The sequence below is a fragment of the Oncorhynchus tshawytscha genome, linkage group LG15 (assembly GCF_018296145.1).
Source record: "Oncorhynchus tshawytscha isolate Ot180627B linkage group LG15, Otsh_v2.0, whole genome shotgun sequence".
NCBI classification, from domain to species: Eukaryota; Metazoa; Chordata; class Actinopteri; order Salmoniformes; family Salmonidae; genus Oncorhynchus; species Oncorhynchus tshawytscha.
Genome location: NC_056443.1, coordinates 11,045,603 through 11,117,691, shown reverse-complemented (window position 1 = coordinate 11,117,691; position 72,089 = coordinate 11,045,603). Strand labels below are relative to the sequence as shown.

The window sequence follows — 72,089 nt, the reverse complement described above, 5'->3', positions numbered from 1 at the left end:
ATAATACAAGAAGGCACAATTTATAATTCAATATTTACTCGTGTTTTGGGGAAGGGGAATTGGGGAGCAAGTGTTTAAATTGTGCACTATTTAGCCATCATAAAAAAATCAGGTAGCAGCAGTTATGATGTGTGTGTGTCACATGACTATACAAAACATTAAGAACACCTGTTCTTTCCAATTGAGACATGAACTGTGTATGTGTGCCCTTCAGTGGAGGAATGTGCAAGACAAAATAGTTGTGCCTTTGAACGGGGTATGGTAGTAGGTGCTAGGCACACTGATTTGTGTCAGGAACTGCAATGCTGCAGGGTTTTTCATGCTCAACAGTTTCCTGTGTGTATCAGGAATGGTCAACCACCCAAAGGACATCCAGCCAACTTGACACAACTGTGGGAAGCATTGGAGTCAACATACACCAGTTCCCTGTGGAACGCTTTCGACACCTGTAGAGTCCATGCCCCGAAGAATTGAGGCTGTTCTGAGGGCAAAAGGGGAGGGTGCAACTCAATACTAGGAAGGTGTTCCTAACATTTGGTATACTCTGTGTGTGTGTGTGTGTGTGTGTGTGTGTGTGTGTGTGTGTACACGTACGCACACGTGCGCTAAGGTGCAGAGAGTCAGTGCAGGTGATCAGTTCAAGGTTTCAGCAGACTGATGGTTTGTAAATAGAATCTGTATCTGAGTCTTCGGGCTGCCATCCCCGCCACAGTCAGGGTAATTTCGTTACGAAAAACAAAATACTTAATTCTACCACAACAAAAATCATAACCTTAATCATGCCTTCTTGCCACCAAGAAATAGAAAACCGAAAGAAAGCTACTGTCACAGTGGAGGAGTTTCTGGTCGCCGTAGGAGAGAAGGTAGGATACGAGAATGTTGCTTATGCATCCCGGATGAATAAAGAGGTAGTGGTATTTCTTAAAGAAGAGCACATTGTAGATCGTATGGTTGAGCATGGCGTACTTCTTAAAGGAATGTTTATTCAAGATACCCCGCTTTTTTCTTCATCAACAAGGGTAACGATTTCAAATGTACCACCGTTTATTCCAAATGAGCTATTGGAGCGCGAGTTATTGCGCTTTGGGAAGTTCGCCAGTTCAATTAAGGTTGTCCCGTTGGGTTGCAAACACCCGACGTTGACAGGTGTTTATGTTTTTGGACTCACCGGAGCAGACTTTAGAGTTATCGTTTAAAATCAAGTATGACAATAGACTGTATATGGCTTAATGCTAGTACGGGTAGTCAACGGTGTTTTGAGTGTGGGGATGTTGGTCATAAGCGACATGCTTGCCCGAAAAGGGAGAAGGCCGAGGGAGGGGCGCAGGTGGTCATCGTAACGCCTGGGCCCACTGATGTAGGGAGAGGTGGGCCGACAGCGGTAGAGCAGCCACAAGCACCTGTTGCTGAGGAACAAGTTATCCGTGTTGAGGGCACGGAGTTGCAACTTGTATTAGAGGGAAATGTTATGCAGCAGAAAAATATTGTTGTAGAAGGTAAGGATGTATCTGAAGAGCCAGTTCCTCAGACTGGTGAGCAGGTGCCCAGTAGGAGTGCTGGGGTAAAGGAGGAGGTTCATGTGGAGCTAGCCTCCCAGGTAGTGGAGATGCCCACTATGAGTAACGGGGTACAGGAGGTGGTTCATGTGGAGCTAGGCTCCCAGGTAGTGGAGGAGGTGCCCACTACGACTCAAATTACGATCTAGAGGAGGTAAATGGGTTTCTGGATCAGACTTTTGGGAAATCTGTCAAATTGGCAGATTATTTTGATGTTGATAAGTTTGTGAGGTCAGCTGTGATGTTACAGAAGACGGTGGGGTTAGACCAATTGAGTGAGAAGAAGCGGTTTCGCTTGAGGAAATGTGTTACTGCTGTTGCAGCAGCAAAAGGTGGTGGGAAACGTGGTCAGGTTAAGAGAAGATTAAAACAATGATGATGATCAGGCTTCATAGGGTGTCTTTTTTCTCTTTGGTTTCTCTATGGTTTCTTCTACTTTTCTTTTCTCTTTTCTATATGGAGGTACTAAGGGTAGGTTCTCTCAAAATTAATGGGGGAAGGGACAGGAATAAGAGGGCTTGTGTATTAGAAGTAATAAAAAACAGAAAAGGCTTAATGTAGTTTTCCTACAGGAGACACATAGTGATGAGAAAATGAGGTTGACTGGGGTATGTGGTGGGAGGGGCAGCATGTACTCAGTCATGGTACTAATTTCAGTGCTGGGGTGGCAATCTTGTTTTCCTCAGGTTTAGAGGTGACTGTGGTATCTACAACAGAGATTGTCAAGGGTCGGGTTTTATTGGTCAAGGTGGATGATATGTTTTTTTAATATATATTTTTTAATGTTTATGCTCCTATTGAGGGTACAGAGTGTATTGCTGTATTTAAGACAGTGTGACCAAGAGGGGTATATGGTTTTAGGGGGTGACTGGAACTGTACAGTGGATTTTACTGTTGATCGCACCGCTGAAGAACCTCACCTGCGGTCAGCCACTTGCCTGTCTGGCCTATTAACTGAGTTTGAGCTTTCGGATGTGTGGAGAGTAAGGAATGCGAAAGTTAGGCAGTACACATGACTAAAAGTTCATGAAGGTCGTGTCAGTGCAGCAAGGTTAGACAGGCTGTATGTACTGTATCTGAGCAATACTGTAGTAGGGTTGGAAGGTGTGCCATTACTCCTGTGGGTTTCTCTAATCATCATATTGATACTGTTGATATTCACTTGTCCTGTCCATGAAGGTCATCACCTTACTGGTATTTTAATGTTAAATTGTTACATGATGTCATGTTTTTTGAAAGGTTTTTGTTGTTTTGGGAAAAATGGAGGGTTACAAAAGGGAATTTTGAGTCCTTGAGACAATGGTGGGAGGGAAGGGTTGGGAAGGCCCAAATACAATTATTTTGTCAACAGTATACTGCTCTGTCTCAAATTGAAGTTAGAGAGACTATCAAGGCCCTTGAACAGGACATCAAGTCTATTGAATTGAAGCTGCTCACTCAGAACGACCCTGGACTCGTCATGAACTTACAGGACAAGAGACATGAACTGAGGTCGTTTCTGGATGAAAGAGTGAAGGGTGCCTTGATTAGGTCTCGTTTCGCTTCCTTCAAGGATATGGATGCTCCTAGTGCTTTTAAAAAAACCAAGGACAGTTGACATTGCAACGTAAACAGATGGTCTGCCTTGGTCTCCCTGGTGGGAAGGTGACCACGGATGACAGTGAAATGCGTCAACATGCCGTGGATTTCTACTCGGCCCTCTATAAGGCGGAGGATTGTGACTCTCTGTCACAACTCACAACTCTCTGTCACAACTCTCTGTTGTTACACGGTCAATTGGGACCTGAGCAGAGAGTCGCATTGGACTCTGACATTACATTGGACTCTGACATCCCTCAATTGGGACCTGAGCAGAGAGTCGCATTGGACTCTGACATTACACTGCAAGAGCTGTCCACAGCAGTTATGCAGCTCTCAACAGGCCGAGCCCCTGGCATCGATAGTTTACCATCTGAGTTTTATAAGCACTTTTGGGGGTGTATTGGTGAGGATTTTTATGAAGTGGTGTGTGAATCTTTTCATGAGGGTTCTCTTCCTGTATCCTGTCAACGTGCGGTGTTTTCACTGTTGCCAAAAAAGGGGGATTTGGCTCTCATAAAAAATTGGAGACCTGTTGCTTTGCTGTATGCTGAATACAAAATTGTTTCTAAATGTCTCTCAAACAGGTTGAAAGAGTATCTGGGATTGTTGGTCCACAAGGACCAGTCCTACTGTGTACCTGATCGCTCTATTGTTGACAACTTGATTCTGATAAGAGATGTTTTAGACATTTGTAAACTGTCTAATGTAAATGTGGGTTTACTTTCTTTGGATCAGGAGAAGGCTTTTGATCGTGTGGACCACCAGTACTTGTTTTTTTGTCTTGGATGAATTTACTGTATGCTGGGGCCTCGTATATGGTGACGGTGGGGGGTGGTTTGAGTTGCCCCATCCCTGTCCAAAGGGGCATCAGGCCTGGATGCCCAATTTCAGGGCAGTTATATAGTTTGGCGATTGAACCAATGCTTTGTTTTTTAAGAGCGAAGCTTACTGGTTTCTCTGTGCCAGGTGTAATGAAGGGTCCCACGATAGCACTGTCTGCGTATGCAGATGATGTGACAGTTTTTATTATAGGGGGTGAGGATGTTAAGGTTCTCTCAAACGCTTTAAAGGTATATGAGGGGGCCTCCTCAGCTAGAGTCAATTGGGGAAAGAGTGAAGTACTGTGGGCAGGTCAGCTTCAAACGGGGTCCACTCCACAGTTACCAGGGGCGCTTCAGTGGGGCAGAGATGGGATGAAGACTTTGTTTTTTTTTCTAGGCTCCGATGTCTTTCAGAAAAATAACTGGGAGGGTGTATTGGAGAAAGTGTGTGCCAGACTGTCAAGATGGAAATGGGTGCTGCCCCAGCTGTCTTATAGGGGAAGGGTCCTGTTAGCTAATAATCTTGCTGCCTCTACCCTGTGGCACAGACTAATGATTTTGCAGCCACCAAAGGGTCTGATACAAGAGCTTCAGAGGACCCTTGTCAATTTCTTCTGGTCTGTACAACACTGGATTTAAACTGCAGCCCTGTACCTGCCACTGCATGAGGGTGGGCAAGGCCTGGTGGACATTTCCTCTAGAATCATGGCTTTCCGGCTTCAAGCAGCCCAGAGACGTACAGAGACGGTTCTAGCTGGGTCGAAACAGCCTACACATTGATGAGGAGAGCGGGCTGTTTGGGCTTTCCTCTTAAAGCTGGAGGGGGGTGATTTGCCTGCCTGACTACATTTTATGAGTCTGTTATGCAGGCTTGGAGAGTCCATGTGGCTTTTTGAAGAACCTCTTTTTCACAACACTGCCATTCAGTCCCGTGTTCTGTGTTCAGCTAGCCTACGTTCATGCCTGTTAGGCGTGGGGCGTACCAAGCTGGGTCATCTGATGCGGAGCAGATCGTTGGAGGAGCTGGGAGAATGAGCGGGGATCCGATCATCTCGCCTACTGAGGAAGGTCGTCGCTGAGGTCTGCGACTCCTTGTCAGTGCTTCATCTGCAGTGTGTGACTGACACTTCCAATTGTGATCGGTGGAAGGAGGGTCTGGATTATGTGTTCCCTGCACTGATTGTTAGTGCTGCGATGGGGGTATTCGAGGAGGACGTAGGGATGCTGCTTTCCTTCGATACCCCGGAGCTGGGGGAGTTCAAGGAGGTGGGAAAGAAGGCCATGTACAGAATATGTGTAAAGGTGTCCCATGCCTCTTCCCTGGAAGGGGTAAAATCGACGAGGTGGGCGGGTGTGCTTGGTCCAGGTGCCTCTCCAAAAGGCTGTTGGCAATCATTATACAAACTGCCTATTGATAAGAGGACAGCTGACCAGCTGCTTAATTTTGTGTTAGGGGCAGCAAAATTAGCGATATGGAAGACCCGAAAGAACAGTATTCGGGGACAGGGGTCTGTGGATGTGGTGGGAATGCTGGAGGGAATGTTGGCAGCGAGACTAAGGGTTGAGTTTGCCTATTATAAACTTGTCAACAATATTGATCTGTTTTTGAGTATATGGAGTATTCAGAGGCTGTTGTGTTTAGCTACTGTGGAGGAGGAATTGGAGTTGTGTTTTTAATTGATGTGTAACTGTGGTTTTGTATGAGTATTTATTGTGTGGTGGGCCCCCAGACCCAATAAAGATGATTTAAAACTTTTTTTGTATCTCTCTCTCTCTCTCTCCCTCGCTCTCTCTCTCTCTCTCGCTCGCATCTCTTTCCCTCTGTTTTGCCTTTCCTCTCTCCCTGTATGTGCCCATTTCTCTATCACTCTATCAGTCTGTATGTCTGTGTATCTCTCTCTCTCTCTAGAAAATTATCTATATCCCACCTCTGCACTCTTTAGTTACTTGTTCTCTATCTCGTTCTCCCTCCTCCTGTTTAAGGGCCAATATCTCAAATTGACCTGATTCTACACCCGGTGACCGTTCTGCTATTGTTCTCATCCATTTACCTTTCTCAGGCTCAGGGCTAGATGTCACGACAATTAAACAGAGCTTCTGTGCCAGCAGCAGTCTGGAATATGTTAATGAATCTCTAGTCTCCTTTAGCTTCCCTACATTTATCACAAGAGCCTGACATAAAAACCCATGAAGTTATTGTCCAAGGTGCGCTAAGGCTGCATTTATTGGGGTCTGATTTCGTGTTCCCTCCCGCTGAGTTGGCCACTAGTGTGGAGGTGTAAATTACCTCGTGTTATTATGCATTAACACCTTCTGTTGGGAATGAAGGGGAGTTATATTGTGAATAGAGCAGGAGAGGTGTTGAAGAACATGCGATTGATGTCATGTACATTCTGAGAGTGTCTATTTTAGATGCTAATGAAACACACATCTATTTCCCACAGAATAGATCATTAGTGGTATGTGTGTGTATGAGAGAGAGCGAGAGAGGGACAGACAGACAGACAGACAGACAGACAGACAGACAGACAGACAGACAGACAGACAGACAGACAGACAGACAGACAGACAGACAGACAGACAGACAGACAGACAGACAGACAGACAGACAGACAGACAGACAGACAGACAGAGAGAAGGGGGGAAAGAGGGACAGACAGACAGAGCGAGAGAGAGAGGGTAATGTGATGTGTGTATCCTTAGCAAGTGAGCTCCTTTCCTGTTTTGAAAATTTTGCCACTTACTCATCTCTCTCACTCACTTGCTCTCTCACTCCCCCTCTCTCCCTTTATTTCCCTCCCTCTCTCTCTCTCTTCTCCCCTGTTTTATCTATCCTCTGACACTTTGTGTCTGTCGGATTAGCACCTTTAGGTTCTCAGCAAAGCAGGTGGGGAACATCATTAGAGCTCCACAAATAGTCTTGGCAAGCTCACCAGTGGAAGAGAGGTGTCACTTTAAAAAACACAATGTTGTACATTGGAGTCATGCCATGGTTACGTCATACACTGCTACCCCGAGGCCCAGGCGGAAACATTTTCTCAGCCAGAGAGATTTAGAGAGAGAGAGAAATTAGTATGGAAACTAGGCTCATATCTGCATTGGGATCCTATTTCAATCATAATTAACGGGCTGTTTTTGTTTTCAAACCAGTCATTTTACTTTCTCTCAAGAGTAGTGATTGCTGAATGATATATTGTTGTGTAGCACTAGTAGGGTGATATTTTTTGTACCATCAATCATCGGAATGAAAGCTGCCGTCAAGGCTCCACTTGATAAAACGCAGCGCAACAGTCTGACGGGAGATCAGTCTTCATACACAGCAATTTGAAATCCAAGCAGAGGCAGCATTTTTGTTTTTACAGCGCTCCTCAGATCAGACTCTCATTTTAGTCTTGATTCAAACCAAGGGTGCAACTTTGGTTTGAGAAGTGGGGGTGGCATTATTAATATTATTGTTGTTATTTTTGTTTATCCAGTCAGATCAACACTCCAAACAGCCTACCCGACCACTCGGAGACAACCACATGGTCCTAAAGCACACCGTTGCCTCGTTTTGTACCGCGCCCCCCGTCCCCCCGTCCCCTGTCCCCAGTGAAAGTTGCGCCCCTGATTCAGACACCTCAGCCATGTGCATGTTTCAAGATGATGCTCAGTGTGAAATCTCATCACGTAGGCTTTTATTCACTGTCAGCTCAGTCAACTGTTGGATCAATCTTTCATTATTTTTCACCTCAGGGGTCGAATAATAACTTGAGATATTATGCACTTGTAACTCAAACTTTCCCGATAATCATGTATTGATATCAGTGTAGGATTAGCAGGAGTATTGGAGATGCACATGTTGTTCAGAAGTTCTGATTTGGCCTGATAAAACTTTTAACCCTCGGGCCCCTTGATGAATTCACGAAGCTTATGTTTCTCTGCCTTGTTTAGGGTTCAACTTTGACTTTGACACATTGTTTCAAAGACTATTGAATACTTTTGTTTGAGTGTGGACAGCATCCCTTAGTAGAATAACATTTTTTTGTTAAATCTCTTCAATTCCTCACAGCTTCTGATCTGCTCACTGATGTCTGTTTTTTCAGGTAGTATACAGACATTCAGTGTATCACTAAAAGTGTCACTTTGTTTAAGGGTGTTTTGTATGTTTTCTCTGTCTAGCTATTAAATATTATGGCCATAAGCCTCTACTGTTTTATGAATGCATTCTGTTTACCTGACCTTCATCTTCCTAAGTAAACTTAAGAAGGCTTTGATAACAATGTTCTTTACTTTCGGGGGAAAAATGCACTCTAATGAGATCCGTTGAAGTCAGAAGAAAATAAGTTTTTCCTGCAGTATACTTTGCAAGTTCGATACTTTTTTCATGAAATATGTGTCACTGCTACTACACTCCCCTCCGTATTTATTTGGACAGTGAAGCTAAAATGTTTACATTTGGCTCTATGCTTCGGCATTTTGGATTTGAGATAAAAAAAAATGTTTCATATGAGGCAACAGTACAGAATGTCACCTTTTATTTGTATTGTCATACATATTTGTTTTACCATTTAGAAATTAAAGCAATTTCTGTATTTACTCCTCCCTTTGGAAGAAGTCATAAGTATTTTGACAACTTCAGTAATACAATAGTCAAAAGTTTAGTATTTGGTCCCATATTCACTGCACACATGATTACATCAAGCTTGTGACCTTAGTGAGAGTTGAGAGTAAAACGTTTCATTACAATTTTTTATCAAAACTTTCAGAACTACCTTTTAACAAAAATCTGTGTGCTTAGGCAGAAAAGGAGAGACGAGGGATTAAACACGATTTCTCGCTGAGAGGAAAATACAGTCAGTCTTGCATTAATTATAATGCTGCAGGGATGGGAGGAGCTATGGCCAAACAAAAGGTCACATCAGTGTCTCTGCATGATAATTTGCTCTCCTAGATCTGATGTGGACCTGTAATATCTATTGTACTCTCTAACAGAGAAGGTATGGTCAAGAATCTCGTCGATGACCCTGTTCATCCTCCTCCTCTACATATATCAGGTTTTTGGTGGTTGTCTTGGCCATGGTGGAGAGTTTGGAATCTGATTGATTGCTTCTGTGGACAGGTGTCTTTTATACAGGTAACAAACTGAGATTAGGAGCACTCCTTTTAAGAGTGTGCTCCTAATCTCAGCTCGTTACCTGTATAAAATACACCTGGGAGCCAGAAATCTTTCTGATTGAGAGGGGGTCAAATACTTACTTCCCTCATTAAAATGCAAATCAATTTATAACATTTTTGACATGCGTTTTTCTGGATTTTTTTGTTGTTATTCTGTCTCTCACTGTTCAAATAAACCTACCATTAAAATTATAGACTGATCATTTCTTTGTCAGTGGGCAAACGTACAAAATCAAATTTCCCCCTCAATGTATATACTGTAACCTAGCAACAAACTAAAGTTTCCCCCAACTTTAATCATAGGACCTTGCCAGTGTCTGCCTGCAGTTGTGGCTTCAAATACCAAGCTGATAACAACTCGAGGGCTCCTTCCTCCTCCCATAGTTATAGTGTTCCACATATTTTCAGAGCTTCTTCTTGAAGGCCCCAGGCTCGAAACTCAAGGGCCCTGTCTGATACGTAAAAACGGTGTCCTTACATGATCCTGTCTTTACAATTTTGTGTTGTATGAAATTCTGTTGGACAATAAAGCATATGGAATTGAATCTCAGGTAAACATGTTTTGATTGGTGAGAAAAAGGTGCGTGGAAGAGCCTGTGATGATGTTAGGTCTACAGTGGCTTGCGAAAGTATTCACCCCCCCCCTTGACATTTTTTCTATTTTGTTGCCTTACAACCTGGAATTAAAATAGATTTTTTTAGGGGGGTTTGTAATCATTTGATTTACATAACATGCCTACCACTTCGAAGATGCTGAATATTTTTTCTTGTGAAACAAACAAGAAATAAGACAAAAAAATATTACAACTTGAGAGTGTATAACTATTCACACCCCCAAAGCCAATACTTTGTAGATCCACCTTTTGCAGCAATTACAGCTGCAAGTCTTTTGTGGTATGTCTCTATAAGCTTGGCACATCTAGCCACTGGGATTTTTGCCCATTCTTCAAGGCAAAACTGCTCCAGCTCCTTCAAGTTGGATGGGTTCCACTGATGTACAGCAATCTTTAAGTCATACCACAGATTCTCAATTGTTTTGAGGTCTGGGCTTTGACTGGGCCATTCCAAGACATTTAAATGTTTCCCCTTAAACCACTCAAGTGTTGCTTTAGCAGTATGCTTAGGGTCATTGTCCTGCTGAAGGTAAACATCCATCCCAGTTTCAAATCTCTGGAAGACTGAAACAGGTTTCCCTCAAGAATTTCCCTGTATTTAGCGCCATCGTTCCTCAATACTGACCGGTTTCCCAGTCCCTGCCGATGGAAAAACTCTGGGGATGGTGTTGGTTTTGTTTAAAGTTTCTGATCTTTTTTTTATAACCCAACCCTGATCTGTACTTCTCCACAACTTTGTCCCTGACCTGTTTGGAGAGCTCCTTGGTCTTCATGGTGCCCCTTGCTTAGTAGTGTTGCAGACTCTGGGGCCTTTCAGAACATGCTGTTTATAGATTTTTCTACTGTACTCTGTGTTGTTGTATGTGTCGAACTGCTTTGCTTTATCTTGGCCAGGTTGTAAATGAGAACTTGTTCTCAACTAGCCTACCTGGTTAAATAAAGGTGAAATAAATACATAAAGTAAATATATACTGAGATCATGTGACAGATCATGTGACAGATCATGTGACACTTAGATTGCAAACAGGTGGATTTTATTTAACAAATGATGTGACTTCTGACGGTAATTGGTTGCACCGGATCTTATTTAGGGGCTTCATAGCAAAGGGGGTGAATACATATGCACGTACCATTTTTTACATTTTTTAAAACAAGTTATTGTTTTAATTTCACATCACCATTTTGGACAATTTTGTGTATGTCCATTACATGAAATCCAAATAAAAATCCATTTAAATTACAGGTTTTTATGCAACAAAAAAACGCCAAAGGGGGATGAATACTTTTGCAAGGCACTGTATGTTTAATAACGAGTTCCTAGGGACACTGATTGATTGGTGGTGAGGTACAGTACAGTAGACTATAATCAGTTGCATAACGAGCCCCCCTGCGGTGGGGTTGTGTTCTGCTCAATATGCCTCGCAGCTGTTGTTTGTCCATTCAGTCGATAGGGAGATTGTTAGATAATGCAGATGTAATCACTGACTGACTGTAGTTCTCAGTGGACCATCACCATGGCGCCAATAAGAGTTGTGATGTTGATGATGCTGTGCGTTCGAACGTACTGATCAATTTGTGTAGTTTGATTAAAAGTAAAAGTACCTGTATAACTTGATTTGGGGAAAAATAATGAATCAGTCATGTACAACTTGATCTAGGGAAAATAAATTATTTTGCAATGAAATAGGTGTGTTTTGTTAAACTGATGGATTGCGTTTGATTGAGAAAAACAGGAGTAGGGAGGGAGTTAAGATAGAGGGGTGCTTGACAGATCATATGACTCACCCCCTTTGCTCCTCACAGATTCTAAGAGAGCTTAGGCAACGCTCCACCATCCTCGCAAATCTATTTCAGGAGGAGTGGAGTGCGAATGAAAGAGCGAGAAATACGTTGGATTGTCTTTCTAACAAAGCCGGGGATAAGGAGGAGCATGAATCAATGGGAAAACCAGAAAACAGCTGCATATCTCTCCCTCTTTAACCCACTTTAACCCACTCAGCAGTGGTCGCAAAGCCTCACTGTGTTAACAGACCCTGTAGTGAGAACGTAGCGTCCTCTCCTTTAGCCCTGGCCCCGGTCCAGCCAGGACAGGCACAGAGATAATGGATATTAAATGAAACCTGAACGTAAAGCATTCCAATGGATTTAGGTTTCACCACCATAGCTGGGACATCTTGTAAATTGCTTCTACTGCTGTAGATTGATTCAAAAGTCCTTCAAGTATACTTTTTTTGATAACACTCAAAGTTGTTGAGCTGGTTGCAATATCTGTTTCTGCTTCACAGTGAGAAACTGGCAAGCCGCTTTGCTATGAGTTTGAAACGAGTTAGCAGACACTCGAGTCCAATGTTAACGTACCCAGGTATTAAATCAGCCTTCCTCGAGTTAACTATGAAAATCATTCATCCACATGTTTCAGAACAACATGTGCAATTACTTCTCAATTAATTTCAAGTAAAAAGTCACAACATCTTGGTTGATTTCCAGAAAAGGATTTCATTTTGCTTCGCATTTTAACTAATGACAATAACCATTTGGAGACTAATTTAAACGGTCTGTTTCACCTTCCATTCATGCATCCCTGTTGATTTAAGTGTGGACGAATGCTAATGTTTTAGGCCCAGCTGTGAGTTGAGAGAATACTTCATTAAAGAAGTGAATTGCTAAATATTCTGATTGTTTTCAAGTTTGAAAAAGAAATGACCTTTTTAACTTAGAGAAGGGAGACGGGAAGACAGACACAAAGAATGACAGACAGATGGACGGACATACAGAAACCAGACAGACAGACAGGACATTGAGCTTTTGAGAAAATCCATACATACTGTATGTTATTACTTTACCTTTTTCACATTTCTCCACAACAAAACACGGCCTCCTCTACCTGTCGCCCCCCCCCCCTTCTCCTCCTTCTCCATTTATCACATATCAGCCCAGTTTGTTTGACATATAAATCGATACAGTTGGAATTCTTGTATCCTTGTATCCTTGATCATACTTTGATTCCATTTTTACTTTCGGCTTTGTACATTGAACATCCAATCCATGAAATTACAAATGTATACTGTCGGGTGAATTATTTCTGTCATTAGATGCTGAGGGCCGGGGTTTTGATTTATAACAGCTGTGAGGCCTTCCGACTCTCCCGTTATATCTTCTCTGTATGTGTGCAACCATTCTGGACTTCAATCTGCTGAACTTCAATCCCTCTGACTGCCTAACTGTACATGCTTTGCCCTGTTAACTTTGCTTTTATTAACTTCTCCTGGTGTGCTCTGACAGCATCATATATCATTTCACTCTGTTACTGATGGTCTATATGGGTTCGGAATAGGGAGTGAAATTAGATTCCTTTTAAGAGAATATTGAAGAACCTCTTTGGAAAGAAATTGCCTTTCAAAATGTTCCTCATATTGAAGATATGATTTGGGGTAATAGGACATAACTTTTTGTGTGAATGAAATGGATGGATCTAAGTAAGGTGAAAATGGGCATCACCAAATCCTTGAAAGGAAAGGAGACTGAAAGGTAAAGCTCTCCAAAACGCAGTATTAATGGGCATAAAGAGGGTTTGGAGAGAAGGAGATTAAATAGTTCGGAATAGATTTTCTCACCCATTTTCTCCATTCAATACTCTGTCTTATTTAGTCCGTGAAAAAGACAGCAGATGGAAGAGATTATCTCCGCGATGCACAATGCATCAACAATGAAAACGATGGAAGAAATAGGATTCCTTCCTTGATTTTATTCAGTATTTATCAATGCCATCTTCAAAGGATAAATACTGTATTTAAAAGCTCCTCTGTCCGTTTTTAAAAAGGCCATAAACCGAAACCCATTGGTTCTACTTTTAACGATTAAAGAAGCCTTTTTATTTAATTCCATTGTTTTCCAAAGTTGCTGAATATCCTCTGTACCTCAGTCTGCTCCTCTATTCATGCACCTTGGTTGGAAAGGCAGGTAGCGGCAGTGATCCCTTCCATTTATGGGTGTTTTTGTGTGATAACGCTCTAGAAAACCCCTGGTGTCCGACAACAGAGTTGTGGGCCATTTTCCCCTCAGACTGCCTTTGCCTTTATGGTTTAAGAAGAGTCACATTTCCTTGTGTCAGGTCATCATAGCATGGCCAGAGATTGAAACATCCAACTGTGATTTTATCACTCTTGGCGCTCTGCCTTGGCTTTCAGGCATGCTGTGGGGACGATTGCTAGTGTGGTCAGTGGCTGGCTGTGGATCAGATCTACATAGATTGTTTCCATACATGGTGGCTGGTCACTAAGTATGGCTCATTGGTCCACATCTCAGCTCTCTATATCTGGGTGTACGTGTTCCTCTAGCTGGGTGAGAGCTGCGTCCGCCAGCCACAGCAAAGACGGCTCATTAAGCTCAGCGCTCAGGCCTTTACGCTTGAGGTGAAATTGCAAGATTGCGTTTTTCTCTCCCCCTTGTAGATAACACGATAAGCCTCCCTGGCAACATATGTCTTGCGGACAAGGATCATTTCACGTGTAATGATAATTTCCTGTGGGTGTAATACGGCAGTGTCTTCGGTGGCTTTTGTTGACATGAGGGGATCGACCAACATTCCGTATCGCTCTCAGTGACATGGAAAAATAGATCGTATCTCTGTCATTTCAAATGATTTCATTCTGATTGTGACGAGTGTTCTCGATTTCTTACATAGGGGAAATACGGCATTCATATTATGTGGAACACGTTTTATTACTTTTCGATCAACGACAAAGAGAATTGTTTACATTTGTCACATTCACCTCAGTTAATTCACAGCACTTTTGTAAGCACTTGATCAAAATAGGTCAAAGTAGAACTTTACGAATGATATCATCTTAAATAGTTCTTTCCACAATGTTGGCACCGAAGTCTGTAATTTGTCACTTCTTGTGGCGTAAATGTTCATGATATTTATCTACAGGCAATGTCCGTAATCCACAAGATAGAATATGTAATGTTTGTTGTATAATGTAAGTTCCTCTTGAGCCACACTACGTCCCTTAAGTCTCCCACGTCCTCGGGATAAAAGGAGACAAAGTATATTATAAAGAAAATACCATGACATTTCACAGAAAACCTGCACATTATTAAATCAAAACAGAGAACCATACATAGCATTAACATTTCATTCTGAGAGAAATCAAAACTCACATATCAAATAGTTACGTGTTCTTAAATGTGCACATTGTTCACATATTTTATGCCTTTGGGCTATGATATTAACAGTATTCACCACCTTCTTTATCCAAGCAATATTTTACAGGATGAAAAACCGTCGCACAGTATCAACTTCAATGTAGAAACATCAGATACAGTGAGCCACTGTCTTTCAGTTCACAATATGTCAACTAAGGCATCAGTCGAATTCTGTCAGATTGTCCCCTGTTATGGTTCATCCATTTTGACAACCTCACCTTCTGCCAGCACTTAGATCCAGGAAAACCCCTTTGGGTAAGGAAGTCACTCTCACATCCATCAACCGAGGAGTTTTGTGAAAGATAATTTAATACGGGTCTCATGGCCGAGTGCAACATTCTAGAATTCAGGTCTCAGATTGAACCTTAAAGAAAGTTGTTCTTCTATCTCAATGTAATAGTTGGTCAAAGAGGTTCCAGAACTCAGGCCTCATGCTCGACAGCAGAAAAGTTTGTGAAAGACATTTCGGAACTCTGCGTTGAAGGCAGTGTAGATGATGGGGTTGACAGCACTGTTGACGTAGCCCAGCCACGTTACCACGGAGATCAGAGTGGGGCTGATTTTGCAGGACACGCACAGCACGTTGGTCACATGTACCACAAAGAAAGGCGTCCAACAGGCTAGGAACACACCTGGTATAGGTGTGAGGAGGGGAGGAGGAGAAGAAGAGGGAGGATGGGTGGGGAGGAGGAAAAGGGGGAGGAAGAGGGGAAAGGTGACGCAGTCAGTCTTTTCAATAAATTAATGCATGGCAAGGTATACATAACTACAGTATATTACTGTCATGACGTTGGCCTGGGGATAGGTTTATGACAGTCATAAATACCTCTTCCCCCCTTTTTCCTCTCTCTACCCTACTGATGTTAGAGAGAGATTCTGGGAACATAAGAAGGTAAGGGGGAAATGAACTATATTCTGGTAATCCGACCAATTGAACATGTGCGGTGGTACTTAATGAATATGATGTCAGTTTGGTTGTCATCTGAGACATTCTCATCAATGATAAGATGACATACAGTGGAAAGTCTACACATCAGAGTTATCGGATTCACATGGAATTGTTGTTCAATTTAAATGTTTGAATATGAAATTATTCGTGATGGGATGAAATGTGATTTTAGCTTCTAAAATGTGAGATTTGGCGTTTTCATAAGGTTAGGGCTATGCTCAATCAGTGGCCCGCCCCTGTGAAGGGACATGGGCTATAAAACTTTTCAAAGACGCCCTCCTCTCCCTTCCTATATAAAGCCTTGACGACAATGTAATCTCCTGTTCCGAGGATGCAAGGACGGCGGTCCGATGTCAGAATGGTTCAGATAATAACTACAGAACGAAGCCAACATCAGCGTGAGCTTTGGTTGCGAATGGTATGAACTCTTATTCACTACAGAAGTGATACCTCCTAGCCGTTGAGTTAGCAAACGCAGGTTAGGAAGGAACAGACAGAGTATTCTGTCTACCACACAACGACGTTAGTACAACGTATCCAATTTACCAGCAGAGGACAAAGGACAAAGGACTTGGTTGGGCAACACGGCCTTCCATATACCACCAACCTACCGAAGCGCAGCTCAGAGTAAATATTTATTGCATTTTCCTTTTCCAAATGAGCGGTAATTTAGAATGCATAAGATACTGTATTTACGATAGCACAGCTTCGCCCTTTTTTCCTCTGTCTTCCCGCTCTTTCACTCAAACCCAGCCCCTTTTCTTTTGTGTAACCAGCTGTCATATCTGTTCCGCATGCTAGGGACGTTTTCCTTAATGACGTAATTTGTAATCAAGTTATGATTAATTATGTGTATATGTCATTCTTAGTGATTAGTTAGGTATTTAGTAAATAAATAATTAAACCCAATTTTGTATTGCAGATTCAAATTGTTAGCCAGGGTTCGTGCAGATAACCAAGAATTTACAGCTTTCAGATGAGACTGAATTAAGGTGACGATTAATATTGACTGCTATTGATGTAAAATATTACTAGGTCTTTAAGAGTTTATTCGGAAGATAACAGCTCTATACATATTCTTTCATGGTGCCCCGACTCTCTAGTTAATTACATTTACATGATTAGCTCAATCAGGTAATATTAATTACGGAGAAATTATTTTATAGAATAGCATGTCATATCACTTAATCCGGCATAGCCAAAGACACGACAATTACTATAAATTGAGATGGTAAACATCAATGTGATATGACATTGAGGAAAAGGTGTTTATGACAGTATCTGCATATAGAGTTACTGGTTTTGTATAATACGAGTATATTGGTATAATGTGAGATGGTAAATATCATGTGGTGTCCCATTGAGGAAAAGCTGTCTTTGACAGGCAGACTGTAGCTCACTGCATATAGAGTTACTGGTTTTGTGCGATCTCTTTGTGGGTGTGTAGACTAAATGCATGTGGCACGAAAAAGTGTTTGCACAGATCATGTGAACCATGGTAGAAGATGGCAATCTAGTGGCTGTTTCCTCCTCTACTTGTACTGCAGGCTGCATTACCATTACCAGGCTGCATTACCTTGCAGACACTTACACCATGTGTTAACTCTATATTTGGTCGCTAGCTAATTAGCTGGTAACACTTTATCACCTTTCCAGCAAACGTGCCATGATAACGTTGTCACACTGAGTAAAGTTAGTCAGCTCTGCGTGTACACCTGGCCTGCGCCAGTTTCGGCGTGAATGACTCTCTCAGAGTAGACCTGCATAGATGTACGTAGACAATGGGGGTGCGTATGTCATGTTTTCCTTCCGTTCATTCAGCACGCGCCAACACTCACACCTGTGCACACACGCACACATATGGTATGATATAGTTTAGATCCACAGCACAGACTGCGGACTCTACTTCTCTCTGCTTGGTCCGTTCAGACACAGCGGGAGTTGGTTTGTCAGTGGATGCGGTCCTGCATTAGTAAGCAAACAGGCCCAGCATTGTGGGAAGAGACTATACTGTGGAGGGTGTCATTATTCATTCCTCTATTTTTCACAACAGCACGAGCATAACGCTCAACACATCCTGCTAAATCTGTGGAGCATCAACACCGTCTAACACCACCGTCTCCCCTCGTTGCATTTTAACAGTCTTGTGTTTTCAAATGCTGAATACATAGCCAAGGAGTGTGAGCCTTTTTCTCACATAATCAAAATGTTAGCCCCTTCTCAGCATGCAGCCTCTTTCAAGCATTCAGGGTTTGTTATATTGATGCCATCCCCTGTGGTCTCAGATTGCAAAAATCTGATCCTTGTTTTGTGTTGCTATAAAGCTATGTTATTATGTAACGCTGAACAAAAACCATTGATTTCAAACATCCTCTTCTTGACCCTTGTCTGGCAGTAGAGTATTTACTCTTCTCTCAGGAGAGGCAGGCGTAATGCCTTTAGTTGGGGTGGGCACTGCCCGGAGGTGGCGACAGTTAAGTCGTAGTGTTCCTCATTTCTGCATCTCGATGTCGTAAAACCTAGGTGTGGCGCTTTCACCTGTTACCACTGCAGGTGTTGTCCACTCTTTTAGGCAATCGAGCTTGGTGAGCACTGTTTCTCCTGGCGGTAGCAACTGTCGTGGTCTAGCCCTGTGACGTTGGTTGTAGTATAAGACTCGTTTCCTCTTTTCTGCTGTATCCTGATGTGTTTTTTGTTGTTGTTGGGCCACTTAGGTTGCAGGTTTCTCACCAAGGTTGGGAGCGTCATTCAGATTCTTCTACCTATGAGGAACTCTGCTGGGCTCATTCCCGTTGTTGTGCATGGGGTTGACTTTTAGCACATGAGAGCAATCAGCTGGTCTTTCTGCTTCAGAATCCTCTTTGTGGTCTGCACTGCCCTTTCTGTGTGACCGTTACCCGGAGGGTTGTGAGTGCTGGACGTAATGTGCTTAACGTCAAGCTGCTTTGCCATTTCTTGGAACTCGGAAATAGAGAATTGGGGCCCATTTTCACTAACGACCTCATCTGCAATCCCATACCTTGCAAAGGTTCCTTTCAGCTTAAGGGCAACCTGTGTGCTTGTGGTTGTAGACACGTGTAGTATTTCTATGAATCTTAAGTAGTAGTCAGATATAATCAGATCGTTTTGTTTGTTATGCACGCATAGATCCAGATCAATTCTTCTCCATGGCTTGCCAGGGAGCGGTGTTGAGATTAGTGGCTCCTTTTGCTGGGCCAAGACTGACATGACCTTTTTCTTCTCTGAGATCCCCGACCACAATACCGAGGCATTGGCCCTCTCTCTGCATTTAGTCTGACCTTGATGTCCATCGTGTATTCTATCAAGAATGTCCGCCCTCTGTGTCTGCGGTACTAGTATGCGGTTCCCCCTTGTGACCATACCATTGTACTCTGAATGTTCACTTTTCACTGGGACAAACTCTCCGTGACTGGGGTTTTACTCACATGTTCTGGCCAGCCTGAACCTGTACTTGATCACTGTCTGTAGTTCATCATCTGCTGCGGCGGCAACTCTGCTCTCCATTTCTGTCTTTGTAGCAGGTTTGTTGTTGATCATGGCGGCAATGTAACACTCCATGTATGTGTGTGTGTCTGTTTCCTTTTCTGTGAGTATCGACAGACTCCTTGAAAGAGTGTCCGCCAAGACCATAGTTTGTCCTGGCGCGTACTGTGGGTTTGAACCTCATCGGCCGCATGAGTCGTGGCACCGTAAAGTCACGTTATCCAAGTCTTTGCTGTTTATTAGTGGGACCAAGGGCCTGTGGTCTGTCACCTAAGAATGCGACGTGAGGCGACCATCTCTGTCAGCGCCATCTCTGATTATCTGGTTTCTACCTCCATGAGCCACAAGGAGCAGTACACCACAGGCTTCCATTCCTCACCGTGGAGCTGTAGCAGTACACCACAGGCTTCCATTCCTCACCGTGGAGCTGTAGCAGTACACCACAGGCTTCCATTCCTCACCGTGGAGCTGTAGTAGTACACCACAGGCTTCCATTCCTCACCGTGGAGCTGTAGCAGTTCCACCACAGGCTTCCATTCCTCACCGTGGAGCTGTAGCAGTACAACACAGGCTTCCATTCCTCACCGTGGAGCTGTAGCAGTACACCACAGGCTTCCATTCCTCACCGTGGAGCTGTAGTAGTACACCACAGGCTTCCATTCCTCACCGTGGAGCTGTAGCAGTTCCACCACAGGCTTCCATTCCTCACCGTGGAGCTGTAGCAGTACACCACAGGCTTCCATTCCTCACCGTGGAGCTGTAGTAGTACACCACAGGCTTCCATTCCTCACCGTGGAGCTGTAGCAGTTCCACCACAGGCTTCCATTCCTCACCGTGGAGCTGTAGCAGTACAACACAGGCTTCCATTCCTCACCATGGAGCTGTAGTAGTACACTGTCAAGCCCAAAGCTGCTTGCGTCTGCTGAGACTGCAATGGCTCTGTTGCTGTCATAGAACGTCAGGACTGGGGAAGTCGTCAGAAGTTCTTTGAGGCACTGGGACACTGCCTGGTGTGCGTGATCCCATGTCCATGCCGTCTTTGACCTCAGGAGCTCATGCAGTGGTTGACCCACTGTGGAAAGGTTAGGGATATACTACCCTAGGTATTTATCCATCCCAATAACTCTCTTCAGCTCCTGCATTTTCTCTGGTGGGGAAAAGCTGCCAGTTGGCCCCCACTTTCTCTGAATCGGGCCTGATTGGGTCAATGAGGTGTCCCAGGAAACGTCGCTGTGTTTGACTGAGGGCACACTTTAATTTGTTCAACTTTAGTCTGGTTGACTCATTCTTTTTTTAGTCACTCGTCGTGCTCCTCCATGGTATTTGCATATACCAAAATGTCATCCATAAAACGGTGACTCCCTCAAGGCCTTGCAATGTCTACATCATTTTTGCGGGGAAGATTTCTGGAGGGCACGAGATCCCAAATAGCAAACGGTGGAAACAGTACCGGCCAAAAGGTGTAATAAAGGTTGTCAACTTTCTGCTGTCACAGCGTAGGGGTATTTGCCAAAACCCACTTGCTGCATCCCTTTGTTGAGAATACTTTGGCTCTGCTCAGCTTTGCCAGCATCTCATCCGAGGTGCGTAGGATAAACCGTTCTTTTCACTATCTTTTCAACGCTTCGTTATTCTTTTTCAAACCCACACATGTTCGCACTTTTCTATTTTTCTTCAGGACAGGCACCATGGGTGCACACCAATCTGTTGGCTGCGTCACCTTCTCCATGATGTCATTTTACTCCATCCTGCACAGCTCCTCTTTCACCTTCTGAGTCAGTGGTATTGGGATGCTGCGCGCTGTGTGTTCTCTTTCAGTTGTATTTTGTGTGACACATTCTTTCTCAAAGTCCTGTTTTCTGACCACTTGTTGCATGTCCACTTGAAAGCTCGTTGATAAAAACAGGCATGTTCGTGAACAGCATTCCGTTTGGGAAAACAGTATTCATTATATTTCCTCACGACAATATCAAAGTCTGCTTCCTCATCCTCTGATGCAAAGGTGAACGATTTGAAAATGTTCTCTGCCTCGCTGCCCATGGCATGAGGGAACTGACCTGCACATCACCATCTTCCTGATCCAACTTGATCACGGTTCTGAATCTCATAAAAAGTTGTTTCCAATCCATCCATTCCATCAGAGGAGGACCTTTCTAGGTAAGTTGTTTTAATGCCCATCCATTCCATCAGAGGAGGACCCTTCTAGGTAAGTTGTTTTAATGCCCATCCATTCCATCAGAGGAGGACCCTTCTAGGTAAGTTGTTTTAATGCCCATCCATTCCATCAGAGGAGGACCCTTCTAGGTAAGTTGTTTTAATGCCCATCCATTCCATCAGAGGAGGACCTTTCTAGGTAAGTTGTTTTAAAGCCCATCCATTCCATCAGAGGAGGACCCTTCTAGGTAAGTTGTTTTAATACCCATCCATTCCATCAGAGGAGGACCTTTCTAGGTAAGTTGTTTTAATGCCCATCCATTCCATCAGAGGAGGACCTTTCTAGGTAAGTTGTTTTAAAGCCCATCCATTCCATCAGAGGAGGACCCTTCTAGGTAAGTTGTTTTAATACCCATCCATTCCATCAGAGGAGGACCTTTCTAGGTAAGTTGTTTTAATGCCCATCCATTCCATCAGAGGAGGACCTTTCTAGGTAAGTTGTTTTAATGCCCATCCATTCCATCAGAGGAATACCTTTCTAGGTAAGTTGTTTTAATGCCCATCCATTCCATCAGAGGAGGACCTTTCTAGGTAAGTTGTTTTAATGCCCATCCATTCCATCAGAGGAGGACCTTTCTAGGTAAGTTGTTTTAATGCCCATCCATTCCATCAGAGGAGGACCCTTCTAGGTAAGTTGTTTTAATACCCATCCATTCCATCAGAGGAGGACCTTTCTAGGTAAGTTGTTTTAATACCCATCCATTCCATCAGAGGAGGACCCTTCTAGGTAAGTTGTTTTAATGCCCGTCTCACCAGAACGCCTCAAGATAATGGACGCTCTGCCTTACTGCTTTATCACATCCCGTAACGCTGTTGTGTAGACTATGACATCATCTACACACAATACCCTATAATGACAAAGTGAGAACATGTTTTTAGACATTTTAGCAAATTTATTGAAAATGAAATACAGAAAAGTTCTGTGTATATATTATGAAACCATTTTGTGACGTTTTTTTGTTCGTTTTGGACTTATTTTATTGTTCGGCACACAACATTTTTTCTTGAGGCCAGCCGATAAAGTCTTTGTTATCTTAGTTTCGTGCACTTTTTTAAATTGAGAGATACTGCACCAAACATCTTAGTTAGATGTAAAATTGCACGACTAAGATCTCCTCGGCAAAAACTTCTAAATAAATGACAGATTTCTTGACTTATATAGAATTTTGAAAAGCATTATTCCCCTTTGACATTATGGGGTATTGTGTGTAGGCCAGTGACCAAAAACCAAAATTTAATCCATTTTAAATTCAGGCTGTAACACAACAAACTGTGGAAAAGGTCAATGGGTGTGAACACTTTCTGAAGGCACTGTATTTGCTCTGAATTAAGATTAAACGATGCCTGCAGAAATAATGGGGTGTCATGTATGACATGGTTCTTTTGGTTATTGAACTACAGTAAGTGAATTGATTTACACCCGGTAACAGAATTGCGGTAATGGAATTTCGTCATAGGTCCCCGCTTTGTACTAAAATAGATGCATAATTCTGGATATTAATGTCATTCTCTTTATGGTGATATTTCCTAAATAGGTACACAAAAGTATAAATATGAAATATCCTCCTTTCATTATTTGGGTATTATTCTACACACTGGCTATTATTTGAATGACCTCTGCCCCCAAACAAGACCAAATTTGGTTGGTCCGAACCGTACCAAATCTAAACCAATCACAGACGTCTATGTTTCACAAGTTTGGACATCAGCACAGTAGAGCTCAGTAGAACACAACAGAGTACAGAACAGTAGAGTTTAGTACTGTAGAGTTCAGTACAGAACAGTAGAGTACAGTAGTGTAAAGTATAGTTCAGTAGAGTATGGTAAAGTACAGTAGAGTTCAGTACAGTACAATACATTACATTATAGTGTACTAAATTCTAGTGTGCTCTACTGTGTACTGAACTACACTCTACTTTTCTTTACTGTACTGTGCTGTACTGTACCATACTGTGTGGTCCAAACTATTATGTGACTATGATTTCCCATTTTATCCCATTGCAGAAATTCCTGACAGATTTTTCCGTTACCGATTTGGTACTCATAGCTTTCATTTACCCCCAATTGGACATTATCCTATGAACTTCACATGTTGGTGCTCATGGCTCCCTTTACATGGAAATGACCCCATTCATCTTAAGATAGATTTGTGAGACAACCACATATCACAGTCGTAGTAAGTACATTTTTCCACGATACAGAAATGATCAGCAAAGTCACTGCTAGCTGGAAAATACTATTTCTTTTTTACGGGGGGAATAAGACAGATATCTTAATTAAGATACTCATTGAAGAGGTAGATTTTCAGGTGTTTTCAGAAGATGGGCAGGGACTCTTCAGTCCTAGCTTCAGGGCAAAGCTCATTCCACCATTGAGGTGGCAGGACAGAGAAGAGGTTTGACTGGGTTGAGCTGGAATGGACAAGATACCAAAGGTGGCAGAATTGAGTGCTCGGGTTGGGATGTAGGGTTTGAGCATAGCCTGAGTGTAGGGAGGGGAAGTTCCCCTTGCTGCTCCGTAGGCAAGCACCATGGTCTTGTAGTGGATGCAAGTGGAGTGTGCGGAGGACTGGGTGACATGGGAGAATTTCGGAATGTTGAACACCAAGCGTGCTGCGGCGTTCCAGATATGTTGCAGGGGTTTGATGACACAAGCGGGGAGCTCTGCCAACAGCGAGTTGCATTAGTCCAGACGGGAGGTGACAAGTGCCTGGATTAGAACCTGCACCGTTTCCTGTGTGAGGTAGGGTCGTACTCTACAGATGTTAAAGGGCAAGAACCTGGAGGAGCGAGTCACTGCTTTGATATTTGCAGAGGAAGACATGGTGTTGTCCAGGGTCACGCCAAGGTTCTTTGCACTCTGGGAGGGGGTCACTGTGAAGTTGTCAACTGTGACGGAGAGGTCTTGGAGTGGGCAGGCCTTCCCCGGGAGCAAGAGTAGTTCCGTCTTGTCGGAGTTGAGCTTGAGGTGGTGGGCCGATATCCAAGCTGAGATATCTGCCAGGCACACAGAGATGCGTGTCACCACCTATTTGTCAGAAGGAGGGAAGGAGAAAAGTAGTTGAGTGTCGTCTGCATAGCAATGATAGGAGAAACCATGTGAGGATATGGAGCTGAGTGACTTGGTATATAGAGAGAAGAGGAGAGGGCCTAGAACCGAGCTCTGGGGGACACCAGTAGTGAGAGCATGTGGTGCAGACACAGATCCTCTCCAAGTCACCTGGTAGGAGCGGCCTGCCAGGTAGAATGCAATCCAAAAGTGTGCAGAGCCTGAGACGCCCAGCACTGAGAGGGTGGAAAGGAGTATCTGATGGTTCACTGTGTCCAAGGCATCGGATAGATCTAGGAGGACAGAGGAGAGAGTCAACTTTGCCAGTGCGGAGAGCCTCCGTGACACAGAGGAGAGCGGTCTCTGTTGAGTGACCCGTCTTGAAGCCAGACTGGTTAGGGTCAAGAAGATTTTTCTGAAAGAGATAACGAGTGATGGTCAGACTGCACGCTCAAGTGCTTTGGAAAGACAAGAAAGAAGGGATACCGGTCTGTCATTTCTTATGTCAGAGGGGTTGAGTGTTGGTTTCTTGAGGAGGGGAGTGACTCTAGCCATTTTGGAGTCAGAGGGGATGCAGCCAGTGGTCAGGGAAGAATTGATGAGGGAAGTTAGGAATGAGATGGTCTGGAGAAGGGAGGAGGGGATGGGGTCAGTTGGGCAGGTTATCGAGCGGCCAGACGGCACTAGAATTTCATCTGTAGAGAGAGGGGAGAAATGGGTCAAGGTGTAGGGTAGTTCTGTGTGAGTCATACCAGTGGACTCAATAGGCTGACTGAGTGGATATTGTCTACCTTCTTTTCATAGTGGTTGACAATGTCTTCCGCAGAGAGGGGGGGGGATTAAGGAGGGAGGAGAAGGTGGCGAAGAGTTTCCTAAGGTTAAATGCAGGAACCTGAAATCTGGGGTGATAGGAAGTGGTGTTAGCAGTGGCTACATAGGAAGGGAAGGTAGAGAGGAGGGAGTGAAATGATGATAGAAGTTTAATTTTAGTTTAGTTTAACTTTCCTCCATTTTTGCTCACCTGACATACTCAGCCACCGAGCAGAAGGATAGGGCAAGCCAGCCGGGAGGAAAGGGGACAGTGAGTGTCATACGATACAGAAAGGGAGGATAGTACGTAAAGTAGATGGCCCTAGCTAGCAAAAGACAATACTAGACAACCACAAATTAAGACAAAAAATGATTCTTCTCACTCCTAGAGAGAGTAGGAGTCGTCTTGCTCTAGATTGAAACACACTGAACTGGAGCTTGAGAAGCTGGATATACTGTATACTCAGAGAAGAGGTGAAACCACTCACCCTCCAGGCACTGATTACCAAAACAGCAACAATCACAAGCTGCCCTGCACTTTAATCATAGTTGATGTGTCAACAGTCAGCTGCAGGTTATGAGGTTATGTATTCTGAGTGGGAAACCCCTCATTTCCATACCCCTCCATGCTTATGTAATTAATACTTTTTAAGCTCACCGCAACCCACTGTTTCCTTACCCCAACGATGCTAAATGTCCTTAGTTGACATGATTTGTGTAAATATTAGACCTTGGAAGACACATGCATGCACACACACACACACACACATACACACACACACACACATACACATACCTACCAACTACAACAGGAAGGACCTTCATGGCTTTTCGCTCCCTCCCACTCACTCTGCTACTCTTGCTGTTGCGGCGCCCCCTCTTGGTGGCCTTAGCGTGGGCCAGCCCATTCTCCTTCCGGCTCCTCCCCTGCCTAGGCGGCTTCTCCGTGGGGTCCGCGTCCGAAGCGCTTTCTATCTGGGTAGTCATGGGGTCGCTCTCCGCCATGCCAGCCCCCACACCATCCTGCTGCTTGTCCTCCACCCCCGGGGTCGCTGTGGGCGACGCCATTGATACGGACGACGGTGACATTGGGCTGAGCCCTGAGGGCATGAGGTACACCACCTTCTCCTTGGCCCCCGCCCTGACCCCTGCGTTCTCCCTCTGCAGGGCGGAACTGAGGCGCAGGGACAGGCCCCGTTTTCCTCCCCTCGTCAGCTGGGAGCGCCTCCTGCCTGAGCTCCAGCGTCTCAACCCCCGGAACATCCAGTAGTACAGGAAGAGCATGACTGGGCAAGGCACAAAGAAGGAGCACACTGAGGAGTAGACCACAAAGCTGTCGTTCTCCAGCTTGCACACGGTGGAGTCGCGGCCCGGCACCTGGTTGAGGCCGAAGATGACAGGACTGGCGACGCCCAGGGAGAGAACCCAGGTGGCTGTAATGAGGACCAGCTGCCGCAGGCTGAACTGGTTCCTGTTGTACTTCAGGGGCACCACCACCGCTATGTACCTGCAGGGACACACAAATCACAAATAAAATACATTTAAAATACATGGAGCACACCTGTTGTACTTCAGGGGCAATGCTGCCACCATGGCTATGTACAGTTAAAGTTAGAAGTTTACATACACTTAGGTTGGAGTCATTTAAATTAAATAAAATAAAATAATTTTCAAATATTCTTGTTGACAAACTATATTTTTGGCAAGTAGGTTAGGACATCTCCTTTGTGCATGACGCAAGTAATTTTTCCAACAATTGTTTACAGACAGATTATTTCAGTTATTATTCACTGCATCACAATTCCAGTGGGCCAGGAGTTTACATACACTAAGTTGACTGTGCCTTTAAACAGCTTGGAAAATTCCAGAAAATTATGTCATGGCTTTAGAAGCTTCTGATAGGGCCAATTGAGATCATTTGAGTCAATTGGAGGTGTACCTGTGGATGTATTTCAAGGCCTACCTTCAAAATCAGTGCCTCTTTGCTTGACATCATGGAAAAATCAAAAGAAATCAGCCAAGACCTTAGAATTGTTTTGTAGACCTCCACAAGTCTGGTTCATCCTTGGGAGCGATTTCACAGTAAAACGAGTCCTATATCGACATAACCTGAAAGGCCGCTCAGCAAGGAAGAAGCCACGGCTCCAAAACCGCCATTAAAAAAGCCAACTGCACATGTGGACAAAGATTGTACTTTTTGGAGAAATGTCCTCTGGTCTGATGAAACATAAATAGAACTGTTTGGCCATAATGACCATCGTTATGTGTGGAAGAAAAAGGGGGAGGCTTGCAAGCCGAAGAACACCATCCCAACCGTGAAGCACGGGGGTGGCAGCATCATGTTGTGGGGGTGCTTTGCTGCAGGGGGGACTGGTACACTTCACAAAATAGATGGCATCAAGAGGATGGAAAATTATGTGGATATATTGTAGCAACATCTCAATACATCAGTCAGAAAGTTAAAGCTTGGTCGCAACTGTGTCTTCCAAATGGACAATGACCCCAAGCATACTTCCAAAGTTGTGGCAAAATGGCTTAAGTCAAGGTATTGGAGTGGCCATCACACAGCCCTGACCTCAATCCCATAGAAAATTTGTGGACAGAACTGAAAGAGCGTGTGCAAGCAAGGAGGCCTACAAACCTAACTCAGTTATACCAGCTCTGTCTGGAGGAATGGGCCAAAATTCACCCAATTTATTGTGGGAAGCTTGTGGAAGGCTACCTGAAACGTTTGACCCAAGTTAAACAATTTAAAGGCAATGCTACCAAATACTAATTGAGTGTATGTAAACTTCTGACCCACTGGGAATGTGATGAAAGAAATAAAAGCTGGAATAAATAATTCTATCTACTATTATTTTTACATTTCACATTCTTAAAATAAAGTGGTGATCCTAGCTGACCTAAAACAGGGAATTTTGACTTGGATTAAATGTCAGAATTGTGAAAAACTGAGTTTAAATGTATTTGGCTGAGGTTTATGTAAACTTCTGACTTCAACTGTACCTGCTGAGACACGGATCAAAGCGAATGACATAGTCTAAATTTAAAATACATCAATACATACATTTAATATGGAGGGGCTTCAAACAGGCCAACACAGCAGGGAAGTACTCAGAGGACATGGCGGCTGTTCTGGAAACATTTGAAAAACCTCAAAGTTGTTCAAAGCTGTTCTGTGGTCCTACAGGTTCAAAGTAAACTTAGATATGGAGACACTGGAAGGCCACAGATGAAGTTACAATAATATTCACCATCATTTGTAACTCCACTCTATTCCAACCCCCACAACCTGGCTCTACCCTGCTTCTCCTGTCTTATAAATCCAATTAATCTCAATCTATTGATTAGATACCATGTCGTATTATTACATTGTGAAATGTAATAACACCACAATGCTATATAACCTGTCAGACTCATGAGCCGCAAAACACTAGGGATACAACATTTAACTAGCAAGAAGTGTGTGCTGTGTGGAACCTATTTAATGCTTATCCTCTATTTTACAGTCGGTTTGTTTTTGCTTTGCCTTAGAAGCTCTCGGTCACACTTAGCCCTTAGATGTTGTTTTGGGGTAGAGTCCCCTGGGTGGTTGGCGTGAGTTTGCTTCTCTCTGTTTTGAGTAATTAGCGGGCCTTGATGAGTGGGTCGATGAGGGGGTTCCAGAGTTACGGTTCCATTAGCCTCCTATAGACCACAGTCATCAGTTAGCATTCACTGTGTGATGTCTGCTAATGGTCTCGCTACGCTCTTCTCACAGTCTGGCAGAATGCTTTGGGGGATTACAATGAGTGACAGGGCTCGCTACAGAGCTCGCTACAGATATTTGAAGGACATATTGAACTTGTTTTGGTGTTTTTCAATGACTCTCTTTGTTACTTTCAAAAGTGGGAATAAAGGGTACACCCAGGGTATTTCTCGAAGAAACTTTTTTGAAGAAGAACTTGCGTTATCAATCTTTTCCTAATAATTCAGAGATATCGCGGTAGTTCTTTGCAATTCTTTGTGAACTCAAATCCTACTGGAGACTGCCCAATGGGCACAGCATGTCATTTCAACATGAATAATTGGGTAATAATTGGTTGACACGTCGATCAAAGATATTACAACCTATGTTCACCCACTCAAAAGGACAGCCAAAAGCTAGTTGAATATCCATTGGGTCATCACTACGCTTTCAACCATCTAAAGGTACAAACAAATTCCAATGCCAAACAATGTCTGATTTGTGGTTTATTTATAGAAAAGATTATTGTGTTATCACTGTGCATCATAACCAAATGAGCTGGATTGCAGTTGAGATTGCATTAAAAGTACACGGTGCAAGTGACCAATGCCGTTCGAGATTCTGCACAGATTATTACAGAAATTGTGATCATCTCCACAGACCTGTGACGACCTATCCATGCTATTTTGAATATGCACACTTTATATGATTACATAAGAACACATTCATAGTTACAGCAACCTCAATGTGGCCATGGCTGTGTTACTCATTTTAAAGTTTCATTCGTTTCTACGATAGCCTTAACTTTAGGCTATTTACTGTATTACAAATGTAATATTGAATTGTGTTTGGTTGTCAACGCAATCAAATATCAACATTATCTCCTGCTTGGATAGTTCCATTTGTGCCACTAACTTAGTCTGGCTAAATAAATAAAATCAAACTTTTAAAACATTTTCAATAATGTTTGTTTTGATGTCATTTTATTCTTTAAATTTTGATTGAGATGAAGACGTGAATCCAACATATCAATTATTCATTTGTAGACAAACTGGAATTAAAAGGCAGACTAAGGCAGTGGCTCAAATGGAACTAGCCAAGCAGAAGACACATCTCCTTCAAGTGTTGATATTTGGTTGCGTTGATAATCAAGCACACAATGAAATGCCACTAAATATCATTCAATTACAAATCAACCAGAGCTTGAAATCCTAGGTCTATTGTATTGTCTATTTTGTTGTTGAATTCTGGGTTGAAATAAAGAGATAGCTTTGGATGTCTTTGCAAATCCTATAGCTTGTAGGCCTTAATAGCATGATTTATGGTATATGAGGGATGGTCACATTTAATTATGGTCACATTTAATTTGCTCTGCTAAACCTACCCTTTTGTCATGACTTCGATAGCAACAGTGAATCTATTTTGTTTTTTTTAAGTGGACATCTCTAAGAAATCATTCTCACGATAGCACATTGGTAATAGTCAGTGACAAATATCATAGGGTAGCTGTAGATAGATCAATTCTGAGCCAGGAGGCAGGAGGTGCTGCCCAGCCTATAGTTTTTTTTCTTCTGATAGTGTGTATAATGTTGAAGATCTGACATTGTTTTAAAGGTACAAATTCAAGGTTTATATACAGGGTTTCCATATGTTGAAATGTGGTTACCATGAGGACATAATCCTGTTGTAGAAATGTCTCCCTCAAAACAACAGTTAATTACTTGTTTTCAAATCCAATGTATTTTCCACTTATATTCCACGTAACAATATGTTGACAAATTACATTGAAACAACGTTGATTCAACCAGTTTGTGCCCTGTGGATGGACATGTGGTGTTGCTATGTTTCAGAGTCCAGTGTACCGTAACTCGGCAGGTTTAGAGAGGGCAGGTGTGGTATTGAAAACTAGTCTGACCTGACAGCCATGTGTTAAAATAGTGTCCAGGCGAAGTTGAGACAGAAGGACTCACCTGTCCACACTGATGGCACATAGGTTGAGGATGGAGGCAGTGCACAACATGACGTCCATGGTCATCAGAGCATCACAGATGTATGTGCTCAGGGTCCAGATACCACCCAGGAACTGGGACACACAGCAACAACAACAACAACAACACATGGTTAACAAGTTGTCAGTCCTGTCAGCGGTGGACTTTAAACTACGAAGAGACAGACAGGGCAGGTAATTGAACAAAACAACATGTATTTGGGTATGTGTACGTGTTACTTCAATTTAAGAGGTCATGGAGGGAAGGTCAACTTACACACGCGCACACAGATACACACATAAATACACACACACACACATACATACACACACACACTCTCCGCTCCTCCCTCACCTCAGAGTAGACGTAGAGGGGCAGCACCAGTACAGCCAGCAGTAGGTCGGCAACAGACAGGCTGATGATGAAGTAGTTGGTGGCCGTCTTCAGGGAGCGCTCAGTGAGCACACTCAGACACACGAGTACGTTGCCCAGGATGATGATCAGGATGAGGGGCACGCCCAGCACCAGGGCAAAGTAATTGTAATCATACTCTTCCCTCTGGCCCAGGACCACCAGCCCCCCCCCAGTCAGACCCTCTGGGGTGGCATTGCTGCTGGGTGACGTCGTCACGTTGACCATGTCGATTATGGAGGCCCCGGGCTGCACTGTCGCTCTGAAGTTAACATCTAGGGAGGAGGCGAGAGGAGAGTGTTTACTGTGGTGTGTGTGTGTGCCTTCAGTAAGTATTCACACCCCTTGATTTTTTCACATTTTGTTGTGTTACAAAGTGGGATTAAAATTGATTTAATTTTTTTTTTTTTAAATCATCAATCTATACAAAATACTCTGTAATGTCAAAGTAGAAAGAAAAATGTGAACATTTATTAAACATTTAGGAAAAATAAAACACAAATATATCTCAATAAAATAAGTATTCAACACCCTGAGTCAACACTGTACATGTTAGAAACACATTTGGCAGCGTTTACAGTTGTGAATCTTTGGGTCTCATCAAGTCTCTAAGAGCTTTTCACACCTGAATTGTACAATATTTGCCCATTATATATATATTTTTTTATTCTTCAAGCTCTGTCAAGTTAGTTGTTGATCATCATATGGAGCGGCATGTAACCTAGTGGTTAGTATATTGGGCCAGCAACTAAAAGGATCTAATCCCTGAGTTGATAAGGTAAAAATCTGTTGTTCTGCCCCTGAACAAGGCAGTTTACCCACTGTTCCCCGGTAGGCTATCATTGTAAAATAAGAATTTGTTCTTAACTGACTTGCCTAGTTAAATAAATAAATAGAATAAAATTGCTAGACAGCTATAGCTCTTGCTATAGATTTTCAAGTTGATTTAAGTCAAAACTGTAACTAGGCCACTCAGGAACATTCAATGCCATCTTGGTTAGCAAACTCCATTGTAGATTTGGCCTTATTGTCTTGCTGGAAGCTGAATTCCTCTTCCAGTGTCTGTTGGAAAGCAGACTGAGCCAGGTTTCCTCTAGAATTTTGGCTGTTCCTTGCTGTGTTACATTTATTTTTATCCCCAAAAAAACTCTATAGTCCTTGCAAATGACAAGCATACCCAAAACATGGTGCAGCCACCACCATGGGTGGCGCAGTGGTTAAGGGCGCTGTACTGCAGCGCCAGCTGTGCCACCAGAGACCCTGGGTTCGCTCCCAGGCTCCCAGGCTCTGTCGTAACCGGCCGCGACCGGGAGGTCCGTGGTGCGACGCACAATTGGCCTAGCGTCGTCTTATAGGGAGGGTTTGGCCGGTAGGGATATCCTTGTCTCATCGCGCACCAGCGACTCCTGTGTGCTAACCAAGGTTGCCAGGTGCACAGTGTTTCCTCCGACACATTGGTGCGGCTGGCTTCCGGGTTAAAGAAGCAGTGCGGCTTGGTTGGGTTGTGTATCGGAGGACGCATGACTTTCAACCTTCGTCTCTCCCGAGCCCGTACGGGAGTTGTAGCGATGAGACAAGATAGTAGCTACTAAAAAATAAAAAAATTGGATACCACGAAATTGGGGAGAAAAAAAAAAGTACATTTCTTTGCCATATTTTTTTTGCAGTATTACTAAAGTGCCTTTTTTTTTTAGAATATTTGTTATTCTGTACAGCCCTCTTTTCATTCTGCCATTCAGGTTAGTGTTGTGAAGGAGCTACATTGTTGCCATATCACAACCATTAAACCCTGAAACTGTTTTAAAATCACCATTGGCCTCATGGTGAAATCCCAGAGCGGTTTCCTTCCTCTCCAGCAACTGAGTTAGGAAGGACGCTTGTATCTTTGTAGTGACAGGGTATACTGATACACCATCTAAAGCGTAATTAATAACTTCACCATGCTCAAAGGTATATTCATTGTCTGTTTATTTTTTAAATATTTTTTTACCATCAACCAATAGGTGCCCTTCTTTGCGAGGCATTGGAAAACCTCCCTGGTCTTTGTGGTTGAATATGTGTTTGAAATTCACTGCTCGACTGAGGGACGTTACAGATAATTGCATGTGTGGGGTACAGATATGAGTTAGTCATTCAAAATCACGTGAAACACTATTATTGCACACAGAGTGTGTCCATGCAACTTATCATGTGACTTGTTTAGCACATTTGTACTCCTGAACTTATTTAGGCTTGCCATAGCAAATGGGTTAAATACTTATTGACTCAATGCATTTCAGCTTTTCGTTTTTTATTCATTTGTAAACATTTCTTCAAACATAATTCCACTTTGACATTATGGGATATTGTGTGTCGGCCAGTGACACAAAATCTCAATGTAATACATTTTACATTCAGGCTGTAACACAACAAAATGTGGAAAAAGTCAAGGGATGTGAATACTTTCAGAAGGCATCTGCATAGGAAGGGGAAAATGACTAGGCAACAGGACAGATAATAGACTGTAGCAGCAGCGTATGTGGTGAGTGTAAAAGTGTGTGTGTGTGTGTGTGGTGTCAGTATGCATGTGTGGGAGTGTTGTGTGTGTGGGCATATTTAGGGTGTATGTGTGTGGTGGGGTGTCAGTGTAAGCATGTGTGAATGTGTGGGTAGAGTCTAGTGTGGGTGCGTAGAGTCAGTGCAAGAGAATTAGTGCAAAAAAGGGTCTTTGCAGCTAGTCCGGGTAGCGATTTGATTAGCTATTTAGCAGTCTTGTTTAGTAGTCTTGTGGGTAGAAGCTGTTCATGGTCCTGTTGGTTCCAGACTTGCTGCACTGGTACTGCTTGCCGTGAGGTAGCAGAGAGAACAGTCTATGGCTTGGGTGGCTGGAGTCTTTGACAATAATTTGGGCCTTCCTCTGACACCCCCTGGTATAGAAGCCCTGGATGGCAGAGAGCTCGGCCCCAGTAATGTACTGGGCAGCTTGTGGTTGGGTGCCTTGCAGTTGCCGTACCAAGCGGTGATGCAGCCAGTCTAGATGCTCTCAATGGGTGCAGCTGTGGAGCTTTTGAGGATCTGAGGGTCTATGCCAACTCTGTTCGGCCTACTGAGGGGGAAGAGGTCCTGTTATGCCCTCTTCACAACTGTGTGGGTGTGTGTGTCCATGTTCATTCTTTAGTGCTCGCCCCTTTATTTCCTGTATTCCACAATCAGCTCCTTTGTCTTGCTGACGTTAAGGGAGAGGTTGTTGTCCTGGCACCACACTGCCAGGTTTCTTTCCTCCTCTTTATAGGCTGCCTCATTGTCATCAGTCCTTCCACTATTGTGTCAACAGCAAACTTGATGATGAGGTGGGAGTCATGCACGGCCAAGCAGTCGTGGGTGAACAGGGACTACAGGAGGGGACTAAGCACACACCCCTGAGGGGCCCTCGTGTTGATGGTCAGAGTGGAGGATGTGTTGTTACCTACCCTCACCACCTGGAGGTGGCCCATCAGGAAGTCCAGGATCCAGATGCAGAGGCAGGTATTCAGTCCCAGGGTCCTGAACTTGGTGATGAGCTTGAAGGGGACTATGGTGTTCAATGCTGTGCTGTAGTCAATGAACATCATTCTTATATCGGTATTCCTATTGTTCAGGTGGGTGAGGGCAGTGTGGAGTGCAATAGAGATTGCTTCATCTGTGGATCTGTTAGGGCGGTATGCGAATTGGAGTGTGTCTGGGATGATGGTGTTAATGTGAGCCATGACCAGCCTTTCAAAGTGTTTCATGGCTATAGGTGTGAGTGCTACGGGGCAATAGTCATTTAAGCAGGTTACCTTGGCATTCTTGGGCACGGGGACTATGGTGGTCTGCTTGAAACAAGTTGGTATTACAGACTGGGTCAGGGATAGGTTGAACATTTCAGTGAAGACACTTGCCAGCTGATCAGCGCATGCTCTTGAGTACCCATCCGGGTATTCCGTCTGGCCCTGTGGCCTTGCTAATGTTAACCTGTTTAATAGTCTTACCCACATGTAATCTGTGATAGTGTGCAAGTCCACATCTGTCGAGCGTCAGAGCTGCCGTAGTAGGATTCGATCTTAGTCCTGTATTGATGCTTTGCCTGTTTGATGGCTCGTGAGAGAGAGAGCGTGCATGTGTGTGTGCGTGCATGCAAATCATGTCCATCAATACAGAGGGAAGTGTGTAATCACATCACACCCTCACAACCCTGACAGATGTTCCTACCTTCATGAAGTGAGGCCGGGAGATGCGCAGAGCGTGATGTGTGTCCTGACCACTGGTTCTAGACGCAGTGTGTTTAGCGTGTGTGTGTCAGCCAACTGCTTCCCCTCGCTGAGACCCGTGACAGCCATGTTTTATAGAGTTGACTCTTCAGTCATGCTCATCTCCCTGAGTGACATCACAGATCACACCTGCCAGGGAAGAGGAAGTGGTGGGATGTAACAAAAACACATTTTCTTCAACCCGCTTCTGCTGCAACTCAGTAGCCCAAAGTGACCTCTGCTATTTTTCATCCAAAGTGATGGTACAGTAGGCATCTGTGTTTTTACATCAGTGCGGATTAAAGGAAAACTCCACCCACAAAAACGTTTGGTATTAGTCTATTGTTGATGTATTCCCAAACTGTTTTGCATGTCAGCAATTAAGTTTTCAAGATATGTAGCTTTCAAAATACAGAAATCTAGCCCGTATGATGCATTTTGCTCTCGTCAGCCAGTTTTAGGAAAGCTTTCTAAGGAAAGCTTATTACTATTCCCTCTTTCGTGTCATATTTTTAACTCTAGCTATAATTCAGATTTCATCATATGCAGCCTCCCTCCCTGTCGTATTGTTGTTTTTGTGTGTTGTTTTGCATGTTGTTCTGAAACACACATCTTGTTTTCCTACAGTCTCCCCACTGAGCGTGCTCCAGATCAGAGCATTTTTTCCTGTGATATGGAACTGTCTTTTTCTCCGCGGCAACAGGTGAGGGTTGCCATGACACCCATGAGAGCTCGCACAAGCTACAAAAAGAACCACTCGAACTGTTCATCCAGCTCATTTCATTTGTATAGATGAGATATGAAAGCAGTGTTTTTTTTGTTTATCCAATTTTGGAGTGGTTTGGTCTAGTTTTGATTTACCTTTGTTTGTTGAGTTGTCAACTAAATGTGACTTCAACGTGAAATCAACAAACAATGTCCCATGTCATTAGATTTAGGTGAGAAGTTATGTGAAAAAAAAACATGAAATTCCTTTAATTTCTTTTTGCAAATCCAATCAGTTTTCCACAACGTCATCACATTTTTTTTTACGATGTGGAAAAAACATTGATTCAAACAGTTTTTGCCCAATAGGTTGACACATTATGTACAAACAGAGTTTGTCATGTTCTGTGTGCCTATGGCTCTGGTCCAAAAATGATTTTCTTCTCACATCTGGGCAGTCCGGATGCATTCATTGGTGATTATATTGATGATGTTCCTTTCTCAGCGATCTCTTCCTGATAATAGCCACAGATTGCCAAATAGAAGCGTTTGTCCCAAGCAGAGACGGAGATGCTCTTTTGAATTTGATCTATGGTGGAAATTTGAATTGTCATCTGGAAGGGTGTTCAAGCTCACTGCTGTGTTTAATATCTCGGTTTAAATTCTACAGAGCAACCCGGACACACGTGCACACGCATGCACCCAAGCACATCGCATAGGCCTGCTGTGTAAGCAAGGTAATTCGTCTGCGTGGTCGGCGGACTCGGCGTTCCGCCGTAAATGTCAAACCAAGCGGGAGCTTGTAGGATAACAAGAGTGGTTGAAAGGAAAAAAAACAAGACAGCGAAATAAAGTGGGAGTTATTGAGGTTTATCAGATCAGATGGAATGGACTGAAAAAGCAGAGCAAGGACGTAGAAAGTCATCACCACTCTTAGAACAACCCCGCATCCCCCTGGGGAAAACTACTCTGCAGTGCACAAACAACCCACTGGGCAAAAATGTGTTGAATCAATGTTGTTTCCACGTCATTTCAACCCCCCCCACCCCCCAAAAAAAAAAAAAAAATATATGTGATGATGTTGAATCAATGTGGAAAACGGATTAGATTTGGAAAAAGTCATCAACATAAGGGCATTTCATTTTTTTTACCCAACTTTTAACCTAAATCCAATGACATTGTGACATTTTTAAAAAATTGATTTCACGTTGAATTCATGTTAAATTGACAGCTCAACCAAATGTAAATAAAAACTAGACTTTGAACTGTGCCCAGACATCATTAGTCAAAGCAACTTTCCTCCCTCTCGCTCTGTCTGTCATCTGTCTGTCAGACTGTCAGAGTTGGGCATTGTTCGGCTCCAATTCCTGTTTAATTGGCCTTGGGATTTCTCTGGAAGTGCCACTACAGCCCAACTGTGATTAATTACCGACCAAAACCCCACTATCAAGGTGAACAGCCTCAGGTGAGTATTGTCGGGAGAGCTAGACTTACATGAAAACGCATTACAGTGGCGGCTACTGAGGAACCTATTGGTGCATTTTCACTTCTGCTGCCCTCATTTAAACAGCAAATCATTTAGATAACCATAAAACTGCTTGTTGTGTTACTGTCATTTTGTTAAGATGAATCTCTGCATTCATACCCTGTCAAATAAAGTTGCACATATTTTTTTTTTTCAAATGTAGGCTAAGTTTTGTTTTGTTGCAAGTTTCAAGTATTTCCTTACAGATACTGTGATTGTGGCTGGAAAGGGTCAACTACAGTACCAATGGTACATACTGTAGGAGGTGTGAATGTCTTTCCACTGGCATTGTGTGTATCTCTATTACTCTATGTGTGAACTTTTAGAGAGAGGTCATACAATAGGTCATACCTATTCTATTCTCTCACCCAACTATTGTTCAGAGATGCTGTTCGGTGGTGATGTTTTTTTTTTTCTCCCTCTCTGTATGAAAATACATTACGCAACCACAGCTACTCCCCCCACACCTCTGGACATGCCAATATGAGCACCTACACACCTCAACATGGCCCCTGAACACGAGACCGTCGTTTTAGTCAACGGGTCTAATCCGTGGTGGATATTCTTCTTAAGAAGGAACAATGGAATGCTGTAATTATATACCTCCACTTTGCACCTTTACAGTACATGACAGCCACTGATAAGTGGTGCTCATAGGGCTTAGGTTGATGTACTGATGCTGTTTGTGGTTTGTTATCAATAATGGATGCCTGTGCTTTTCTGCCCAAGCCAGCTCTTTACTCTGCTAGTTGCCAATTATGATGTTAGAGGTGGCAAGTGCACAGACAAACTGTCACACTGGGCGGGTCAGCGAAACATCCCGTGGGTTGGAGAGTGGAAGGGAATTGAATGTGGGAGTTGGCGGGTGTGTGCGTATCTGTGTGTGTGTGTGGGGGGGGACATTCAGCAGAGCACCATTAAATCACCCGCCAGCTTTGCCTATAGCACAGATAGAGAGAGAGTGAGAGGGGGCATAGAAAGGAAGAGAGGGCAAGAGACAAACTGAGACAGAAAGAGGGAGGCAATAGGGCTGGGAGAGGAGGAAAAGAGAGTGAAAGCGATGAAGAGAGATATAAGCGAGAAATCATGCAGCCTAGACAGCAGAACATAGATATATGATGCTGAATGTCAATTTGTTTTCCTACTGAAGCCTAGCCTGAAACTTTTTCTGGCTGACAAATTTTGACAGCAGACACTGCTTAATAAGAAGGTGTTTTTAGCTGTGTCTGAGATATACTTGAACAGGAGACAGCCTGTGACATTATCTTTTGTGTTGCTTAAATGCCTTTACAAAGATTTTTTACAGCATTTCTGTTCACAGGAGCCATCAGTGCTCGGCCAAAGAGCATGCCGGGACACAATAGAGACAACAATAGCAGATGGGGCAAGGAGCTGTCGGAATTAGAAAACAGAAACAGACATGCTGGGGTCAGATGTGCGTGCGTGAGTAGTCGATGTGTGTGTTTGCTTGTCTGAGTGTGTGTGTGTGTGCGTGTGCGTGTGTGTGTACGTCCGTGTGGGGGTTAACAGTATGTGCAGAAAGATAACAACTGCAAGCCAAGATAACTACCCTTCTCCCGGTTTTCACCGTTCCCGCCAGTCAGTCAAAATAATGGTTATCCTCTGTTTGCATGCTCTTGTACAGTGTGTTGAACTGTCAATTAGCCAGGCGGGACCACAGGCGACAGCTAACATGGAGACTACATAATGAGTATTGGGAGAGGAGGATAGTGTGATTGTCAGCTTGGGTGTTTGTATTGACTCCTGGGACGAGATGTTGTTCCACACGCTAAGTTTAGTCTCGCACAAAGAAGAAGAAGAATGCTAAACCATACTTAAAGCATCTTTCTGTGGGATAATCGTTTTATGTTGCAGATGTGTGTACGCGTAATGTGTTAGCTTCCTGTCAACATTAATTAGCTCAAATGCTGTTGGAATGGACTTGGAATGGAGTGTGTATGATGTGCGTTTTCCTATGTGTGTGCGCATCTCCATACCAGTACCATACACCCAGGAGCATTGACCTGTATTTGCCCTCTATCCCTCTCTCTCTCTCTCTCGCCCTCCCCCGACCCTTTCCCTCCAATATCAATATTTTCCTTTCCTTTCATCGATCCTATCGCTCTTTTTTTCTCACCCCCTCTCTCTGTGGTCTCTCTCGTATTCCTTTTGTCTTTCTCTCTCTTCCCCTTTCTCTTCTCTCCCGCTCTCTCTGTGGTCTCTCTCGTATTCCTTTGTCTTTCTCTCCTCTCTCTGTGGTCTCTCTCGTATTCCTTTGTCTTTCTCTCTCTTCCCCTCTCTCTTCTCTCCCGCTCTCTCTGTGGTCTCTCTCGTATTCCTTTGTCTTTCTCTCTCTTCCCCTTTCTCTTCTCTCCCGCTCTCTCTGTGGTCTCTCTCGTATTCCTTTTGTCTTTCTCTCTCTTCCCCTTTCTCTTCTCTCCCGCTCTCTCTGTGGTCTCTCTCGTATTCCTTTGTCTTTCTCTCTCTTCCCCTCTCTCTTCTCTCCCGCTCTCTCTGTGGTCTCTCTCGTATTCCTTTGTCTTTCTCTCTCTTCCCCTCTCTCTTCTCTCCCGCTCTCTCTGTGGTCTCTCTCGTATTCCTTTGTCTTTCTCTCTCTTCCCCTTTCTCTTCTCTCCCGCTCTCTCTGTGGTCTCTCTCGTATTCCTTTTGTCTTTCTCTCTCTTCCCCTTTCTCTTCTCTCCCGCTCTCTCTGTGGTCTCTCTCGTATTCCTTTGTCTTTCTCTCTCTTCCCCTCTCTCTTCTCTCCCACTCTCTCTCTGCTCCACGAGGAATTTCTCTGCTTTCATCCTTAGCTGCTGTCGGCCGTGGCTGACTGAGTGGCCATTGTCCAGCACCACTCGTCACAGTCCACACCACCACTAGTGCCATTTATCAAACACAACACCCTTGCCAAACAACCCGGCTAAAATCAAAACATTTACATCATCAGCCTACTGTGGTGTGATGTCTGTCAGTACTAGGCTGTCTTTTAGTACTACTGTAGCGGTAACAACTGGACACTTGGGTCACTCCGGTCTCCCTACACAGACGACGAGCCGGTCGGTATCCTAGAAACGTCCTTTGTCATAACGACGATGCTGATCCGGGGCCTCAGATTTAATTTACTTGGCTAATGAGCTGCCTGTCGTTTTGCATGAGGCGAGGAACCATTCGCATCATCATGGGTCTGTGAGAGATTTATTGAGAGATGATTTCTCCACGATACATATAGTAAATGTCATTTCTCTGCCCATGCCAAATGATGCGGTGCCACAGATGTTGTAAAAGTGTCTGCAACAGGTGGCAAACGCTCAAATACAACCTAATAGCATAATGAGCGGCATGTCTCAGCCAGTTTTTTATTTTTTTTATTTCACCTTTATTTAACCAGGTAGGCTAGTTGAGAACAAGTTCTCATTTGCAACTGCGACCTGGCCAAGATAAAGCATAGCAGTGTGAACAGACAACACAGAGTTACACATGGAGTAAACAATTAACAAGTCAATAACACAGTAGAAAAAAAGAGAGTCTATATACATTGTGTGCAAAAGGCATGAGGAGGTAGGTGAATAGTTACAATTTTGCAGATTAACACTGGAGTGATAAATGATCAGATGGTCATGTACAGGTAGAGATATTGGTGTGCAAAAGAGCTGAAAAGTAAATAAATGAAAACAGTATGGGGATGAGGTAGGTAAAATTGGGTGGGCTATTTACTGATAGACTATGTACAGCTGCAGCGATCGGTTAGCTGCTCAGATAGCAGATGTTTGAAGTTGGTGAGGGAGATAAAAGTCTCCAACTTCAGCGATTTTTGCAATTCGTTCCAGTCGCAGGCAGCAGAGAACTGGAACGAAAGGCGGCCAAATGAGGTGTTGGCTTTAGGGATGATCAGTGAGATACACCTGCTGGAGCGCGTGCTACGGGTGGGTGTTGCCATCGTGACCAGTGAACTGAGATAAGGCAGAGCTTTCCCTAGCATGGACTTGTAGATGACCTGGAGCCAGTGGGTCTGGCGACGAATATGTAGCGAGGGCCAGCCGACTAGAGCATACAGGTCGCAGTGGTGGGTGGTATAAGGTGCTTTAGTAACAAAACGGATGGCACTGTGATAAACTGCATCCAGTTTGCTGAGTAGAGTGTTGGAAGCTACTTTGTAGATGACATCGCCGAAGTCGAGGATCGGTAGGATAGTCAGTTTTACTAGGGTAAGTTTGGCGGCGTGAGTGAAGGAGGCTTTGTTGCAGAATAGAAAGCCGACTCTAGATTTGGTTTTAGATTGGAGATGTTTGATATGAGTCTGGAAGGAGAGTTTACAGTCTAGCCAGACACCTAGGTACTTATAGATGTCCACATATTCTAGGTCGCAACCATCCAGGGTGGTGATGCTAGTCGGGCGTGCGGGTGCAGGCAGCAAACGGTTGAAAAGCATGCATTTGGTTTTACTAGCGTTTAAGAGCAGTTGGAGGCCACGGAAGGAGTGTTGTATGACATTGAAGCTCGTTTCAGGCAGTCAGTCTGAATACAGGGCATGGTCTGTTTCAGTGGAGGCTAGTGAGGGGAGAACAGCTCATAGTTATGGCCGGAATGGAATTAATTTAATGGTATCACGTTGCATAGCAACAATGTGTTTGATATGTGTTTAATGCTGTTCCATTCATTTAATTCCAACCATTACAATGAGTCACCAAACCAGCCACAACAGGTCTGTGTCCCAGTAGCCTCATTACCTCATCTTCCATCCTTCACTGCTAGCCTTCCGATCTGACAGGTCTTCTTGGAGAAAGGTATAAGTGCTCTCTCTCTCTCTCTCTCTCTCTCTCTCTCTCTCTCTCTCTCTCTCTCTCTCTCTCTATATATATATATATATATATATATATATATATATATATATATATATATATATTTTTCATATTCATATTTTCATATATTTTCATCTATCAATAGTCGTGAATTTAAGATAGAGTTTGTAAGGGGTATCTGACAGGGAATGTCTGCTTGGGAATGTATAGAGTGCGGCTTGATTGAATCTTGACTTGGAGGCTGCATGCATACCAATGACGGCAGAAATAGCATGTAAGTTAGCAGTGCACCTCCCATTGATTCTGAAATGACCGTGTTCATCAAAACGATAGCAAACGAGGCGGCAGGCGGGCATATTAGGATGCTCGGTGCTCTAAAACTAACCTGTAGCTCGCCTGCCATATGAATTTATAGAGGGCTTGATCTGAGAGTTTCTTGAAGTGTGTCCCAAATGGAGCCCTATTCCCTATAAAGTGCAGGACTGGTCAAAAGTGGTGCACTACATAGGGAATAGGGTGCCATTTGAGAGGCAACAACACTTTCTCTACTCTTCCTTCCATGAAGGTTTAAATTGGACAGCGTCGTGGCAGGTGATGGAGGATTAAAGAATATAAACACAAAGGGTGGGTCAGGGAAGTAATTTCACACCTGAGACAGTTAAAGAGAGCAGCACAGTGTGGTGCCTTGGGAAGCTGATAGAAGTTAAAGCTTGTCTCAGGAATAAAGTTGTTTATCTTATGTTTTCTGCTCATTAAATGTGCTGATGTCGAATTATGTGTAGTTTATGTAACCTGGGTAGTCTTTTCCATTAAACAGCGCTGCTGTTTTCTAGGGTGTGCTATCCGTCAGTTTCATTGACGGCTCTATATAGTCTACCGACAGTCTGACAGATAAGAAATTAAATCTTACTTTGTGTTTATCAATATCCCCCAAAAATTCACTTAACTAGCCTCTTTTAGGTTTTCATTGCCCTTCAACTGTGTTTTTGCTTACCACCTGTCCTGTCCCATGTTATCGCTCCATATCCATTGCACATGTGCTCACCAGTTGTGGCTGACACAAGGTCTTTATCCTTGCGTTAGAGCCCATCCAGAGCTCACCAGACTGGGCTGGGTGGTGTTTGGTGGTGACCTGGGTGGTGAAGGGTCCAAATTAAGCCCCCGAAGCCGCTGTGACCAACTGTGCCAACAGCTGCTTACTAGGAAGGGTGGTGGCGTTGGGTTTAGAGAAGATAGCAACGGAGCCAGGACATATTAACAAGAGGTTATGATACTGCGTATGTCCTACATGTGGCTGTGCCTTAGTGTGTAGCAGGAGGCAGTAGGAGCACGTCATGACAGCATGTTTCAGTAGGGTAGAGTCTATTGGTTTCTTAGAAATGGAAATACTGAGATATAGTTGGGATGCTGGTCTTTATCACTACTCACACTAATAGAGCACAACTGTTCTATGAATTACGTTTCTGCGTGGAATGATTCTGTAATTGTCTGGGCAGTACTAAATGAGTAACTGCAGGTTTTCGATGGCTTTAAGGCTCTGAGGTTATTTCCTTTTGGGTACAATGCCACCCTGGGGGGGATCATATCTCACAGACAGAATATGACCCCCCCCCATCCCCTCAAGTGTCACTGGTCAGAGGAGGCCAGCAGTGCACTCTCTTATTGGTCGAAGGCTAAATGCATGCACTCTTCACAGAGATGTGTAAGGGTTCAAATAAACAACAGGAATAAAACGTCAACAGCCTCCCCCCAAATGACCCCCAAATGACCCCGACCCCATCACATCAGATCAGAAAGCACTACCACTTAAAGGTAGCACAAAACATGGACGGTCAAGCTAATGGGCATTGGACACCCTAGCTTTTGAAAATTGTTATTCGTTTTAATTTAATAAAGCTGATATATTTTGATGTCAAACTCAGTGGTTGAATAGAGATGTTACCATTAAGATGATTAGATTGAGGACAACAGTTCTATCTGTCTTGATACTAATCATGCCTGATCTGTTTTGATTAAGAAAGTAATTATAGTCATTATAAATTCTCTTTAATATGACAATCTTTGAAATTGTATTTCTTCTAGTATACCAATAGTGTGCATTTGCCATTTTTAAAACTTGAATTAATTGTTTATTACTGTTGAACATTTGGATATAACAACCATATTATGTATACTTATGCAGAATCATATCACCATTTCCCTAATGACCATTTTCACCATTACATGCAGATCTTTTTTATTAAGACTCCTTTTTTCATGTTTATATCAATTACACTATTTGTTAATGGTATTAGAGGACTTGATTTTCTAACAAGAGTAGAACATTCCAAAAACACAGAACAAAACAAAAAAAATATAGCACAAAAGGCAAAAAGGTACTCACATCAACATCAAGCCTTTGACCCCATGAAGTCTACCAATCCTGTTACCCCTGTCACTCCGAGGTTCCCAGTCCAAACTGTCTCAGTCAGCCCTGATGTTGTCTGCTCCGCTGATTTCCTTCTCCCAGCTCCACAAAACTGTCCGTCAACAGCTGTTTTCACCCTCGCTCCGCCGCACACTCACACTAGTCCATCTCCTCCTGCGCTGCAACTGTGCAGAGTTTTACTATTGATGAGCCATCTGTCTGAAGGGAAATTCCATGACTGAGCTGTCAGAAACTTGTCCCCTGCCTTCACATTTATGATATGACACAACGTGACTGAGCCCACATCGTCTCCCTCTTCAACGACTCAGCCACAGAGAGTGTGCTAGAACTCACAAACTCTCTCCTCTCACTCTCTAAATGTATCTCTGTCTCTTTCTTTCTTTCTCTCTCTCTCTTTCACTCTCTCTCTCTCTATTTGTCTCTCTCTATTTTCTCTCTCTCTCTCTCTTTCTTTTTTTCGTCCTCACTTTTGTCCGTCTCTGTACATCTCTCTCCCTCTCTCTCTGGATGCTGAGGGACTATCACGTGCTTAATTAGTCATGATTTGCCTGTGATTGGTTAACAGTTAAAGGCTGCTGCGCACCCCTCGCCACTCCCTTTACTCTCACAGAACAGCTGCTGCCCTATCACTGGGTCTCGCTATGTTCTGACTCCCCCCTTCTCTTACAGCCGCTGCACCTGAATCAGTGCTTCGGGGCTTCTTGCCAGCTACAGAAATAGAGCTCGTAGAATAGACATGGTTCTATACTCTATTTGATTTTCCATGGAACCAACCATAGAAAATGAACTACACGTATATCTCAACGAGTCTCACCAATATGACAGCTTAATTGAACTGGCTTTAAGTGTGAGCACTTTAAGTGTGAGTAGCACTTGCCTGTCACTCATTCTGATCTACCCTCAGGAGAGTAGTGAGTCCTGTATTCATCTAAATTGAAATCAGGATTACTCAACTTTAAGGTGATGGGAAAACCAGAGAGTTCTTGAAAACATGCATACAGCTGTATGCTCATTCATTTTCACGAGTGTAGGTACAGAAGTATCTATATCCACAGTAAAATGAGTCCTATATCGACATAACCTGAAAGGACGCTTAGCAAGGAACTGATCCAAAACCACCATAAAAAAATCCAGGCTAAGGTTTGCAACTGCACATGGGGACAAAGATTGTACTTTTTGGAGAAATGTCCTCTGGTCTGATGAAACAAAAATAGAACTGTTTGGCCATAATGGCATTTGTTATGTTTGGAAGAAAAAGGGGGAGGCTTGCAAGCCCAAAGAACACCATCCCAACCGTGAAGCACGGGGGGTAGCAGCATCATGTTGTGGGGGTGCTTTGCTGCAGGAGGGACTGGTGCACTTTACAAAATAGATGGCATCATGAGGATGGAAAATTATGTGGCTATATTGAAGCAACATCTCAAGACATCAGTCAGGAAGTTATTGTTTGGTCGCAAATGGGTCGTCCAATTGGACAATGACCCCAAGCAGACTTCCAAAGTTGTGACAAAATGGCTTAAGGACAACAAAGTCAAGGTATTGGAGTGGCCATCACAAAGCCCTAACCTCAATCCTATAGAAAATCTGTGGGCAGAACTGAAAAAGCGTGTGCGAGCAAGGAGGCCTACAAACCTGACTCAGTTACATCAGCTCCGTCAGGAGGAATGGGCCAAAATTCACCCAAATTATTGTGGGAAGCTCGTGGAAGGCTACCCAAAACGTTTGACCCAAGTTAAACCATTTAAAGGCAATGCTACCAAATACTAATTGAGTGTATGTAAACTTCTGACCCACTGGGAATGTGGTGATAGAAATAAAAGCTGAAATAAGTCACTCTACTTTTGTTCTGACATTTCACATTCTTAAAATAAAGTGGTGATCCTAACTGACCTAAGACATACATTTTTACTAGGATTAAATGTCAGGAATTGTGAAAAACTGAGTTTAAATATATTTGGCTAAGGTGTATGTAAACGTCTGAGTTCCCCTGTATTGACGTGTGTGTTAGAGGGGGTTTGCAGCCTTATCTCGTGACACAGCCAGGCATGTGTGAAATGGACTTGGGAAAGGGTGTTAAACATTTTGGCCCCTCCAGCCCCCGGATGTCCTATACTCCAAGCAGACAGAAATAAAGCAGGGAGTCTGCTCTGAGGCTTATAGGAAGACCTGGAGAGAGGAACAACAGCACACTGAGAAACGCCAGCAAAAGCCATTACAGGTTGATAACCTAACCTTTCCCTGGCTGCCTTGGTCAGACCTGATGGAATGTGGAATTGGTATTTGGTATTTGATTAGGATCCCCATTAGCTGTTGCGAAAGCAGCAGCTACTCTTCCTGGGGTCCACACAAAACACGAAACATGACATAATGCAGAACATTAATAGATAAGGACAGAACTACATACATTTAAAACATGGAAAATATAACTGAAAGGTTCTATACTGACTCAACACTGAGAAAAAAAACACAGAGAGACCTACTATTCTAGGCCTGTATGTATTATTTATATTTTCTTACATTACATTTACATTCAGTGGGATCTATCAGTGCAGACACATAAAATATTTAGGTAAACTAGGAGAGAGGTGTTGTGCTGTGAGGTGTTGCATCATCTGTTTTTTAAAGCCAGGTTTGCTGTTCACTTGAGCAACGTGAGATGGGAGTTCCGTGCAATCACGGCTCTATATAATACTGTACGTTTTCTTGAATTCGTTCTGGATTTGGGGACTGTGAAAAGACCCCTGGTAACATGTCTGGTAGGGTAAGTGGGTGTGTCAGTGCTGTGTGTAAGTTGACTATGCAAACTATTTGGACTTATCAACACATTAATGTTTCTTATAAACAAAAACTTCAACCTGGCCTTAGAATGCAATCACACATAACTAATTCTGGAGTCAGACCTTCCCTGGACATGTCAGGCAGGCTCAGACGCCGCTTCCTGACATGAAGCTGTGAGGGAGTAACCACACTGCATGTCATTGTAGAGCACCGTGACAGAGGGGAATTATAACTGTAACACGATGACTCTTCTGACCCCTTGCCTCCCGTGAGGCTCGCGGGTCTGCTTCTCCACAACCATACACACACATGCAGTCAGAGCTGGCCCTAGCCTTTTGGGGGTCCTAAGTGAAACGGTGTTGGGGGGCTCCTCCCACCTTGAGAGCACAACATCTTAGCGGTCCCCATCTTGACAGCGGAAAGAAAAAAGGTTTTAGAGTACTGTTTCCCATTTGCCATGGGGCAACGTTTTCTGCAATGCTACACATTTTGCCATGGGCCAACGTTTTCTGCAATGCTACACATTTTGCCATGGGCCAAAGAGAAGATTTTGCAATTGTATAACTCATTTCATGCAATAGTAATCAAAAATCCACAGGGCAGAGTAAGAGAGACTAACACAATCAATGGGGGCACCCTTGTTGGTAGATAAGGGTAGATAACTGGCTAGACTAATTTACCAATCTTAAAAATGTTAGCTGACATGGGCTAATTGAATGACAGTCGGTGACTAACATCACAAGAGCGAAACTGCTGATGCACAACCACATTTCTACTATTCTAACTCTCAACTGCTGGGACCCCGACTGAGTTTTTGGAAATTGATCCACGGGCCTACAAAAGGGGGGTTGACCATCCCCGCTCTAGGTGATGGCTATTTTGTAGATAAGAGAGTTCTTTGAATTGAATTAAACTGGGAGCTGTTCTGATTGAAGTCACCTTGCAGTACTCCACGTTGCCTTCATCCGTCTGGGAAAGTGTCGAATGGAAGGTTACAGCGACAGGAAGGTTACAGTGAGTTCTACGATTTTGGGTTATTCTGTGTGTGTGAGTACCTAATGTTCACTCTCAGGGAGAGTTCGCCCAGTTCTGTTCTGTTCTGTGTCGGATGAACTTATCAGTGTCCTCTCTGATCGCTGTGTGTTGGCTCAGGGTCTGGTTTTTGATTGGTCTGTGTGTTTGTAGCTCTGACTACACAATGGATGTGTCTCAAATGTCTCAAATGGAACCCTGTTCTGTGTAGTATACGGTGTTGCTGGCCGGCAGCTGCTCACAAGCCAAGGGGGGGGGAGACCGATAGTTTAATTAGACTTCAAACAGCAGCTTCTGTTCCTTCTTTGATCTCTGGTTTGAAGGATGAGGTGTGAAGATGAATGTGCGCCAGAGTGTCTTTATCACAGCTCAAGGATGCCAGGAGGTTTACGTTACATGCGCGCGTCGCTGCCGTTTTACATCTTTAAGGTTTAATTAGCGAGAGCGAGAAAGAAGGAGAGAGAGAAGAAGTAAAAGTGACAGGCAAGTGTGTTTGATCTGTTAAATCACTTCCTGCCCTTCTAAAGAGCTCTGCTTTTGAATTGACAGATGGAGGGATGAGCAGGGTTCATGCGACTACTTGTAAATGTAAACTGTATGTGGGAAGGACCTTCCATAGCTGCGAAAAATGCTCACCCACCTCTCTCCCCATCCTCCTCTCTCCCCATCCTCCTCTCTCCCCTCTCCATCCTCCTCTCTCCCCATCCTCCTCTCTCCCCATCCTCCTCTCTCCCCACCCACCTCTCTCCCACCTCTCTCCCCACCCACCTCTCTCCCCATCCTCCTCTCTCCCCATCCTCCCCCCCCATCCTCCTCTCTCCCCATCCTCTCTCCCCATCCACCTCCCCATCCTCCTCTCTCCCCATCCTCCTCCCCATCCTCCTCTCTCCCCATCCTCCTCTCTCCCCATCCTCCTCTCTCCCCATCCTCCTCTCTCCCCATCCTCCTCTCTCCCCACCCATCCTCCCCTCCACCCCATCCCCATCCTCTCCCCTCATCCTCCTCTCTCCCCATCCTCCTCTCTCCCCATCCTCCTCTCTCCCCATCCCCTCCCTCTCTCCCCATCCTCCTCTCTCCCCACCCCCTCTCTCCCCCATCCTCCTCTCTCCCCATCCTCCTCTCTCCCCATCCTCCTCTCTCCCCATCCTCCTCTCTCCCCCCATCCTCCTCTCTCCCCATCCTCCTCTCTCCCCATCCTCCTCCTCTCCCCATCCTCCTCTCTCCCCATCCTCCTCTCTCCCCATCCTCCTCTCTCCCCATCCACCTCCTCTCCCCATCCTCCTCTCTCCCCACCCACCTCTCTCCCCATCCTCCTCTCTCCCCATCCTCCTCTCTCCCCATCCTCCTCTCTCCCCATCCTCCTCTCTCCCCATCCTCCTCTCTCCCCACCCACCTCTCTCCCCCCTCCTCCTCTCCCCATCCTCCTCTCTCCCCACCCACCTCTCTCCCCATCCACCTCTCTCCCCATCCACCTCTCTCCCCATCCTCCTCTCTCCCCATCCTCCTCTCTCCCCACCCACCTCTCTCCCCATCCTCCTCTCTCCCCCCATCCTCCTCTCTCCCCATCCTCCTCTCACCCCATCCTCCTCTCTCCCCATCCTCTTTGTTTTGCCCCACTCCACAGACAGCTATATCAGTCTGCTAACACAGGACTAGTAAAGGCCCAGTGCACTACTTTTGTGGAGAATTTTACATTTTTTAAAATAAATATGTACAGTATATAGAAACAAATAAATAGGGTATGCTGCAGCAACCTCAGCAACCCTACTTCCCGCGGCTATGACCATACCCTCTTCAAAGGCACTTAAATCTTTTGTCTTGCCCATTCACCCTCTGAATGGCACACATACACAATCCATGTCTCAATTGTTTCAAGGCTTAAAAACCCTTCTTTAACCTGTCTCCTCCACTTCATCTACACTGATTGATGTGGATTTAACAATTGACATCAATAAGGGATCAAATCTTTCACCTGGATTCACCTGGTCAGTCTATGTCATGGAAAGAGCAGGTGTTCATAATGTTTTGTACACAGTGTATAACGCTACAGTTTTTGACCGTCAGTTGAGTTGAAAATGCGATGGAAACCCATTTAACACCTTTTTAAAAAACCGGTACATGGGAATTTAACTGAAAAAGTTAATTTGATGTGCCTACGTCATCACGCACAGATTTTTATCCACAATAAATCAGTTTGATGGAAACATATCTCTGGGGGGAAAACGTACATTCAGTTTTATGCAGATTTGAGAATATTTGCATGAAAATCTATTCCCAATCAAAGGGAAACATAGCTAATGTGTGTTTTTTTTATTTTCTAGTTCTCTCCCTGGGTCCCTTGATGGTTGTCATAGTTTCTGTTTTAGACATTTTCTCCCCCGTCCTTTGCTGCCCGTACTTTCTTTTTCAATATCTGTGTCTACGTCCCTTTTTCCACATATTTGTTTCTCTGTGTCTCTTTCGCGTCTCGTCTCTTTCTCAATCTTCTCCTTCTATATTTTTCCTTCTATACTCCCCTCCCACACGCCGACCTATTTTCAACCATGTTCACTGTTGGTGCTCTACTGATATTGCTTTTTCAGGGTCGTTGTGTTTCAATAATGATAAATGCTACGACTGGTCCATTTTGTGCAGGTCACTGTAAAACAAGGGTCACGTAATACGATGTATTAGAAGCTCTTCTGCTGCATTTGTTTTGGTCCTATGGGTTCTGCACTGTAGTATCGGCACCAGCTCCGTGTGTGTTCCCTCTAATGGTACACTGTACATATATGAGGTAGGACGTGATGGAGTTGTCTACTCAGCTACAAGGTGAACCTCTCATTTCCCGCACTAATTGGCTCAGTTTGTTTTTGTGGTGTGCGTGCTTGCGTGTGTGTGCATGCTAGTGTGTCAGTATGTGTGTGTCCTTCTGTGCTGTGTGTGTGTGTGTGTGTGTGTGTGTGTGTGTGTGTGTGTGTGTGTGTGTGTGTGTGTGTGTGTGTGTGTGTGTGTGTGTGTGTGTGTGTGTGTGTGTGTGTGTGTGTGTGTGTGTGTGTGTGTGTCACTCAAATCATTATTCACCTGGACAGGCTCCCTGCTCCTTATTAAAGTGGCCCGCGGCCATGGTCAGGTGGGTGCCAGTTCATATCTGAATGGAATACACTACATCCTTGGCTAGCATATGAATAAGTGCCAAAACTTGGTCTCATCAACATTGATATCCCAGAACAGGTGATGTGTGTTGAACCCTTCAGAATCCATTGACTCCCAAATGCTTAATTCAATTTGAACAGTGTACTCTGGATGTTCTTTTCATGTTGAATATAATTTAGGGTGTATTTGTTGTTTAGTTGTGTTTAGAAAGTGTGTGTGTGTGTGTGTGTGTGTGTGTGTGTGTGTGTGTGTGTGTGTGTGTGTGTGTGTGTGTGTGTGTGTGTGTGTGTGTGTGTGTGTGTGTGTGTGTGTGTGTGTGTGTGTTTGTGTGTGTTAGCTACGCTGACTGCCACATCACAAAGCCATCCTGCTTTACCAAGCTTTACTCCAATTAGTGGCTCCCACAATGTCTGCAAAAAGCCATTTAAAAGCTCATTATCCTCTACTTCTCTCCTACTTACATGTTGTTAGAATTTCTTTTCAATGTTTTAATTGCTCCATCCATGTTTTATGCATGGTATATGCTTTAGTTAGGATTGCAAACTTTCAAGAATTTTGATAACTTTCAAGTTTATGGAATTTTATCACATGACATCTTAGTGGCCTTTTGGGGTACTTCCGATTATCGCAGGTGTCTGTAATTAACTCTGGTCCTCAGTGTGGCCTTATCACATGTAAAATATATAAAATAATCAAATAAGATGATTTTTTTTTTACCCCTTTTTTCTCCCCAATTTCGTTGTATCCAATTGTTGTAGTAGCTACTATCTTGTCTCATCGCTACAACTCCCGCACGGGCTCGGGAGAGACGAAGGTTGAAAGTCATGCGTCTTCCGATACACAACCCAACCAGCCGCACTGCTTCTTAACACAGCCCACATCCAACCCGGAAGCCAGCCGCACCAATGTGCCGGAGGAAACACCATGTACCTGGCAACCTTGGTTAGCGCACACTGCGCCCGTCCCGCCACAGGAGTCGCTGGTGCGCGATGACACAAGGACATCCCTACCGACCAAGCCCTCCCTAACCTGGACGACACTAGGCCAATTGTGCGTCGCCCCACGGACCTCCCGCTCGCGGCCGGTTACGACAGAGCCTGGGCACAAACCCAGAGTCTCTGATGGCACAGCTGGCGCTGCAGTACGCCCTTAACCACTGCGCCACCCTGGAGGCAAATAAGATGATTTTAAATACAACACATAGAATGACAAAGCTGGCACCAAACTGGTGGCAGTTAAGTTGTGAAAAATCAGTAGTTAGAAGAGTGTCAGAGTTCATTGAAAATAATGCCATTGTTGATTAGATGCTTTTTCATTAATTAGGCCATTTTCTCTTGAACCATATGGCCTATCCATTAGAAACTCATGGAAAGTATGGACACATGTACAAAATTAATACTATACATTATTATTATTATACATTACAAAAGTTACCATTGATTGCCATAGATTACCTGATAATTACCAAAATTACTGAAAGTTCCAGTAACTTTGGTAAATGACCAGTAGTTTTTAAACCCTTTGCTTTAGTTAGATAAATTAATGCATCTTGCTACTTCTGATACCCACCCCCTACAGTGCCTTCAGAAAGTATTCACACCACTTGACTTTTTTCACATGTTGTGTTACAGCCTGAATTTAAAATTGATTAAGTTTAGATTCGTGTCTCTGGCCTCCACTCAATAATATCAAAGTGGAAATATGTTTTTCATTCATATTTTTTCTCCTCCAAATAAATTAAAAATGAAAAGGTAAAAATATTCAACCCTGTTGTTATGGCAAACTTAAATAAGTTCAGGAGTAAAAATGTGCTTAACAAGTCACACAAATAAGTTGCATGGACACACTCTGTGTGCAATAATAGTGTTTATCACGATTTTTTTATGACTACTTCATCTCTGTACCCCACATACAATTATATGTAAGGTCTCTCATTCGAGCAGTGAATTTCAATCACAGATTCAACCACAAAGACCAGGGAGGTTTTTCAATGCCTCGCAGAGAAGGGCGCTTTTTGGTAGATAGGTAAAATGTCAGAAGAGACCATGAATATCCCTTTGAGCATGGTGAAGTTATTAAATAGACCTTGGATGGTGTACCAATACAGCAAGTCACTAAAACGTTACAGGCATCCTTCCTAACTCAGTTGTCGGAGAGGAAGGAAACCATGGTGACTTTAAAACAGTTAGAGTTTAATGGCTGTAATTGCAGAGGGTGGATGAATCAACAACATTGTAGTTACTCCACAATACTAACGTAATTGACAGAGTGAAAATAAGGAAGCCGGTACAGAATTTAAAAGAAATCAAAACATGCATCCTGTTTGCAACAAGGCATTCAAGTAAACTGCAAACAATGCAGTAAAGCATATTTTTTTCTGAATACAGAGTGTTGTTTGGGGCAAATCCAATACAACACATTACTGAGTTCCACTTTCCATATTATCAAGCATAATGGTGGCTGCATCATGTTATGGGTATGCTTGTTATGGTTATGCTTGTAATCATTAAGGACTGGGGAGTTTTTCAGGATAAAAAAAAAGGTAGAATGGATCTAAGCACAGGCAAAATCCTAGAGAAAAACCTGGTTCAGCCTGCTTTTCATCAGACACTGTGGCACATGTGTTCCCTCTCCGGCCTCTAGGTCACCAGGCTGCTCGTTATGCCGCGCACCTGTCACCATCGTTACACACTCCTTCAAGTGGTCAGACTCACCTGGACTCCATCACTTCCCTGATTACCTTCCCTATATATGTCACTCCCTTTGGTTCCTTCCCATACCATTGCGTATGCTCTCTCCGGCGCTCTAGTTCGCCATGCTCCCGCGTCTCAGCCGGACTGACAGGTTTCCCACGCCTCAGCAGAGGTGACCGGTCCGCTCCTGAGGGATCCATGGGATCGTCATTTTGGTCGGCATCCTGCAGCTGGAGCCGCGCGTCGGGAGGGGGTACTGTCACGTGTGCTCCCTCTCCGGCTTCTAGGTCACCAGGCTGCTCGTTATGGCGCACAACTATCACCACCGTTAGGCACTCCTTCAAGTGGTCAGACTCACCTGGACTCCATCACTTCCCTGATTACCTTCCCTATATATGTCACTCCCTTTGGTTCCTTCCCCAGGTGTTATTGTTTTAGTTTCAGTTTCATGTCTGTACGTTGTTCGTGTTTCTTGTTTTGTTTTATGTTTTGTTTATTGATTAAATCCCTCACTCCCTGAACTTGCTTCCCAACTCTCAGCGCACTTAGTTACACACTGGGAGATTTATTCACCTTTCAGCAGGACAATAACCTAAAACACAAGGCCAAATCTACAGTGGAGTTGCTTACCAAGAATACAGTGAATGTTCCTGAGTGGCCGAGTTACAGTGATGACTTAAATCTACGTACAAATCTATGGCAAGACCTGAAAATGGTTGTCTAGCAATGATCAACAACACATTTGACAGAGCTAGAATTTTAAAAAGAATAATGGTTAAATGTTGCACAATCCAGGTGTGCAAAACTCTTAGACACGTACGCCGAAATACTTCTTAAAAGTTTTGACTCAGGGCTGTGAATACTTATGTAAATGAGATATTTCTGTATTTCATTTTTTTTTAAACACGTTTTCACTTTTTCATTGTGGAGTATTGTGTGTAGATGGGTGAGAGGAAAAAATCTATTTAATCCATTTTGAATTCAGGCTGTAACACAGCAAAATGTGGAATAAGTCAAGGGTTGTGAATACTTTCCGAAGGCACTGTATCTCTCTCAGATTGAATGGCTGGTTGTGTGGTTGAAGTCCTCTGATCTAGGCTGGCAGCCTCCCCTCCGCTTCCCTTTGTCTGTTCAGGCAGATAAAAAGAGAAAGGAGGAGATGAGATCTGTAGCCACAGAGAGGGAGAGGTGGAGAGATCAGGGTCCTTCTTTGAGAGATTAATAACAAACACTGTTACTTGCTGTTGTCGTGTGTGTTTTCAGTGACTCACACCGGCTGCATTTTAAATCAATTCGTCTTTATAAACAGAAAAAGATGTGTCAAGAAGAATCATTTTCTTTCTGTTTATTTGATCATTTTCCAAAGCAGAGTCCCTCCCTTTTAGTCGGTGGCTTTTGAATCCAAATCCTTATTTTTTCCTCACTGATTCCCCAAGAAACATGTGCCAAGTCGGCTCACTCTTATACCTGCTGCAGCTTTATGTGAAGTCAGGTTGCATTCTGTCCTAACCTGTCTTATTACAGAGGGTCTCCTGCTGATCTGTGTCTTCGCTGTCTTTTATTATCCCTGTTAGAAAGTTTCTATTAGAGTGCACGGCCGCGGTGACAGTCGCAATGCAAATGGTCAGCTCTGAAGGCCCCTGAACACGGTACACTGACTGCCACCGTTCTGCCTAGCATTTGCATTTAGAGAGAGATGAAAGCGAAAGGGGCTTTTACGCCCATTCATAAAGGTAGAACGAAGAGTTGACGGGTGGTGGGGATGGAGGTATCAAAACCTCTGTCAAATCTGGAATACAGCACATGCAACGTAGGCTTCGTACTAAGTTACAGATAGAGTACCAGCTCAAATATACCAATGGCACTGCGTGTTTGTGTTAAGGCACAACACATTTCCACAGAGAAGTACTGTAGCTAAAAATGTGTTCTCATTCTTAGAAGCATACATTTATATAAACAGTTTAAATAGAAATGTACCTTCAACCTTTTGTCTTCTGCAGCAGCTTAGATACTGACCTTTCTCTCTGCCTTTACGTCGTGTGCTGCGGCTGAATGAAAAAGTGGATAAAAATCCCCTCTCTTCACTACACTACTACTAACACGCATGCACACACATGCACGTGCGCACACATACAGTACACACACACACACAGTGCCACACATCTCTTTGCATTGATCACTGTCCCTGGGCCTACATCTGTTCTTATGTCCTTCCAGTGGCGAAGGCGTCGAGACTTTGGCATCATGGTTACCCTGGGGTGTCGGAGCTGACAGCTGAGCGGTTCAGTATCAGGTTTTAGGTCAAACCCAAGTGCAGACTGTGTTGAAGTAACAATGTTTATCACAACAACAGGGGCAGGCAAACGACAAGTCAAGGCAGGCATGGTTCGATATTCCAGAGTACTGGGGCAAGGTACAGGACGGCAGGCAGGCCCAGGGTCAGGTCAGGTAGAGGTCGGTAATCCAGAGTAGGGGCAAAGGCACAGGACGGCAGGCAGGCTCAGAGGCAGGATAGGCAAGGGTCAAAACCAGGAGGGCGAGAGGAAAAAAAAGAGACTAGGGAAAAGGAGGAGCTGAGACAAAATGCTGGTTGACTTGAACAAACCAGATGAACTGGCACAGACAGACAGAAAACACATCTCTAAATACCCAGCGGATAAGTAGGGAAGATGGGTGACACCTGGAGGGGGGTGGAGACAAGCAGAAGGACAGGTGAAAGAGATCAGGGTGTGACATTCAGTCTTTTATTTCTCCTCGGTCCATTGCAAGGGTTGGAACCGGTTCAGGGAACAGTCCCGAAAACAGGAAAATAACGACGTTATTTGAGGAACAGAACCCGAATCGGAAACGAATGTATACTGTTCCGGAACCTAACTGCTATTTTAAAGCATGGGAACCGGGTTAATAACAGGTTTTTTACGTTCCAGGCATTTTTTTCCAGTCCCACAAAAATCGCAAACAAAGCGCCTATGCAAAGCACTCACTCTGTCACTCAGAAACGTATTCCAGTGTCTGTCTGCCAGCTGGAAATCTTTCCCAGTGGGAGTATGTAGGGTACCAGTCCTTCCCCTTTGAAGCATAGGTTACTGTAGTCTACTGACAACTTTACAAGCATGATTCAGAAATTAGGGAGAGATGTTTAAAAGAGTGGATTCACTTTTTCAATGCTAGTTAAGGATACGATTTCCCATTGGATTTATTAACTCCCAAAAGGTAAGATGTGTTTTTAATTCTAGTTCTGCTCTGCACACACAAGCTTGTTAGCTAGCTAACGTTTGCTCTGGTACAACGTTAAAAAGACATTCAAAGTTCCTCCATAGAAGCTGCTCCTCCGTAGGTATAATTCTGTGGGCCTAATTCAGATAATGCATGTCATAACAAGATGCCCAGCGCTTCGGGGCAAGCTTCCTCCATCCTCTCTCCTCACCAGCAAAATTTCAGTGGCATCTCAGGGGTCTGTCTGTCCTCCTCCTCACTCTCTTTAGCTCTCTTTTCTCACTCTCTCTCTGTCTGCCCCCATCTGTTTCTCCTTCTCTGTCCTCCGTTTCTCTCTATCTCTCCTCTGTCTCACCTCTCTGTGAAATTACTCTCACAATGAAATCACTTCTCAGCATTCATGTCATGTGCCAGTCGTCTGTGGCTCTGACCTCTGTGTCCTTGATGTGCAAGAAGGTTCTCAAATTTGACAATCTGAATAACATCTGAATAAAACCAACTTGACCCTTTGGCAACCGCAGTAGATTCTGCTTCACTCTCTCGATTTAGTGCAGATTTGATGTGCTCAGTCACTCAACCCTCCTCACCTCTAATAGTCTTCACTGACCGCATACACCATCATTCTCCTCCCCATCCTGTCCCCTCTCTCATTCTCCCCTCTCCCTCCCTCACTGACCCCCAATTGTCCCCTTAGGTCCTCCCTCCTCCCCTCCCCCTTTCCTCTCTGTTCTCTCACCCAGGCAGAAGATTAATCTGGACCTCAAGGCTGTCTATCTGAGATAAACAACGGACAGGACCATCATACCCACACACAATGTCGTGTGAGGGAGAGAGAGACAGACACTGGAAAGAACTAACAAAAAAACAGAGTAAACTAGAATGCTACTTGGCCCTAAACAGAGAGTACACAGTGGCAGAATACCTGACCAATGTCACTGACCCAAACTTAAGTAAAGCTTTGACTATGTACAGACTCAATGAGCATAGCCTTGCTATTGAGAAAGGCCGCCGTAGTCAGACCTGGCTCTCAAGAGAAGACAAGCTATGTGCACACCGCCCACAAAATGAGATGGAAACTGAGCTGCACTTCCTAACCTCCTGGCAAATGTATGACAATATTAGAGACACACATTTCCCTCAGATAACACAGATCCACAAAGAATTTGAAAACAAACCCAATTTCGATAAACTCCCACATCTACTGGGTGAAATACCACAGAGTGCCATCACAGCAGCAATATTTGTGACCTGTTGCCACGAGAAAAGGGCAACCAGTGAAGAGCAAACACCATTGAAAATGAAACACATATTTACGTTTATTTATTTTCCCTTTTGTACTTTCACTATTTGCACATCATTACAACACTGTATATATACATAATATGACATTTGAAATGTCTTTATTCTTTTGGAACTTCTGTGAGTGTAATGTTTACTGTACATTTTTATTGTTAATTTCACGTTTGTTTATTATCTACTTCACTTTCTTTGGTAATGTTAACATATGTTTCCTATGCCAATAAAGCCCTTGAATTTAATGTAATTGAGTTGAGAGGGAAGGAGAGGGAGGGGGAGAGACAGAGAGAAGGGTGTACAAAATAAAGACAAAAAAGACACCGACAGACAAAGACAAGCAGACAAGACTAAAAAGAGACACACACCCTGAGTGTGAGACAGACCAGAGAGAAAAGAGGAGAAAAAAGAGGGTTGGAGAGACAGAGGCAGACAGACAAGTGTTTCTGCACCTTAGAACCCTGACAATCCATTGTGGGTCTCAGATGTTCTAGCCTTGCCGACCTGGTGAATAATGTTTCCCAACTTCAATTCAGCTGTGTAATTCAATTCAGCCAAGACAGGAACAGGGCTAAAGGTTAAAGCTTCAATGCCATTTTTGATGTCCCGAGACTGACCCAATAGATGCCATGAACGGTGGATCACTCAATGGGCCAGAGCCCTCTCATTGGGACTGGCAGTTTGCCAAAGGCCACACTGATGGGAATCCACAACATTGGATTTGTCTGTGCTGAGCAGGGGCTGTGTCCCAAATGTCACCCTATTCCCTATGTGGTGTACAAAAGTTGTGCACTTTATAGGGAATAGGGTGACATTTGGGAAGCAGCCTGTTTTTTTTCTCCCTCAGAAACTATGTGCAATATGTTGTTTTTCTATGCATCTTTCTTGTACAGTATTTGACTTGAGTCACAACAACCCTGCTATCACAGCAGGAGAAGGAGAGTGAGCTGTTAGAGATGCTTGGCAGTGTTGAGAAGACAATGGCACTCTATTCCCTAAATATCACGCTACTTTTGACCCTAGTGTACAATGGGTATTGAGCTTTCGTAAATTCGTCAGTTATTCTGCTCTCTGGAACACTCAGATGAGAGTGCTCTGAAATCGGAGTACACAGCCAGAGTGAATTTACCAACTATGTCGATCAACAGTTTTTGCAGTGACATCATTAACATTATATTGAAATGGTTACTTGCATAGTGGAGTCTTTTGTTAAGACATGTAGCTAGCTAGCTAGTTTGCTAAACAATTAACCATAATCCCAACTCATGATGTTACTACCCTGCATGAATCTGCAACCAGGTTAAATGTTAGCTAGCTAAAATTAGGCTATAACTACAAAGCAAATGGCTCTGAGATATGAATAATATTACTACACAGATCAGACACGTAACGTTAGCAAGCAATCCAGCCAGCTAACATTAGCTAACTAGCTAACAGTACACTTTATCTTGAAATGAAAACTACTTTCTGACAAAATTAGAAATGTGTAATATATAAAAATGTAGCTAGCTAGACTATCTTACCCGTCCTTATACATGAACGGTCGCTTCTCACTCTGTCATGGATGCCATGATTTCCCTTGGTTTGAAGATGTCATCCGGTGACTGTTTTCTCCATCTCCTTAGCTATCATACGCTAATTCCACTGATTTCAAAACTCGGTCCTCCAGAAAGTGGAAAGCAACACTTAAGCATTTCTACTACGTGATATATTTATTTTAAAAGCAGCGTTAGACAGGATTACCTACACATACTGATCAACTCAAATAGACAGATGTGTGCAACATGGCAGACCAATCCAAACTCATCTCTTGGCATGTCCACTCATTATCTCAGCCAATCATGGCTAGCAGGAAGGTTGCTGGCTTTTTCTGTGGCTAAACCCAACTAGGCTCATAATTTAACCATTGTATTCATATTTACAGATGGCATACAAATTTGTTATTCAGAAACATGAAAGTTCACATTTTCCAGGAGGTATTTCTGCCAAAAACCACATTTAGATTTTATTTTTTTAAAGTTTGCGTTCAAATGGTTCTCCTATGAAGTAGTGACGAGCGACATATGCCTAGATTCCTGAAAAACTCACATATGGTCAGTTGAAACAAAGAAAGACCTAGCAAAGCTGCAGCTGGCTCAAAAGAAAGCAGGACACCTTGCCCTTAACTGCACACACAGAACTAAAATAGTTATTTCATGGTGTCACGACTTCTGCTGAAGTTGGTCCCTCTCCTTGTTCGGGTGGCGTTCGGCGGTCGACGTCACCGGCTTTCTAGTCACCACCGATCCATGTTTTTTTTTCGTTTTGTTTTGTCTTTATCATTCACACCTGGTTCAGGGCTAATCAGGGAGGTCACAGCTCCACTCCGTATAATAACGCAGGAGACTCATGAGGAGAGAATAAGTCTCTTTCTGATCGACACTCCTGCGTTTCCTGTTGTGTTGGGCCTTCCCTGGTTGGCCTCTCATGTTCCCACTATTTCGTGGCAACAGAGGGCTCTCAAGGGATGGTCCCGTCAGTACTCAGGGAGGTGTGTAGGCGTTTCCTTAGGTGCCACTATGGTGGAGAGTCCAAACCAGGTATCCACCATGCACATTCCCCCCAAATATGCCGATTTGGCACTAGCCTTCTGTAAAAATAAGGTTTTTAGTCAGCCACCAATTGTGCAAGTTCTCCCACTTAAAAAGATGAGAGAGGCCTGTAATTTTCATCATAGGTACACTTCAACTATGACAGACAAAATAAGAAAAGAATTCCAGAAAATCACATTGTAGGATTTTTAATTAATTATTTGCAAATTAAGTTAAGTTGGTCCCTCTCCTTGTTCGGGCGGCGTTCGGTGGTCCACGTCACTGGCTTTCTAGTCACCACCGATCCATGTTTAATTTTCGTTTTGTTTTGTCTTTATCATTCACACCTGGTTTCCATTCCATTAATTATGTTCCTTTATTTAACCCTCTGGCTTCCCTCTCTGTTTTGTGCGTCATTGTTTGTCATGTGGGTTCGTGTTTTTTGTGCTTTGGATTATTGTGTTTTTCCTTGTTGGAACATTACTTATATTTTGAGTAAATTTCGCACTATTACAGACAGTGTGGTGAAGAAGGCGCAACAGCACCTCTTCAACCTCAGGAGGCTGAAGAAATTCGGCTTGGCCCATATGACCCTCACAAACTTTTACAAATGCACCATTGAGAGCATCCTGTCGGGTTGTATCACCGCCTGGTATGGCAACTGAAGGAGAGACTTTTAAGATTTCTTCAAAACAATCTAACTTTATTATTTAATTACTTCAGTAATGGAGCTGGTCAGTAATCACAGTAATCACAGTAAAGTGGACCTGAGTGAACAAGTAACACAACAATTACATACTTATTTCATTTATTTCATAAACAAAGTTATGCAACACCCAACACTGTGTGAAAAAGTAATTGCCTCCTTACATTCAATAATGGGTTGTGCCACGTTTGGCAGCAATGACTTCAACCAAACACTTCTTGTAGTTGTTGATCAGTCTCTCATGTCACTGGGGAGGAATTTTGGCCCACTCTTCCAAGCAGAACAGCTTTAAACTCAACGACATTTGTGGGTTTTCAAGCATGAACTGCTCGTTTCAAGTCATGCCACAACATCTCAATTAGGATTAGGTTTGGACTTTGACTAGGCCGTTCCAAAACTTCATGGAGACTTGAATGTTCGTTTTGGATGATTGGCTTGCTGCATGACCCAGCTGTGCTTCAGCTTCAGCTCACATAGGGATAGCCTGACATTCTCCTGTAGAATGATTTGATACAGAGCAGAATTCATGGCTCTTTCTATTAAAGCAAGTCGTCCAGGTTCTGAAGCAGCAAAGCATTCCCAAACCATTTACTACCACCACCATGCTTGACCGTTGGTATAAGGTTCTTACTGTGGAATGTGTTTGGTTTTTGCCAGGCATAATGGAACCCATGTCATCCAAAAATAACGTTCTTCCAAGAGTCTTGATGATCATCCAGGTGCTTCCAGGTGCTTTTTGGCAAACTTGAGTCAACGTTTTGGACGAGATGTGTCCCATTATGCCTGGTGAAAACCAAACAGTGCATTCAAACACCTATTCAAACACTTATTCCCGACCGCATACTAGAGTTCTTCGGCCGGGCATGAAAACCGGTCGATTACGATCAAGGAATTCCTAGTCGATCATCAAACATTTCTGTAAAATACCCAACTAATAAAGCCTTGCGTTCTTATTTTTTTATTTGTATCACACTGTTGGCGGTAGGTGCTCGATTCAGCAGCCCTAGTGTCGGGAAGGCAAAGTGTTCCCATTTTGAACCATTTCATGTAGAACTCTGCCTACCCAGGAGGCCCGGTGAGCAAATCAAGTGCACTTATAGGCCAATCAGATAGCTCAGAACACCGTGCCTGCACAGCTTTCTCACACCATGGACTGTAAAAAGAAGCCTGGAACATACAGCAAAGTTGATCATGTGTGATTTCTAAACTTTAAAATCATGACTAGAGAGAGACTCAACGAATACAGCAAAGAGCTGCTGTTTTTATGAGTAAGTTTAGTGTTTAAGTTCTTACCCAGCACTGTCAACACTTTGTTCAACACTTTAATAAGCCATAAAATGGTGTTCTCCTTCCACTCACGCTACAGCCAGCACTGTGGCTGTAATGAATAAGGTTAGGATTAAGCATCAGGGTTAGCAGTGGGGTTAATGTTCGGGTTAAGTTTAATCAGATTTTTACGACTTTGTGGCTGTGCCAGCTAGTGACCACTACAGAGCTGCCTCCAGCAACAGGAAGTTCATGATGAAAAACGTTAACTTGCATTTGACCATGGCCCATAGAACTGCAGACAGAGAATGGCTTATTATCAAGACCCCTGAGACAAAGGGGACTGATCCAATCTAGAGAGAAGGTCATAGAGAGAACTGGAGGTCTAGCTTTTATGTTTCAGCTGGTTGAAATGCCTTCATGGAGGTGTCAGCCTATTGTCAGCTTCCTGGAAAAAACCTTGCATTGAAAGTAATAATTTCCCTGCTTGGCTGCGAAAGTTTCTTGGTTCTAGGATAAATTGGTCATTCAAAACACCATGTGACCTTCCAAGATGACAATGGAAGGTGAGAGACAATTACAGACAACTTTTATTGAAAAGTATTTTACTCTAATTAAGAATTGCTTCCCTAGATGTAATTAGGACCCCCCCCTCCCCTCCACAACCACCCATATGAAAGCATTACGTAACTTTCTTTCTTTCTTTTGTTGTCAATGTATTCTCATAGTAATGCTTCAGAATTCATTGAATTGAACCTTATTGTACAGTTCTTGAAAGTCATTATGTTTTTAATGGGACTCAACTAACTATTACAGTTTTTTACATTCACTTTGGCACTAATTTCGGAACCTTGATGTCATTTTTCAAAACTCTAGACACGAAACTCGCAACCAATGGTCGAAATGCACATTTTTCAAAACGTTCACTTTTTCCAATTGCTTGGATACATTACACATAAAGCTAAGATCATTTGTTCATTGAAGTAAAATCACCTGTTCAATACGACACAACTTAACATCAAAGTTTTACCATTTCAAAATGCAATTCACACATTACATCTGAGATGACTGTCTATTCATTTCAATGATCTAACCATCAATTGACACAACTGCTCAAAATGATAAGTAACTGTTGCATTACTCTTAATGCATAGTTTTATGGAAACTGACAAACAATATTGTGTGTTTAGATCATGAAAGTTTCAGGATAATGAGATCCATTGACACCAATTACCGTGGAATATGAACCAATTGGACTATGGATGTAATATTTCATCATCATTCTTTAACAGACACTGTTTCTATGGTCCCATGTACCACTTTTCCAGACCGTGTGTTCATATTTGACATTACTGTACACACCGGCCACTTTATTAGGTACACCTATCCAGTACTGGGTAGGACCCCGTTTTGCCTCCACAACAGCCTGATTTATTCACGGTATTGTACATTAAGAGATGCCCTTCTGCACACCACAGTTTTAAACAGCTGTTATTTGAGCATTTCTGCTAGCTTGAATGAGTCTGGACATTGTCCTCTGACCTCTCTCATTAACAAGGTGTTTTTGACCACAGAACTCACTGAATGTGTTTTGTTTATCGCACCATTCTTTGTAAACTCTAGAGACTGTAGTGAGTAAAAATCCCAGGAAGGCAGCTATTTCTGAGATGCTGGAATCACCATGTGTGGCATCAACAATCATACCACGGTCAAAGTTGCTTAGATTACGCATCTTGCCCGTTCTAATGTTAGGTCGAACAACAACTAAAGCTCTCTACTCTATATAGTCTATATATTGAGTTACAGGCAGCCACATGATTCACTGTTCGAATGTAACCTTCCTTGATGAGCTAAATCAGGTCTGTAGAGCTGAAGGCATGACTGTGGTCATTGTGTGGGATAATGTCAGGTTCCACCAAGCTCAAATGGTGCAAGCATGGTTTCAGGCCCATCCACAATTTACCACCCTGTACTTACCCCCATACTCTCCTTTCCTCAACCCGATTGAGGAATTTTTCTCCACATGGAGGTGGAAGGTATGTGATAGGCGCCTTCGCGAACAAGCCGCCCTTCTCCAGGCCATGGATGACGCATGCAATGACAACACGGCAGACCAGTGTCAGGCCTGGATTCGCCCGAAGATTCTTCCCAAGATGTTTGGCTAATGAAAACAACCATGTGGATGAGAACCTATGGCCAAATCCACAAGACAGAGTTGAGGGAAATATAGAAGAACAGTAATCAAACCTTTGTTTTGCTTTTTACAGTAAGCCAGGTGAGGAACACTGCAGTGATGTTTTACAGTAAGCCAGGTGAGGAACACTGCAGTGATGTTTTACAGTAAGCCAGGTGAGGAACACTGCAGTGATGTTTTACAGTAAGCCAGGTGAGGAACACTGCAGTGATGTTTTACAGTAAGCCAGGTGAGGAACACTGCAGTGATGTTTTACAGTAAGCCAGATGAGGAACACTGCAGTGATGTTTTACAGTAAGTCAGGTGAGGAACACTGCAGTGATGTTTTACAGTAAGTCAGGTGAGGAACACTGCAGTGATGTTTTACAGTAAGCCAGGTGAGGAACACTGCAGTGATGTTTTACAGTAAGTCAGGTGAGGAACACTGCAGTTGACGTTTTACTATAGTTTTTTTCTTTTTTTGTAGCCAATTATTTTTGCTTTCATTCAAAGAAACCTATGTTGTGATTTTATTGTATTTCATCAATAAATTTCATATTTTGTTCAATGATTCCACTGTGTCTGTAGTATTCTCTCTACTAGTCCTTTTACAGTGATGTATTTACATGTAGTAGCATAATGAAACATGTGTCACATTTTGCACTACAATATTGAAAGATTGTATGAACAACTACACAGTGAAACTATCAGTATCTTGTGTGTGGGTGATCTAAATGAATGTTCCTATGGTATTTCATGATAAATGAGTTATTTGAACCAATGATTCTGCAAGTGCAAAGTTTCTTTAACGATATGAATGCACAATGCAATGTTTTGAACATTGGACAGCCTGTGTTACAAGTGATGAGCGTTTTGAGTTGTGTGTCTAGAGTTTTGAAAACTGACCACAAGGTTCTGAAATTAGTGCCAAAGTGACTGTAAAAAACTGTAAAGATATAGCCATCCTCCTGCTCCAATACAGAGAGATGATGAGGAGCCTTGAGTGATGTTAATGTTAGATGTGTAGTGTGTGTGTGTGTGTGTGTGTGTGTGTGTGTGTGTGTGTGTTAGGATCCCCATTAGCTGTTAGTCGTGTGTGCGTATGTGTGTATAACCCGTGGCCCAACAGGTGAGACTGTTAAACCTGATCAATCCTCAGTTTTAAATGATGTCCCTGAGGTATATTGTATATATTGTATTATTCTCACCATCCCTTCCTTCTATGAACGTATACATTTTCTTACAGCACAGAGAAGAAGGCCACCATTAGTGTCATAAAATAACACGTATCTCCTTATATGGTGATTTTTCAAACAGGCTGATATAGAAAGAATGTAATTCACAGCGGGCGCATCAGGGTTCACCCGGCGCACACTGCACTCTGCACACTCCATATGACTGTAAATACTGGCATACCTGTCATTGCTAGGTATGAAGTAGGTAGCAATTTGTGCCATGAACGGTGTGACTGAGGCTGTACTTAGAAATGATTTGTGCATTTGTCATGCAATAAATAGAGTATCTTTTAGCACTAAAAAACACGCTCAACCTAACATACAGTGCATTCGGAAATTATTCAGACCCCTTGACTTTTTCCACATTTTGTTACATTACAGCCTTATTCCATCCTTTTTTACATAAGTATTCAGACCTTTTGCTATGAGACTTGAAATTGAGCTAAGGTACATCCTGTTTTCATTGATCAACCTTGAGATGTTTCTACAACTTGATTGGAGTCCAGCTGTGGTAAATTTAATTGATTGGACATGATTTGGAAAGGCACACATCTGTCTATATAAGGTCCCACTGTTGACAGTGCATGTCAGGGCAAAAACCAAGACATGAGGTCGAAGGAATTGTCTGTAGAGCCCCCGAGACAGGATTGTGTCGAGGCACAGATCTGGGGAAGGTTACCCAAACATTTCTGCAGCATTGAAGGACCCTAAGAACACAGTGGCTTTGGTCTGAATGCCAAGTGTCACATCTGGAGGAAACCTGGCACCATCCCTACAGTGAAGCATGGTGGTGACAGCATCATGCTGTGGGGATGGTTTTCAGTGGCAGGGACTGGGAGACTAGTCAGGATAGAGTGAAAGATGAACAGAGCAAAGTACACAGAGATCCTTGATGAAAACCTGCTCCTGAGCACTCAGGACCTCAGACTGGGGCAAAGGTTCACCTTCCAAAAGGACAACGACCGTAAGCACACAGCCAAGACAACGCAGAGTGGCTTCGAGACAAGTCTCTGAATGTCCTTGAGTGGCCCAGCCAGAGCTCGGACTTGAACCCGATCGAACATCTCTGGAGAGACCTGAAAATAGCTGTGCAGCGATGCTCCCCATCCAACCCTGACAGAGCTTGACAGGATATGCAGAGAATAATGGGAGAAACTCCCCAATACAGGTGTGCCAAGCATGTAGCGTCATACCCAAGAAGACTCGAGGCTGTAATCACTGCCAAAGGTGCTTCAGCCAAGTACTGAGTAAAGGGTCTAAATACTTATGTAAATGTGATATTTCCGTTATTTATTTTTAAAACATTTGCTAAAATTGACAAAATCCTGTTTTTGCTTTAACATTATGGGGTATTGTGTGTAGATTGATGAGGGGGGGAAAACGATTAAAGACATTTAGAATAAGGCTGCAACGTAACAAAATGTGGGAAAAAATCAAGGGGTCTGAATACTTTTTGAATGCACTGTAACATTTGTCATGCCATAAAAAGAGGTACGGTTCACAGAATCCGCATTTAACAAAACATTTCCTTGAACTATGCATCTGTATTATTCTCACAGAGGAGAGGAACGCTGACATTTTGTAATTCTTACGAAGTACTGAGATAGCGGCTTCTTCCTGTGTGTCCTTGGAGGGATGGATAGGACAATAATATATGAGCGTAGGGAGCAAGTGTGACCGTTCGGGGCAAGTGTGTGAGCAATCTAGAGATTCTTAGATAAAGAGAGAGAGAGAGAGCGAGAGGAAAGAAAAGATAGGCTGGGACCTGCTGACGTAGCGCCCTCATATGTTCTGTCTAGAGACTCAGGATGTGTGTGTGTGTGTGTGTGTGTGTGTGTGTGTTTGTGTGTGTGTGTGTGTGTGTGTGTGTGTGTGTGTGTGTGTGTGTGTGTGTGTGTGTGTGTGTGTGTGTGTGTGTGTGTGTGTGTGTGTGTGCGTGCGTGCGTGCGTGCGTGCGTGCGCGTGCGTGCGTGCGTGCGTGCGTGCTTGCGATGTGTGTGACTCTATGCATGACAATAAGTGAGGTTTACAATAAATGACCTCGAAGCACACACAATGGGCCCTAAGGAGACGTATGCTGTATGCATGGACGATTAATAAGCATCCGAGGACAGAAGGGTTGACAAGAATATGTGTGTGTGCGTGTGTGCGCATGCGTGTAACTCTGTCTTTGTGTGCCTATGTTGTGTGTCATTGTGTGCCTACAGTGTGTGTTTAAGCCACATTCATTTATATTCATAAAACATTTGTTTGTTTGCGTGGCTCGTGGTTGAGGTGAGGGGATGTCACCAAGTTCTTTTCATATCTGTCACCTTTCCCTGACGCCTGTTCTTTCAGCAGGTCCCTTTTCGTTTGATGCCTCTGTCCCCTGAGAGACACCAGTGGTCAGTAATGTAAAGACCCTGGGGTTATCCCAACAGGGCTGACTCTTCCCCCTCCCTTCTCCCTTCATCCATCGTTCTTCTCAAACAGGGCAGTAACCATTACAGGAACCTGCATAAGTTGCAAAACTGAGACATATTGGCAGTATTGACAACTAGGTTAGAAAGACGGACCTCTCTAGGTTGCGTGGCTCCGGCTACTTCTCGTAATTTAATTCCAAATGGTGGTTTCAGGCTGGAAGAGGCACAGAGGGGAAGATCAGTACTGTTCTTAATTTAGAGAGGTATGTTATGCTGTAGTGGCCATAGACATTATTACAGTGGACTATATTATGATATTTATGAAATAAATAGGCCTATAGTTCAAACTTCAAAGATTTAAACTACCATTTGACATTTGGAGGGCATGGTTCTATTTGCATTTTCATCCAAATGTAGTTATTGACATAGCTTTGTTCTGTTCAATGTTGTATACCTATAAAGTACTATAAATACCCTAATTCATGTTAAGTTAAAAAGAATACAAGATACAAATTGCTGACACCATTCAAACCTATGAGGGTTGAAGCCAATTATCTCAGAAATCATCTTTTTATAGTCCCCAGCTCACAATTTGTGTATGTGAGTGTGTGTCAGTGTGTAGGGTGTACACATTTTTGGGTCATTTTATTTTATTTTCTGCTCTTGGTTTTACTTACTCACGCTAGTCAAGTGGAACACCATAAAACGATAAAAATGCAATTAAATTTATCACAAGTCTTTTCGGCTGCATACGAAAAGCTATATTACCATTTCTTGGAAAGAAGGTGAACGTGGCTGAAGTACTAAATTCATAAGTAGGAGGAGAGGGAAATGGACTACAAATAATATTGCACCATTAAAGTGGAAATTCGAAAACTTTTGTCCCCTGGGGTCTGGAAGAAATGACAAAGTGAAAAGCTGTGAAGATGACACCCACTTCAATTATGGCAATGCAGCTTCCACTCCTTAGACTTCAGCCGGCCCGGATACAATGAACTCCTATCTCTCTGAGAGAAAAAACATACATTAAAAACCCAACCGTGACCTCTGCATTTACCTCTGAGCGAACAATCATACATGTTTTGAAGTAGAAAGGACATTTCTGTAGTGGAAATGAAAGGTCCCTTTGAGAATCCCAACCCTTTTGTGGGGACACATTTTACGCCACTTTTGGCAACATCTACCCCTTTACCACCCTAAAAGTATTTTATTGCTAATCTGAGCGGTAACTGCCTGTTGGAAGCAATAACAACAGATCTTTTTTTTAAAAGTGTTAACTTTACAATGAGAGTGTACTTTCACTTCCATCTGTGTATTCGCCATCTGGACCCGGCCCCAGTGCTGGTGATGGGGATGTTGTTAAAATCCTGATAAAAGCTTTTTGTTCCAGCATTGTGATACATTCACAGCTGAATGTTTCCATACCAAGTAGGCTCTGATTGCCTTATTACCCGGCATTATGGCAAATTTGTGTGGAGCCTCCCACTGTGCGTAAATTGTGTGTGTGTGTGTGTGTGTGTGAATACGTGCATGCGTGAGGGTGCTTCTTCTTTGCGCATGTAGACTACATGACCAAAAGTATGTGGACAACTGCTCGTCGAACATTTCATTCCAAAATTAATATGGAGTTAGTCCCCCCTTTGCTGCTATAACAGCCTCCACTCTTCTAGGAAGGCTTTACACTAGATTTTGGAACATTGCTGCGGGGTCTTGCTTCCATTCAGCCACAAGAGCATTAGTGAGGTTGATGTTGGGCGATTAGGCCTGGCTCGCAGTTGGCGTTCCAATTCATCCCAAAGGTGTTCGATGGGGTTGAGGTCAGGGCTCTGTGCAGGCCAGTCAAGTTGTTCCACACTGTATGGACCTCACTTTGTGTACGGGAGAAAGGGCCTTCCCCAAACTGATGCCACAAAGTTGGAAGAGAAGAATCGGCTAGAATGTCATTGTATGCTGTAGAGTTAAGATTTCCCTTCACTGGAATTAAGGGGCCTAGCCAAAACCATGAAAAACAGCCCCAGACCATTATTCCTCCTCCACCAAACTTTACAGTTGGCACTATGCATTCGGGCAGGTAGCGTTCTCCTGGCATCCGCCAAACCAGAAGCGTTCGTCGGACTGCCAGATGGTGAAGCATGATTACTCCAGAGAACACGTTTCCACGTTTCCACTGCTCCAGAGTCCAAGGGCGGTGAGCTTTACACCACTCCAGCGACTCTTGGCATTGCGCATGGTGATCTTAGGCTTGTGTGCGGCTGCCCGGGCCATGGAAACCCATTTCATGAAGCTCACGATGAT

At 43.5% G+C, this 72,089-nt stretch overlaps 1 protein-coding gene across 1 annotated transcript; it reads right to left on the bottom strand.

The window, feature by feature from the left end:
• Window positions 1–14,443: 14,443 nt before the first annotated feature.
• Window positions 14,444–45,695, bottom strand: LOC112214397 (D(4) dopamine receptor-like). The gene is made up of 6 exons (XM_024373088.1): window positions 45,251–45,695; window positions 35,798–35,985; window positions 31,532–31,863; window positions 31,160–31,272; window positions 26,263–26,969; window positions 14,444–15,569 (listed from the first exon to the last, which is right to left on the bottom strand). The coding sequence occupies exons 3-6, from the start codon at window positions 31,814–31,816 to the stop codon at window positions 15,367–15,369; spliced, it is 1,308 nt and encodes a 435-aa protein (XP_024228856.1). The 5' UTR covers window positions 31,817–31,863; window positions 35,798–35,985; window positions 45,251–45,695; the 3' UTR covers window positions 14,444–15,366.
• Between the last annotated feature and the right edge of the window lie 26,394 nt (window positions 45,696–72,089).

What these genes read in the sequence shown, in the direction of transcription:
- LOC112214397 (XM_024373088.1), bottom strand. Translation starts at nt 31,816, where the DNA reads ATGGTCAACGTGACGACGTCACCCAGCAGCAATGCCACCCCAGAGGGT. An exon ending in TGTGCCATCAGTGTGGACAG is followed by an intron (nt 26,970 to 31,159) that starts GTGAGTCCTTCT and finishes GTGTCCCTGCAG; the next exon opens with GTACATAGCGGTGGTGGTGC. An exon ending in GGTCCTTCCTGTTGTAGTTG is followed by an intron (nt 15,570 to 26,262) that starts GTAGGTATGTGT and finishes CACCTATACCAG; the next exon opens with GTGTGTTCCTAGCCTGTTGG.